The sequence below is a fragment of the Zeugodacus cucurbitae genome, chromosome 5 (genome assembly GCF_028554725.1).
Source record: "Zeugodacus cucurbitae isolate PBARC_wt_2022May chromosome 5, idZeuCucr1.2, whole genome shotgun sequence".
In the NCBI taxonomy this organism is placed as follows: Eukaryota; Metazoa; Arthropoda; class Insecta; order Diptera; family Tephritidae; genus Zeugodacus; species Zeugodacus cucurbitae.
In genome coordinates, this window is record NC_071670.1 from 29,997,501 (window position 1) to 30,062,396 (window position 64,896).

Sequence of the window (64,896 nt, forward strand, 5' to 3'; positions counted from 1 at the left end):
TTTTTCGTGAATCAAGTCTATGAAAAATGGAATTATACACCGGTTATAGTGAGCATAAATCCAAAACCTACTGGAATCACCAACGATCCGTTTCCCGCAGTAACAATTTGTAATTTAAATAAGGCTTATAAAAAGAAGGTTGAAAAGTTCTCTATGTAAGTTGAAAATATATATGAAGATTTGTATGCATACACTCGTATAGTATAGAAGTGTCATGTGTTGTGTTTATTAAACTAACCGCCTCCCTTTCCTTTGCAGCGACTCCCCGGAATATGTTAAGATGCAATTGATATGCAAACATAAAGTGAACGCAACTCTAGCAGGTTTAATCACCAATTGGAACAACTTGAGAAGATTTATAACGGAAGTAAAAGCAGAATGTTAGGGTTTTTCACACGTGTTGTTATATAAAAGTGGACGAAATCGTATTGACGTACATTTGCTTTTCTAACTTTAAAAATCTACAAATGATCAAATATTAGCTTCATATGCTTGAGAAAGATCTAGACGGATTTAATTTATACCATCGAAAATTACTATAATGGGGTTAGGAGGTCAGTCCTAACTGATTGCATTTAATTTTGGTATTTAACTAACTAACTAAAGCATATTCTTATATCTATATCCACTAAATTTTACTGGAATAATGAAAACCATTTCTTCTTATACTAGCTTCTCTTAGTTACATAATTATATTCAAAACCACCACCGTTCCGCCCCTATAACTCCATATCTCTACTGTTAAATTATTTTCTGCAGCAAACAAAAGTTCGTGGCTTTCATGACCCAACGAATTCTAACTTTATACGTGTTGCCCCTCTCCTGTCGGTTTGATATTATTTATTTTTTATATAAACACAAGTGTGAAATGGTTATTTTTACTAATACCAATAACTGTAAAATTTATTCCAAAATTTATGTTAACTTTTTCAAGATCTCTCAACCATGCAGTGAAATGTTGCTGACATGCTGGTTCGGTGGAGTGAAGTACAAGTGCACAGACCTCTTTCACTCAGTCATAACTGATAGCGGTTTATGCTGTGTTTTCAATACGGTTCATGGAAAGTTCTTAATGAAAAAGTTAAGTCCAAAACATAGATATATATTTTAATTACATATTTTTTAATGCGAATATTTAGTCCAAAGCCGTGCCCAGATTGTGATGAACCCACACCGAATGGGACAGTGTTTGTTGACTGGAGCCCCGAAAAAGGTTATCCTTCAAAATTACCCAAAAGCTATATTCCTATGCCTGCTGCCGGCATAGGTGAAACCCTGGGATTATCCATAACTCTGGACGTTGAAGCGGAGTACTATTATTGCTCTTCTGAGAACAGCGTCGGCTTCAAAATGCTGCTGCATAATCCACTGGAGGTGCCCAATATGCGCGAGATTGGTTTATTACTGGCACCCGGTCGAGAAACGAAAGTGCGAATTAAAGCTGTTAAGACCGAATCGGAAACGCGTTTGCGTTCGATGAAAAATTATTATCGCGTGTGTTATTTCCAGGATGAATATCCTTTGAAGAATTACAGAGCATATACGCAACGCAATTGTGAGGTGGAATGCTTAATGAATATGTTACTGACCTATTGTGGGTGTGTTACTCACTTTTTACCCATATTTTATGGCAACCAGACCATATGCAGTATTTATGAGTCATCTTGCGTCAATCGTGTTCAACAGCAATCGATGGTGACTAAGAATGGTAACGGTTGTCCGGAAATATGTTGGCCAAGTTGCTATGATCTCACATATCTGCCGGACTTTTTCACCACACCAATAACTCATTCGGGATTCCAAATCTCGAACCAAGTTATTAAGAACATGAGTAGTTCTTATGTGGAAAAAAATATCGCCGTAGTAAATATATATTTCAAGGAGAGCTGGTACCGAAGCAATAAGCAGAGCGAATATATTGGAATGACGGATTTCTTATGTAATTTTTTTTTCTTGAAGTTTTGAGTGTTACCTATAAATAATTTAATTTTGTTTTGTTTTTGTTTACACCTTACAGCAAGTATTGGCGGTATCCTTGGACTGTTCTTCGGTTTCAGTTTCATATCATTGGCTGAGATCGCATTCTACCTAGTTTTGAAACCCATTCGAATGATCATTGCCACAGCTTGGAGGAAACGAAAAATACTTAGAAATAAGAAAACTTTACAAAATTTGAAATTGTTCAAGAAACTGCCAACGGATAATTTGGGTTCAATTGAACAGGAGGAAGTCTTATTTGAGAATTACGAAGCTAATATAACTAAAACCTGGAAAACTATCTTTGTAGTGTCGAATAAGAAGATCTCACCAATTTGGAGACCTGGCATGGAGTACACTTCTTGAAAGTATACTTAAATATCTAAAATATATGTTGTTGTAATTCTTGAATAAATAAATTCTGAAGTTATTTACATATATAAATCTTATATGTACACCTATACTTGTATTATGTTATGAAGGTTTGATAATTATAATTAAAAAAAAAATAATCTATATTTAAGGCGTAAAATGCAGTATTACATATCTTTGAGAGTGCTTCTGGGCCCAAAAAATTAAATAAATTTCGCCATTAGTGTTAATACATAAATTCATTTAATTCTCACATACACCAAAGTTTAAATCATCAAATTGCTACTTGGTAAACCCCAATCCTGTCTAAAAACTCACAAGTTAGTTCGAAGGAAATGTGTTTCTGCTATGAAAAAAGTCTCTCAGAAAGTCCACTTTATTGCGTTTTTTGAGAGATACATAGGAGGAAGAGAAATCACGGCTACTAATAAATTACCTTCTACTAAATGTATTGGAACCTATTAATGTATAATAATGTAGAAACAATTATCAGCTTAAAATTAGTGCCGCGTACTGCTATATGAAGTAGTTATAGCCATATATTAATATTATTAAAAGTTGTATGAAACATATTTCCTTCAATAATGGATTTAACGGACAATCAATTCTGTATATATGTATATGTACATAAATACTATACTCATAAGAATGTATATTTAGATAATTAAAGCACTTACTTGCAGTTCATAGTTAGAGAGAAGATTATTTAATTTATTGTTGACCTTTTTACTAACACAAATATTCGTTTGATTGAAGGGTGTTGGAAAATATTTTCTTAAATTACTTTATTATACCCGTGCATACTCCTATGACAAATAGAAGTACTCCTGAGTATATGGATGTGTGAACTTAAATGTATTCAAACTCACTTTTGATTATAGTTGAAGCGTTATACTGCAAATTGTGCATTTGCAATGGATCCTTCGTTGAGAGCACACTATCTGAGAGCAAAACGTAGCACCATGAAGCGTAACGATGTGGTTATAAAAAGAAAAGTCTTACAAAAAAGAAAACTGAAAAAAATCAAATCTATTTTATTCGATAATTTTAAGGAGTATTGTGAGAATACATCAATACACGGACTAAAATATACAGTGAATAAAAATTTGTATCCTATCGAACGGTATGTATATATATTTTATAGAGTTTGATATCTTTAGAAAATACATCAATTTAATATTTACTCACAGTGTAAGGATCTCCTAATATTTAGTACTTCATTTATTTCACGCTGTAAGTTCTATCCAATTCGAAACATTAATCATTTTTCCTAAGCCTCAACCTTCACAGAGTTATCATGGTAGTACTCTTTGAGGTTTTGCTGAACTTTGTTATCATAGTTATGGTTACAGAAGAATATCCTCTCTACTATATAACATAATAAGAATATATTCTGAGAAGATAATAGTGTAGCTTTATGGTGACTTTTTTTTTGTTTTTGAAGAGCGAACTAAAACTCTTTTTCGTTCACATTAGATAAGATGCTAGCACCCACTTCATAATTGTTCAATGTCAGCAATCTTCATGCTTTCATAAAAGTGATAAAATTTGGTTTCGTTAGGTTATTCTTTGCCATATCATTTATCTGCGTTGTCTATGGAGCAGCTGTTTTCGTAGGGAAAATTTATGAAAAATGGAACTATACCCCTATGCTTGTGAGTATTAATCCGAAGTATACGAGAATTACAGACGATCCTTTTCCGGCAGTTACCATCTGCAATCTAAATCAAGCTTATAAGTCAAAGGCTCAACAATTTTCTATGTAAGTTTTAAAATTCATAAATGCATAACTCCTGTATATATCGTAATGAAGTTCTCTTCTTCTAGCTATTCGTTTGATTATACCATAATACAAATGCTCTGCAAGCGCGATGTTAACGTTACTATAGCTGATAGCATTACGGATTGGAGTAATTTGATACATTTAATTCATGATGTGAGTACAAAAATGTATAATAAGTGGAGCTCAGGCTCCGAATAACTCACACCCGTTTGTTCGATATGTTTCAAGCTACTCATCGTAAAACCCCAAAAGCTATGTGTATATGACATAAAAAATTAGTAAAGTAATTGATTTTGTCGTTTAATATTTTTTTATACTTTTACATATGTACATACATAGATCTCTCAGCCGTGCAGTAATATGATATTGCAATGTAAGTACGCTGGATTAGAATTCAACTGCACTGAACTTTTTCGACCTATCATCACCGACAATGGACTATGTTGCGTCTTTAATATGATTGATCCGAAGTTCATGTACCGAAAGTAAATAAATTCCCTTGAATTAACATTTTCCAGACAGAATTACATAATTTGTATTTAAAATTTAATCAGTTATAACACCTCAGCGGCTAAATCGTTTGCTAATGAAAATTACAAATATCCGGAAGGGTATGAGCCAGTTGATTGGAGTTCAGAGGCAGGATATCCAAGCGATTTACCCGAAAAATTCATACCAATGAAAACTGTAGGCACCGGTGAGAGTGTGGGACTCAGCATTGTACTGGATGTTGAAAGCGATCAATATTACTGTTCGACATCGGATAGCATCGGTTTTAAGATCCTACTACACAACCCGCTTGAAGTGCCGAACATGCGCGAAATTGGTCTTTTACTCTCGCCGGGACGTGAGACGAAGATTCGTATCCAACCCGAAAAAGTCGAATCTGAAAGATACGTTCGTTACATTAGCAAAAATGCACGGAAATGCTTATTCGAAGACGAGGAGCGTCTGGATATTTATAACGAGTATACACAACGCAATTGTGGTGTCGAATGTAGTGCTTCCGAGATTTCAGAAACTTGTGGCTGTCTGCCACATTATGTACCAAGATTGTATGGCAATGAAACCACTTGTAGCATGCGAGAGTCCAATTGCGTTGAACGCATTCGCTTAGAAACAATGCTATTAAAGAACTCGAGAAGGGATTGTGCCGATTTCTGCATGCCATCTTGCAATGATCTCTCCTATATGCCATCATTCTTCTCTGCACCACTAATTCACTCGGGATTTGAAAATGAAAAATTCGCGGAAAATATTAGTAAAGCCTATCTGGAGAAAAATATTGCTGTCGTGAATATTTACTTCAAAGATACCACTTATCGAAATCAGAAAAACTCGGACTATATTGGAGTAACTGATTTTTTATGTAAGTTCTTTTATGCTGAATGATTACGTAAATCATTTTTATGTATTCTTTTTTACGTCTTTTGCAGCAAGCATTGGCGGTATAATAAGCCTTTTCTTTGGCTTCAGCTTCATCTCCTTAGCTGAGCTGATTTTTTATGCGCTTTTAAGGCCCCTTCGAATTCTTTTTACAACACTGAAATGGCGAATTACAAAGTCGCCGAAAAAACATAAGCTAACATCTATCCAATTTCCATTTAGAAAACGTTCGGTTAATTCCTATGGAAAATTGGAGCAAAATCGTTTCCATACTAAAACTGCCCTTCGAAAGGGCAATGCTTGGCAAGTGAAATTGCGAAAACAACCTAATTTCGGAATCGAAAACAAAAATTTAGAACCATGGCAACCAGGTATGGAGTACACACCGTAGATAAAAAGTATTGAATTGTTTACTTGCAACATTGAAATAAACAGAACGTAAATAAATTGAAAAATATTAACGCTTGTATAATTTATTGGGAAAGTACACTTTATTCATATAATAGTCCAGTCAAATTTTATTTATACATATATTCAAGCTCATTCAAGACTAAAATCACCGTTAAATCTTCAAACTGTTGAAGAATCAACATGTTTTAAAGCATCGAACATGTATTAGAAGCACTTAACCGATCACTAAAAGATCTACATATGTTGAATATATGTATCTCTGAGCAATTGCTGACTATTGGTAATGGTCGAGTACCTTTCGACGAATCGAACGGATTTCGAATTTCTGTAACTTTGTCTTATCGAAAAACTCACCAACAAGGTATTCCCAATCACAAAAATATTGAATGGTTGAGTGGGTGAAGAATTTGGCGGCTAAGAATAAAGATGTAGGTGACTTAAAGTATATAATTCAGAATGAGAACCTTGGTACACTTCATTCATTCAAAACTATCGACTGTTTAATAAACGAAGATGAAGCCACCAAATATTGAATTGAAAACTAAAACTGTGCAACGAAACGCGTTTGGTGGTAAAAAAAGCGTTTGGTGAACAATGTCTGCGAAGATACTCAAAGGTATTTGAGAAAAAGGGTGGTAAGTACCTCGAGGCACTTCATCGGAATTAATTTAAGTGCCTTCCTCATCTCAAAAGTGTTACATCTTTAGCAGTGGCACTTAAACGAAGATTACTGTATAGCCCTCTCCAATCTACCTTAAGTTAAGCTATTAAATGATAAAGAGGCATTGTTTACCCAATGTTTTATTGAAGGGATATAATTACTAAACTCATTCAAACTTTTTTGATATGTTCATATAGTCTGCACTTAACTGCTTTATACTTTTCGGTTTGATTTCAAAACAATTGTTAAATAATTATACTTTTACGCATAAATTGTCTCGCTATAACCTATATTTACGAATACATTTGGTGCAACTAATTTTCTGTTATTATGGATTCACCACATATTACGGTGACCAAGGTTGCTGAAATTTATTTTCTCATTGTTCAAGTATGGCTGTGACGAATAAGAAGTTGGCCATTGCTGCAAATCAAGAGAGTAAACAGAAGTTTAAATCTACTTTGAGACAAAATATAAGTGAATTCTTACAAAATTCAACAATCCATGGCTTACGCTACACTAATCAACAAGATTTAAGTATCTTTGAGAGGTAAGTAAAATGTTCGACATCTTTATAGTAATAATGATAAGCCATAACCATAACTACTAGATTATTTTCGAACAGACTACAACATACAAACTTTTTTGGGAGGGAGGTATGTCTATGAGAAAAGCACATTGCTTTAAAATTTTCACGATTCAGTGGCATACCATTTCTTACATATTATTACCTAATTCGTCAATTTTACGATTTTTTTTTTATTTTTTAAATAATAAATTAGATGACTTAGTATATGTGCTGTTTAAATATTTGTAGGCCATTTATTCATTTACTTTCAGGACTTTCTTCGTTGTAAATTGCATGATTGTTTTGGGAGTGAGTGCATTTTTCGTCGCTTTGGTTGCTGAAAAATGGTCCCACTCACCAACAATTATAAGCATTAACACTGTACCCCGTCTCGTTACCGACTATCCGTTTCCTGCAGTGACTATATGCAATATGAACCAGGCGCTCAGAAGCAAGGTGTCAACCTTCTCAAAGTAAGTTTACAATTTTATATTAATATGATGTATATTTCGCTAATATGTATATATCAACAAATTCTATGAAACTTAAAACAGCAAAATCCGAAACATTCCATAACCCTTCCAGGATTTGACCTAATCCAACCATCTGTAAATTTGTTGTTCTTGCTTTTATGACTTAAAATGCCTTAATTAACTGTCAGCTAAGTTTTAGCTCTCTAGCTTGATTGGGACACGAGATATAGAATGTTGCTTATGAGCAGGCATGGGCAAAGTCTTAGCATGTGCTAAGAGAGCGTAAGTGATCATATAAGTACACACACCGATTGTCTGAGTTCAATCGCACAAGCGAAGAGCGTAAAACGAGCACCTACGATCACGGTTGTCGTTTTGGTCAATTTGGACCAAATTTGGTCCATTTTTTTTTCTTGGTCCATTGGCTCATGACTTTGTGAAATGGTCCATTTTGAATGCATCATTGTATCCAATAAATGAACAGGGGTTTTTTCATTATTGTTACAATAAGACTTCATTTTAATCGAAAAGATTTGAAATTTATGTAAAGTAAAGTCTGATACCGACTTATCAATTTTGCCACGACTTGACTAATTCCCTGAATGTTTTCGAATCTAAATTTTATGTAAAACTTTTTTTTGGGAAAAAGTAGGTTTCATAAAGATAGATTAGGAAAATCAGCGAATTAAGTCTAAAAACCCAAATTAAGAAACCGTTTAGAATTTAATTCATCGAATAAAATAAATTTCCCAAGGAACTCTGTTCTTCGAAGTGGCACTCTCATTACATTTGGTCGGCAAACGATTTTTTAAATCTTCTTAAGATGTCTTATGTTAAGGGGTTATATACATATGGTGAGGAAGGAAAATGATTGATAGGAAAATGATTGGAAATTTTTGATTTTCTGTAGAGGAATGCAGCCATGTTTTTACATAAAGGTTACTTTTTTAATCAGATAAAATGTATTGAAAATTAAAAATTCATAACATTGATATGCAAATTTAAATGAAAAAATTAAGTTGGCAGATAAAATACGAACAATTAAAAAAAATTAAAATCGGTTGAAAACTCTTTCGGCAATCCGCAACGACGTTTTCGGGAAAACATGTTTTCGAGATAACCGCGTTTAAAGTTTTAAGTACAATTTTGTCTAGTGTAGCGGAACAAGATGAAAAAGGCTGTAACTTCGATTCTACTGCTTAATTCTCTATAAAAATAGCATTCTTAAGAATGTATACCATAAGATAAAAGAATAAAAAAAATCGATTTTTTGACCGACTTCAACATACATATGAATATAACCCCTTAAACCACTTATCGCGCTTTCACATTTTTATACTCTCGCAACGAAAGTTGCTAAGAGAGTATTATAGTTTTGTTCGCATAACGGTTGTTTGTAAGTCATAAAACTAAACGATTTAGATATAGGTTTATATATATCAAAATGATCAGAATGACGAGACGAGTTGAAATCCCGATGTCCGAAAATGACGAAAACCAAAAACCTATAAAGTGTCATTACTAAGCCATAAATAAAGTTATGAAAATAAAATTAGGAACATAGGATCATATTAGGGAGGAGTACATTAAGGTGTAATTTTTTTGGAAAAGTGGGCGTGACCCCGCCCTCAAATGGGTTTTTTGTATATAACTCGCAAACCAATAAAGCTATATAAAATAAACTTTCTGCAGTCGTTTCTTTTAGCCGTTTCCTTATACAGTCCAAAAATGAAAGAAAGGATAATGACCACGCTCACCTCCCATACAAAGGTTATGTTGAAAATGACTAAAAGTGGGTTAACTCACTAACGAGAAACGTCAGAAACACTAAATTTTACAGAAGAAATAGCAGAAGGAAGCTGCACTCAGAGTTTTTTACAAAATGAAAAATGGGTGTGGCGTCGCCCACCTATGGGTCAAAAACCATATCTCAGGAACTACTCGACAGATTTCAATGAAATGAAAATGAAAATGAAATGAAACGGTACATAATACCTTCTTGATACCCTGATGACACATGCGAAAAATGGATAAAATCGGCTCATAACCACGACAACTTCCCATATAACTCAATTTTGAATTCCATCTGATTCCTTCACTTTATAATGTATACATAAGGAACCAATGAAGATAGCGGAATAAAACATTACACAAATAGTGCATATCATCTCTGGCTTTACTTGAGAAAAAATTGTCGAAAACGGACTATAACTTTTCAAGGCCCCAGATATCGAACATGTTGAACTCAGCGCCTAAGGGTAAATTTTAACCGAAAATATGGATAAATCTCTCTGATAATTTAATGTAATTCAGAGGAAATTGTTTTCTTCTAATAGTATGTCTCTGTTCCAATAATTATTAAAATCGGATAATAAAATCTCCTAGCTCCCATATACCTAATTATAGGTTTTTCAAAAATACGGTGGGCTTTAATATGCATATATGTATTGGTTAATATGTGAGATATCTTAGCGAAATTAAGTGAGTGTATAGTCTTGAATATAGTGTAACTTGCTGGTGAAAATGAATGATATCGGTTCAGGAATTACCTCAGCCCTCATACATTATATAGGATGATTTTCGTTATTCTATTAAACTGTATGACGAATTTATAGGTAAATTTATGTGTTACCTTAATAAAATTTCTTCAATAAATTGCGAGAGTATAAAATGTTCGGTTGCACCCGAACTTAGCCATTCCTTACTTGTTGTCCTATTTTTTGTTATTTTATTATACTCTTAATATGTTTGGTGTGATATATGCACCCAAACCTGAAGAATATCCGATAATTGTTAAATTGAGTGTACTGTGTATTAATGTATAATATATTAATGCGATTCCTATCCTCGTATATTCTTTATGAGTACAGAGTCTTTCTCTGTCGCACCAGATGATTAATTGCCGAAATAGAAAATAGTATGGGATGCTCACCCGTTACTGTGGTATTTCAATAGCGCACTATTTAAATAAACCGACTTGTGAACCTCCCCATATCTTTGATGTGAATTTTAAAGAGACAACTGTGGGATTGAAAGGGTTAAACTGCCTAAAAGTTACTTTATTATTTTCTAGATTTTCTAAGGAATTTTCATTTGTAAAACTGTTGTGTAAAATGGAACCAAATATAACCGTTTTGGATGGCGTTAAGGATTGGAGTACAATTAATGATTTTATTTTAAATGTAAGCTACTAAATATAATGAAATATTTCTTCCAAATATTAGGTCTTGTATTTAACTATTTTTAGACATCACAATCTTGTAAACGTATGTTACTGAAATGTACTTTTGGAGGCGTTGAATACAATTGCACCGAACTCTTCCATCCCGTTATAATGGACGAGGGATTTTGTTGTACATTCAATACATTGGATCCAGTCTACAGATATACAAATATGTTGGTCTTTAACTAATTGTCTCTAAACTTTAATTATTCGAATTTTTTACATTCATTGTTTGGAACAGATCAACTTCTATCAATTATAACAAAACATATCCACCAAACGTCAAGCCCGTGGATTGGTCTTTGGAAAAAGGATATCAGGAACCCTTACCCAAATATTACTCACCGATGAGGTCCATCGGCTTTGGACAAACACTTGGCTTAAATATTATTTTAAATGTGGAAAGAGATGAGTATTATTGCGCATCGGGGAAAAGTGCCGGTTTCAAAGTCACAATTCACAATCCCGGAGATGAACCAAACATACACGAAACTGGTTTACTGCTTGCACCTGGTCTTGAGTCATTCATTCGTATTATCCCCACCCATCTGGAGGCTGATAGAAAATTGCATGGTTTAAGTCGCCAATTAAGAAATTGTGTTTTCGAAAGCGAATTGAAGTTATCAGTATTTTCCCACTACTCGTACGTGAATTGTATGTACGAGTGCAGAACGGAAACCACACTTTCGGTTTGCGGTTGCGTCGCTTCTAATATGGTAACGGAAAATTCGAGTTTAAGAATATGTGGTTACAAAGATTTCCAATGTGTACAAGAGATTAAGTACCTTTTGAAAAATAAAAGATTTGATATTCCATGTGGTCAACGTTGTTGGAGCAGCTGTTTTTCAAAAAAGTTCAAAATTGATATATTTTCAGCTAACCTGAAGAAGTCATTAATGGAGGGTAGTCGCACTCTCGTCGCGAATATGACTGATACTTATGTGGAACAAAATATTGCGATTGCTAACTTTTATCATAAGCGATATGCTTATGAAAGTACGAAACAGTCGCCATACATTGACTCGATTGATGTGTTATGTAAGTTGAAATTGAAGTTACAATATTACAGTTATTATACTACAGCAAAATTACGGTTATATTGTGATACGTCCATAGTTTATTTTTTACGCAAGTCATAGTTAGGGAATGATCCATATACTATAACTTCACATTTGAATGTAAATTTATCTTCAGTTTAACAATTATACTCCACGGAAGTTCTCTTATTTCGTGAGAAAGGTACGAGCCGACTTCGATCGTTTACAGATGTGTCACTTAACACTTAACAATTGGTCACTTTACATAATTATTAATCTAAGATATTCTTAAACATGACTCTTATGACAATGGAATGTTCTGATAAGCTGTAAAATTTTAATTATACAAAGGTCATACTTCACTTACATATGGAAAATAATATATATTTTTTTACTTTGTAGCAAGCATCGGTGGTCTCATTGGAGTTTTTATGGGACTTAGTTTCATTTCTTTTGCTGAAATTATTTATTTTCTCTGCATACGATCTTGGCGAACAAGCTCGGAACGGAAAACCGACGATTCTTGGCGAAGACCGTGTACACTTTTGGCGAATAGACCCAAAACACGTTTCATGAATCCATATAAAACACCAACGTACACATTATATAATCACAAGGAACTCACATCACCACGGAAGATGTAATACTTCATCACTTTGACCAATTGAACGATTAACTGTCTCCTCAATTTACAACCACGAAAGCACTATAGCGACGCTTCATAAATCACGTTAGCTCACGAGTAATCACTTATCAACACAAAGAACGGTTTTCTTCAACTGGCACAGAGCGCGGTATTTACCGAAAAGTGACACAACTATGCACCATATATTTATAAAGGTCAGCTCAAATTGTTAGTAACGGTACTATTTGTCACATTCAAATATTTGCAAGTCAACAACATTTACACCATATTTAGTAGAGTCGTGGGGCAAAAACCCATTTAACTGTTGGAAATATGGACACCTGCAGATCGTTGCATAGAGGTGTGTATTTACCGATTCTCTAGCGTGTCAGCTTGTATTTTACAGTAATTGATTTAATATTTGCCGTTAGTAAATATGATTTGTGGTGCTTTGCGAATATAAATCTTTTCAATGTCTAACACCTGTCTAATGCCTTCATATGTGCGGGAACCATCATCTAATTACAGTTACAGAGTGTTAGTCGTTGGTGCAACATGAGCATTTATGCCGAAGATCGCTTGGTGCAATTAAAACCGAAATTTACACCCGAAAAACCGAAAGTGTTTGGTAAGCTGTTGGAAATATTGAAAAATAACTTATTTTTACTTTTTCTTACTTCTCCAGTACGCCCCAAACATAAAAGCAGCGATTGCTCCAGCGAGGAAATAGAAGATGATCATCTTTGCACTAAGGAAGCGGCTAAGAAAAGTGTTAAATATTATTTACAAAATACAACCTTGCATGGCTTGAAATACATTGCCGAAGACAAAATTACATTACCCGAAAGGTATTTTTAGATTTGAGCGTGTCGGACTATCATATTAAACACTATTGTGCGTCGTAGCAGTTATTTTGAAGAAAAGTTTTGTGACTTTTCAAAAACTTTTTGGTTCAACGAAATAATCTAGATTTAAAATTAAAATAACCATGAACCCCTTTAATTAGTTCAATATGCGGTTGTATATTATAATGAGCTGCACCAAACTTCGCCCTTCTTATCTATGTATGTAACTTAAGAATGGGCTTTCATAGCCAAACCAAATTTTGGTTTTGTGCGGACTGTTTAGTAGATGGTTTATGTGAAAATCGGTCGAGCGCTTTTTCATTTATAATCATTTTTTTTTTATTTGTTTAAATAAATTTGATGTTAAAATAATTTTTATTTCTTATTTCACTCCATATGTAGCGAAACACATAATGGACCGCTAGTACTGCATATAAATACATACATATGTACATTTCTTTTATTTAGAATAATTTCCTTAAATTTCAGAGTATTTTTCGGGCTATCTTTTATTGGCGTGGTTATACTATCCGGTTATTTCATATCCAACATCTATGTAAAGTGGTCCGCTTCGCCGATAATAATTTCAACTAGTGCTAAGCAAACACTTGCCAGCGATGTGCCCTTCCCAGCAATAACCATATGTAACCTTAACCAGGCATCTAAAAGTAAAGTACAAGGCATACCCACGTAAGAACTTATCAATTCAATGATTTACAAACGAAAGTCAAAAGTTGTCTATATAATGAATTTGTTTAGTTCTTTTTATAGACAAAATTTAAATTATTCCTTACTCATGAGCCTCTGTGGACAGAACCAATTGGGAGAATCGTATAATGTTAGAGGTACTTGGGCAAATTTTAAAACCATACTCAAAGCGGTAAAATAATGCTAAAATGTAGCTTCAATTGAGTTATACATTTGTTCTTAAATCTCAGGTTGCTCAACCCTGCGAAGAAATGCTATTGTACTGCAGCTTTGGTGCACTGCAAGAAAATTGCTCAGTTATATTCAACTCCGCTTTAACAGACGATGGCTTGTGCTGTACATTTAATGCTTTGGACCCAATTTTTATGCAACGAAATTTCAGGTAATTAAGAACTTTATACTAAGGTAACTGAAGAAAGACTATTGAATATTTGTTATGCTATCACAATGCAGTGATGAAGACCGCATCTCGCCCAGATCATCTAACCATTTTGTACCGATGGATTGGACACCTGAAAAAGGCTACAATGCTGATCTACCGAAAAACTATTATCCACGTGTGTCAGGCGGCACCGGCAGTCGTCTAGGACTAACAGTTGTTTTGAACTCTTCAGCTTCCGAATATTACTGCACGAAATCGAAGAGTGTTGGTTTCAAGGTAGCTACTCTAAAATATGTAATTAATAAACTTGGTTGCGTAATAACGATTCGTAATTAAACCATCAGATATTGGTGCATAATCCCGCCGAACTACCGAGGGTGACCAATTATGGATTTTTAGTGACAGCGGGACGAGAAGCTCGCATTCCAGTCGAACCGATCTATGAGAACGCTGTACCTGGCATACGCTCCATACGTAAGGAGAAACGTCGCTGCCTTTTCTCCGACGAGGGCGACCTGACCTACTACCGCACCTATTCGCGTAGGAATTGCGAGATCGAGTGCGAAGCGAAAATTTTGATCGATAAATGTGATTGCGTACTTTATTATTTGCCACGCATTAATGCGTCAGCGCGTATCTGTGGACCCAATGACAACGCTTGCACGACTGAGGTCCAAACACAAATCGAGTCGTCGGACAAGAAGGTTACTTGCGCCAATTGCTGGCCGGCATGCTTTGAACTGAGCTACAGGACAACTTTAACATCGACAACGATCACTTACGGGCAATTCTTAACGGCCGATGAGTGGCCGCCCGAGCTATTCAATTCAGCTACGAATTTCTCTGAGATATCTATTGTGAACTTTTACTACTTATCTAGCATATTGCGCAGCACAACTAAATCGGAGATGTTCGGCTTCACTGAGTTTCTTTGTAAGCAACAAAAGATTGTGTAAAATGTAAACAATGGCGGAATATATTTCATTTTTGTACTCTGTAGCCAACACTGGTGGTATATTGGGTTTATTCATGGGATTCAGCATCTTCTCGATTATCGAAATAGTTTATTACGTCACTGTGCGTCCCTATTGCGCTAGCCGTACCATGCAAATGTCTCGTCGCCGTCGTCATAAGAACACGAAAGTAAATTTATTTTACACAAATGTCGGTATGATTAATGATAAACTTTGTCATTTCAGTGGCTGCGCGCTCTTCGGAGTAGAGTCAAGCCAGCAAAGTACGAAGACTCCTCCAAATTTTGGTTGAATGAGATGCAACAGAAAAAGGTCATGAATTACAAAAACTATCGCAATAATTTAAATAATATAGTACTACAACATAAACAAACGCAGAATAATGATGGCATACCGATCTATCCCTATTTGGAGTAAAGGCGAACCAGAAGACATGATGGAATATTATATAAATAATTATGCTTCAGCACACATTTTATTAATCGCTTGCGTCATGCAAAATAAATGTGCGTGTGTTCTCATGTACTTTAGCTATAAAATATATTTGCATAAGTGAAATTTACTTAAACAAACATAAAATAAATTGGGCTCATAGCTTTCTGCACCATTAAGCAGCTAACGCTAATATACGAGTAAACCTCCTTACACATCGCTTAATTCCAAAAATAATGTCGTAACTCAAAAGGCCAAATGTTCAATTGCAATTCGAAGAGTTTCTGTGCCGTTCGGAAACTTGCGACGAAACGTGGACCCACTGGTAAGCTCCAGAGACCAATTAACGTCGAAACTATGGACTTTACCTGTACAAACATGGTATCGATGTTTTTGAAACATCGATAATTCGAATCTAAAAGTATCGATGTTACATTCATTGATGTTTTATGTCGATGCTTTATATTAAAATTTTACTTCCCATTCGTTTTGTTATAAAATAAGGAGAATTCGTTAGTAGAATGTGCGCTTGCACAAGCTGTTGTTTTAAAATTCTGTTAGTTATTGAGAAAAAGTTTTAACAGACAGATAAAGCTACGTGAAATATAATCTATCAATATAAGACGTACTAACTACTATATTTCATTTATTTATGCTTCTGCTTCTGAAATTAGCTTTTTATACTAACTATTAAAATACGTTAAAAAAGTTCAAAATAAATCGTTGTTTCGGTACATCGTTGTTTTAATGACCGTAGTTTTTGATTTCGATGTTTTTTTGAATGGAACCATCGATGTTTCACTTCACAATATTTGCACCCCTACCCACAACTACATCGTCGCCACTACCAAATTGTTTGAATTAGTCGAACTGCTTTCTCATCCACTCTTCGTCGAATATGACTTTATTGTTTCCAAATTTGAAAAGATCACAAACCGATCAGAAATTTGTGTCGATTGAGGAGCTTATGGCACGTTGACCTACTTAGCAGAATTCCAGCAAACGTATTATCCATACGGATTAAAGAATTTGGAACATTTATGCGTCAAACGTGTCCAGCTAAAGGCAGACTATGTTGAGAAATAAATCATAACTTTTGCAAATATTTCTCATTTCTTTTGCCTCATCTGATCATCCTCGTATATAACCCTCGTATATCACTTATGTTACAGTTCTACTATTCTATTGAAAATTTTAAGATGTTATCATCTTGAACTATGGATTTACTTGGACCTTAATATGTACTATTATATTTTACTTGTGTTCATTGAATTTGAGCAGTTAATATAATAACAAAATGTATAAAATGTTTTCCAAACATTGGTCACGGCGCTGATTGTCAAAGCAATTTACAACTGACATTATCGCTTGTCAAATCGAAATTGACACTTAATTAGTGATTGCGCCATGCAATAGAAATGCAGCTCTGATTAGAAAGTCAATAATTATGGATCCACTGACATTTAGCCTTACGCCAAAGGGCGTAATGGACGCACACAGCGAATACAAATTGGTTGAAAACAAATACAATACACACATGTTCAGAGTGCTTGTGTCTGCTTATAAACTGCATGCATACCATATATGAAGGAGTATATATGAAAACATATTTGTTTATAGTTGAAGTGTTTGAATTTCATTTTATCATTACAGTGAAATCTTTCTGTAAAGTACCGCTACTTTTAACGTATGCTCATCACGTGCCTCATTAGCCATTAGGTGGATTTCAGAAATAACTGCAATTAAAATAAAAACATTACAACTGTACATATTGTTTATAGTAGGTTCAAACTTATTAAAGAAAACAAAGAATTGAATATCTACATTGTCTACATTATTCGAGGAATAGTCGGGAAGTAATGATAAGTTGAACAAAATTTGTATTTATTTCATATTTTCACTAATTAGATCTAAAACTATACATATCTTCGACACTAGAAAATGTACCATACGTTTTGTGGTTAGGTTAGATTAGGTTATGTTCAAAGTCTGACCCTCGCTACAAGTGTGGTTAGGCATAATCTTTGGTGAACATCAAGATAACTGAATCTCCAAAAATATAAAAGAAACGTTTTGGCCATATAGTTTTGTTTTTGCGAAAGAAAGGTAATGTACTGTGTCTCTTCAGATCTGTTTTTTATACTCTCGCAACAAAGTTGCTAACAACAAATTTGGTACAAAGGATCGCACTATGAAGGAGCATATTTGGATGCAATTTTTTTGGAGAAGTGGGCGTGGCCCCGCCTTCAAATAGATTTTTTGTATATATCTAGCAAACCAATAAAGCTATATAAACCAAACTTTCTGCAGTCGTTTCTTTTCGCCACTTCTTATACAGTCCAAAAATAAAAGAAATGGGATAACAACCACGCCCACCTCCCATACAAAGGTTAGGTTGAAAATTACTAAAAGAGGGTTAACTCACTAACAAAAACGTCAGAAACACTCAATTTCACATAAGAAATGGCAGATGGAAGCTGCACTCAGATTTTTTTAAAAATGGAAAATGGGCGTGGCGTCGCCTACTTATTGGTCAAAACCCATATCTTAGGAACTACTCGACTTTGAAGACAATCTGAATCGTTTACTTTATAATATATAAAGTAAGCACTAGTGAAGATATCGGTGTAGAACTTTGCACAAATACTACGTTTATAGTGTGACAGCCCCATTCTAAAAATCGCCGAAATCGGATCATAGGTTTTCAAGGCCCCATATATCGAAAATGAGGACTTCGGTGCTTTTATCCTAATATTAGGGTTTCCAACTTTCAATGGAATAACTTTATAGAATATATATGACGAATATGCGGGTCACATTGTGTCTTATATAATATTAATAAATTTAAATAAATAAATTGCGAGAGTATAAAATGTTCGGTGACACCCGAATTTAGCCCTTCCTTAATTGTTTTCCTTTTTGTTTTTCCTCAGTAATATTTCAAACTTTACGTGGTAAATATGTGATCCTAATTTGAACTCAAGGAAACTAAACAGAACGGTGAGCCGAAAATATAGGACAACATTTTGGCCCCAATTTCGACACATCAGATCTTTTCGATGCGCTTTCCTTATAAATTTGAATTCGGTTAAGGTCTCTCTGTTATATCATAGAATAATATGCTGAAATGCAACATATCGGTTGATTTGATTTTCACACATGTGTAATTAGAGAAATCATTAACAGATTGCCTTAGAATTTCTCGAAGTTAAGCAGATAGTGTTACAACATAAATAAATGAAGAAAATCCCTATCGGGGATGGGACGTAACAGGTCTAACCAAGTTTATAGTATAATTGTATGTATATAAAATTCAGTAGATTTTAAAGCTGCTTTTGACAGCATGAAAAGGAGCTGACTTTATACCGTTATGTCTATATTTGGTATCCCCGTAAAAATTATACGGCTGTGTAAGCTAAAGTTTAGCAACACAAAAAGCTCCATCAGTATCGGGAAGAACCTCTCCGAGCCCTTCAGACAAGGTGACTCACTATCGTGTGACTTCTTTAACTGGATGCTGGAAAATATAATAAGAGCAATAGAGCTAAATAGAGAAGGTACAAGAAGATGGAATTGATATTATTGGAAGCAACGACCGCGCCGTTAGTTCTGCTTTTTCCCGTCTTGATAAGGAAGTGAAGCGAATGGGTCTGGAGGTGAATGAGGACAAGACGAAATATCCTGTCATCAAACATCGTACTCGCGTCTGGATCCCACGTCACTGTTGATAGTCACAACTTTGAAGTTGTAGATAAGTTCGTAACGACATTGACATAGTTCGGCTATGCTGGCTAGGTCATGTTGTCCAAATGGACGAAAACAATCCAGCTTTGAAAGTGTTCGATGCAGTACCCGCCGGTGGGAGCAGAGGAAGACCTCCACACCGTTGGAGAGTGACCTGGTTACATGTGAGATCTCCAACTGACGCCGAATTGCAAGGCTGAACAGTTTCTATGCGAATTACAGACACACACAATCCTTCTACGAATCATTCAAAATAAACGATGCTGGTGGTAGCTCAACATACTTTAGTATAATATAATCGACATTTCTATTCTTCAACTATTTTTATTCGAAATATGAAAACAGTTTCCACAAGAGCACATGTTCAGTTTGCGCTTAATCTCAATACATAATTTTTTAGTTGTTTACATTTAATCCAAATTAGCTTAAATATCTAAAAAATTCCATGTCTGCTATTTTTACATCATACTTATTATCTCACACATGAGTGGATAGAACGTGCTGACTCACGCTTATACATATATACATATGTATGTGGATATGCATGTAAGGTACGTATAAGTGAACTATAGTATTTAAAACTCACCGTGCAGGCGGTCATTCTAAAAGTAAACAAAAGTGTACGCATTGTATAGGCATTATAAATTGTTCATATTGCCTGTATGTACACGTATGTATTAATATGCTCTGAAATAACTTCGTTTTTGGTCTTCTTCCCGATACTCAAAGATTGGTTGTTTTGCTCTGCAGGTGCTCCAAGCATATGTAGTATGCAGGTATGTAGGTCAATATGCTCTAGGCAATATTTTTGCATATCGGCAGCATTGAAAAATAACATATTACCCTCGGTGTATTTCCTAAAATTCTACTCTCATGAATTTTCTTTATTTTAGCTCTTGTAGCTTGAGTTCATTTTACATAAGTAAACAAAAAGGAATAAATTATTATATTTATAGGTATTTTTAAAGAAATAAATTTGAACAAAGCTAAAGTATTTACGTTTACTGTTAATAAAATATAATGTGAATGTCAAATAAATATTTATTCTACCCTTCCTTTTGTATTTACTTACGACGAGGCTCTTACAAAAGAATAGGGCTTACAAAACGTTAAAGACGTTATGTAAATTTAAGAAAACATGTTCGAGCTCTCTTAGATTTATTGATTTAATGTTAATTTGTACTCCAAATGATCACATCTGACGACGAAGGATACCAAGAACTTTCATACGCTTTTGAAATAGTAATAGTAGTATTGAGAACAACCTGGTACCTTGAGAATATCAGTTAACAAATAAAATTAAAAATAGCGACCTATAATAATCGATTGAGAAACACCTGACTACACAAAAACTTTTCAACGAATAGTTGACAAGACGACACTCTTTCCCACCCTTTAAAAAATCAGTATGATTAAAAAACCGATAACAAACAATGTTGAGTAAGAAATAGAGATGACGATGAGTAGTTGTTGAGGAAATTGTCAAGAAGAATTACTAAAGTACGAACAAATTTATTGATGTAGACATAGCTTAGATATGTATATCAAAATAATGAGGCTAACCAGACGAAAATACCTGGTATTGAACGTAATTATTTACCTTTTTCGTTTCTTTCACTTATGAGTCCGATGACAAAAGAGCTCTGCTCAAACATACAACATGTATATATTATAAACGAATGAGTTGGAATTCAAAATTGAGTTATATGGGAAGTCAAGAAAATAATATATATAGAATTTCATTAAAATCGGTCGAGTAGTTTCTGAGTTATGGTTTTTGATCCATAAGTAGGCGACGCCACGTTAATTTTCTATTTTAGTCAAATCTAAGTGCAGGTTGCCTCCACCATTTATACTGTAAAATTTAATGATTTCTGACGTTTTTCGTTAGCACTTTTAGTAATTTTCAACATAACCTTTGTATGGAAGGTGGGCGTAGTTATAATCCTAATTCACCTATTTTTATGGTGTGTAGTGGGGTACGTTAGGGAAACGACTGCAGAAAGTGTGGTTTATATAACTTTATTGGTTTACGAGATAGATACAAATATATATAAAACATATTTGAGGGTGGGGTCATGCCCACTTCCCCAAAAAAATGACATCCAAAAGGGGAAACCCTTCCTAGTGTGCTCCTCTGTACCAAATACTACTTGCATACATTTATTTATGGCTAGTTATGACACTTTATATGTTTTGGGGTTTCGCCATTTTGTGGGCGTGGTAGTAGTTCGATTTCGCCCATTTCGAATTGCTACCCTCTCACGGTCCCAAGGAACATAAGTATGTATCAAGTTTCGTCAAGATATCTTAATTTTTACTCAAGTTATCCGTTGCACGGACATCCGGATGTCATGTCTACTCGTCACCCGATCACATTGGTGTATTATACATATATAATCCTATATCTAACTTGTTTAGTTTTAGGCGTTACAAACAACCGTTATATGAACAAAACTCTTTGCGAGAGTATAAAAATCCAATTGTAAATTCGTGAAAGTCACAAAAAGTTGATATGTGATTTTTTTTTATATTTTTGCAAATTGCATAAGTAATTTTCCACCAAATTTTTAAAAAGTCACCGGAATACTACTAAACGCATTTATTCATACCATTATATGTACATATGTATGTTAAATATGTATGTATGCACAATCATGTTCTCGATGTGAAATGAACATAAGAATACGAACTTCAAATGACGAACTCAAACTGAGCGATAAATTCAGTGCTTGTCACAACAATTCAAATGTCTTGCTGAACTGACTGACTTTGCGCCCCCACATGCATGGCCAGACCACTAGATTTATACAAAACTGTCGTATTTAAGTACCCATAAGTATGCTAATATAAATATTATGTGTTGTGTGTATGTGTGGTGACTGAAATTAAGTAGTAGCCGTCAATAGCTAGTTGCTTGCGCATGTGGCAATTTGAGACGCCATTAAAGAAGACCACTTGTGCGAATGTCAAATGGGGATATACAAATAATAAATACACACATACTCTATATTATATACATATGTAGATATGCAAAGTGGAAAATATTTGGGAATATGCATATGTATGCTCTAGATATCTACTTATTTGTGTATTCTGCACTTTGGAGCGCTTAAGTTTAAGTACTCACACATGAAACCCCACTCGTCCAGCTGCGCCGGCTTGTCAATTGAAGCGCATAGGCCACAATTCAATCGACAGCACTTCCTAAGAATAATCGAAATTCATACAACAACCATCTACGAACTAGTCGTAGCGTTAAGACATTTGAAATTTGTAGCACAGATTGTGCGTGGAGCGTGTGGCAGCAAGAGCGGCAGAAGAGTGAAGAAGCCACGCCATATGGAAAACCTCACATGACGCCATGCCGCAAGTGAACTCATTGAACATTTACCAAAAAAAGGAAGAGAGAACAACAAAAGCATACAAAGCAAGAACAACAAAGTAATAAAAAGATCGCGCATAAAAATAGTAAACGTAAATAAACACAAATTTACGTTTTCAGAAACAGAAATTATCAGCTAGTCAAGGATAATTTTGTTGAAAATTGCTATGATTTTCTAATATACTCGTATACATGTATGTATTTATTAATTATTAGGTATATATATTGCACGAAATTTATATTTGTATATAATGTCCTCATGGAAAAAAATGTAGTAATAAATATTATATATATTTGTACATATATGCAAGTTAATACCACTACCAATATATTGTAATTTTAACTAATAGACAAATGTGTCCAATATGTCATTGGCACATTGATTATTAAGTATCGAAGGTCGCCCGAAGGTCGTGAAGCTTGTTTAGTAGATACGACGGGAAGCCAATTTTCCATCTTGCCAAGAGACTTCCCCGAACAAAACTAGAATGTTTAATTTGCATATAGATACAATTTACCTTTATGTATGATAATTTTATTATTTCAGTTTCCTAATATCTGTTCTTTTCGATAAAAAAATGTGCTTGATTAAGAACTCATCAGGTTAGATCATGTTCTTTTCACATTTATCTCCGGCAGTTTGACAGAGAGAATTGATAATTATCAATTAATTAATAGTAAAAAAAATTGTCTTAAAAAAAAGTCTAAATAAAGTTGATATTATGATAAGAGAATATTAAGTGAAGCCCCGATTTATAATGATTCAACTGTAAAGATCAGATCCAATACAAGTGTTAAACCATAAGCGCGCATAAGCATAGTTGAAAGAATCCTAAGTGATGCTCCACATTTGATGCAACTGAAATTGAAGAAACAAACTCTACTTTTTCATCACTCGAAAAAAAGCACACTCGATTTTTGCACGAGAGCACATCATGAATACAATCACAAATCTAGAAGTCCTAGTTCATTTGTTTCCACAGTAGGGATGGCAAGTTAATCAAATGATTAGCATTACTCGAGTATTTTTTTTAGAAAGCGATTGAATCGAATTTAGTATTCTGATTAATCGATTAATTACTAAATAATTATATAAGCTTTATAAAGATGATAAGAAACTATAACAGTGCAGATAAGTGGTGAAGACTATCCGACTCTGAGCCAATACTTGGAATTGATAAGTTTTAGACCTGAAACGAAACATTGCCGAAACATGGGAAGAAATTAAGCTGTTTATCCTAAACTTTTGCAGAATTACTTTATTTAAACATTTTAAATGTTTTTCTTTTATATTTATTTGAACAATTAAAACAAAATTAAAGGGCCAAATAATCGATTAATACCTTGCAATTAATTAAAATTAATTTTTTTCTTTCCATTAACCATTCTATAGATTAACCCATTAAAGCCCAACCATATATGAAATCATTGTTTCTTAAATTCATGTATAAGGCTTTTGTATGAATCATGAAATTAACTCTTTCTTCAAAATAATATTTGCATACTTTCAAGAAGTGTACATTTCGACCTGTACACAAGTGAGTACAATGGGATCGAATGGATTAATCAAGTAATACGTTTTTTTTTCTTTGCTATCCCTAACAGGCACTTGAGAGGAGCGATGGTTGGGGTAGTGTAAGTAGCATTAATGTCAACTTTGACATAACAAGACTCCCATTCACACTACCAGCGAGGATAAATCTAAGATGCCAAAAGGAGCTTTTCTTAATTAAAAACATTTTTTTAAAAGAATTGAAGTAAATAGAAAATGTTGTTTCTTTTTTTAAGTTACCACAAATAACTTAATTTAAATTTTTAAATTATTTCCTATTTTCTACATATACTAGGGCTGCTATATATATTTCTGGCCTAGGCAACACGAAGTGTTGCCAGGTGGAATCTGACATTTCCATGGGAAAGTTTAACATTTTTTAGCATAACATCGCTCAGAACGTTTTGTCATTTAATCGTGAATTGTTTTATTTACAGGGAATTTAAAAATTCATCTCGGCCAAAAAATGGAATTAACTCGTGAACATTTTCGTGCGATCATTTTTCACAACTTTCGACGTGGATTATCGCGACAAGAGTGCATCGATGAACTAAAATTTTTGTACGGCTATGAAGCACCATCCTATAGCACTGTGAAAAACTGGTACAACGAATTCAATCGTGGCCGACGCTCGCTCAAAGTCAAATTCCGTGAAGGTCGTCCAAAAACAGCCGTTGTGCCAGAAAACATCGATGCCGTACGTGAACTGATAATGCAAGACCGTCATGTAACATACCTTCAGATAGAGGCATGCCTATGCATTTCTCTCACCAGCATACATTCGATATTGCATGAACACCTGGCCGTAAAAAAGTTTGTTCTCGTTGGATCCCGCACAATTTGACAATCGCTCAAAAAAAGGCTCAAAAAAAGTGCTTCGAAAATTGGTTTGAGCGCATGCAAAAGTGTATAAATCTTGATGGAGAATATTTTGAAAAACAATAAAACCATTTTCGTTGATAAATATTCCTATTTTCATTATTAGGCCAGAAATATATATAGCAGCCCTCGTATGTATGTATACAATTGTTACAAATAAAATTATGTTTATACGAAACGAATAAATATTCAGTTTATTACATTGCAATTAATTTCAGTTCATGCATGAAGCTCGTCACGACATTGCCTTATCTTTATAACATATGTATGTGTCTGGGTGGTGTGATAATTAGTCCGATTCGATTTAGCTGCAGAACATTCAGTAGCGGACAAAAAGGTGAACACACTAGAAAAGTGTGATCTTTCGATTTTTTTGATTTTCTTTAAAAACAAAGAGTTATATGATAAAATTTGTTAGGCAACTAGATTTATATAAGTATTTCCAACATAAATATATATTTCAGTTAAAAATCAATCTTTTCATTTTCGATTAGAAGCCATTATATTTTGGCCGATATTTGAATTTCAAATATTTATTAAAAATATTCTTAAAACTATACAATAGAAACTCGATCTTTTTTTAATAGTAATTATACTTCGATTTGGCTCGATGGCGTGGTGCAGACTCATCCTGAAAAATTAAGTTGTCCATATAGGAAACGTACTCTTCAATTGAAGGGGCCATCTTCTCCAGTAAGAGCTGTAAATATTTAATTGAGTTAACATTTCCATTAATTAAGGGCAACTTTCCAGCACCATGATAAGAAAAACACTCCCAGATCATTAGGTTCCCCCTAGCCTAACGGTACTTCTGACACATGAATTATAGAAGCACCAACTTTTCTGCGAACGTGCGATTCTAATGTCTTCAACGGTTTTGAATTTGTTCCGAATTCTAATCCACTTTAATATGGTGGTCTAATCTTTGACGATAGCCCGTTCAGGTGCCCGGAGCCAGTTTTGCGTTTTGTAGACCCAGTCTTTGGATATTTTTAAAGGCGATAGTAGTATAAATAAACTTTACTTGTTCACAAATTTTGCATACTCAAGTTCTGAGATCGCAAAGCCAAAATTGCTGTTTTATCAATTTCACTAAATTTTGGCATTTTTGCACTTTTCATTTTATTTGCAATGACGTGTACACTCAGGAAAATTATTAAAAGCGTTTCTTGTATCTGAATAATGTACTTAGTATAATATACACTTTTTTGTATATAAGAGTTTGATTTGTTAATACTATATCGATTTAAAGTCACTGAAAACACAATCTTCTTGATTCTAAAATTTTAATAATCCAACTATGGTCACACGTAAAAACAGCTTAAGTAAAATTAATAAATTTTTATATACACACAAATATACATATATCTCATATACATATTGACAGTAATTATTATCATTATTTTTTAAATCTTTTTCCATCATTTCACATCATCGAAAAGCATTTGCGCCACTGCGTATGTGTAATATTTCGTAATATGGAGTATTTCAACGTCTATATACATACATATACATAGAGATTTCCAAAGCATTCGCATGAACAACAAACACATAAGCAAACCACGAAAAAAATACACAAATTCCCATACATACATACATACATACACTACGTAAACAAACTTTGCTGCCGCTACAACTTGGAGGTGCGATGAGCAACGCCAGCATGACATGAATGGTATTTAAGAATATATATTAGCGAAAATAAAACGACCTGCACACACACGCCTTCGCCGAGCAAATAATTGGCAATGGTGAGCTGGCAACAGGCAAGGTGCGGGAGTCGCCGCCAAAAAGCTGGCCAACGTACAAATAAACAAAGCCCACATAAGCGAGTATCGCGCCATACACACACACACACATACTATACTCGGATGTAGCTGCATACCTGCCCACATACCGCAGTATATGGACGCACACATTCTCAAAGCGGCAGCCACCTATTGTTCAGCGCCAGATTGATCTACTAGAAGCACACAGCCCAACCTGGATGCTGGAGCTGTTTGTTTACTGTCTGCTGCTGCTGCCTATTCAAGTTGTTGCTACATTTTTTGGGGCTCTGTCGTAGCAAATCATCGTCATAGCGGCTCACTTTCAGTTTTGTTGCGTACGCGTGTGGTGTTGAGCGGTTTGATATTTGCAAAGCACTTGTCTGCCGAACGGAGGAGGAACACTAAACCGAGTGATATTCCAAGAAAGTGTACTACAAAGAAATGCCACGAAATATTTTAAGATTTTGAAACAAAAAATTGCCAAAAAATTCAATAGCAAAACAAGTGAACTGGTGAAATAAATCTGCACAGTGTCGCATTTACAATAACAAATGCGTGTTCATGTGTTTTAAAAATAAATATTAAATATTAATTAATTTATTAGCGCAAACGACGCGTGTCATCAACAATCAGTGCTCGCTAAAAACCCGCATGCATAGCTAATTGCATGTGTTTGTGTTCATTTTGTATAATATACATATAGTGAAAATAGCAAACTTGTATTCCTTTAACGCTTGTGCGTAGCACTGTAGTCTCGCATTACGCTCTGTGTAAGCGTGCGTTAAAGTGTGCAAATTAGAGTTTTCCTGCAAAACGGAAATTCTTAATTCCTACAGTTACAGTACAAAGCGAATTGCAAAGCTTTGAGATGCATTCCACGGCATGCAGTGCCTCAGCTTTAAACTCAAACAATTCGACAAACACATCTTCGCCCAATACGTAAGCTTACACTATTCACAAGCTAACTAGTACTTATAGTTACCGTTCGTTTCAAATTTTCATATTGTATGGTGTGGAGTGTGAGAGAGCATAATTATATAGCAAAATAAAACAAATGAATGAAATGAGTGTGAAAAATTCTAAGAAATTGAATACTACTCATTGAAATTATCTGTCTAGAAAATGAAATAATCTAGGGATTATAGTGACAATTAAAGCTACAACTACAACCATTTTTGATACAACGCCATCTTGAACACCATCGTGAATATGTCAAAAAAAACAAAATTTATAATAAATAGGTTTCTAGAGGCATACTCGTAAAAAATTGATATATTTTCAAATCTTGGCTAGCTCCCATGTATCGAATATTAGCATCCACATGCCTCTGGTTGAGTTCATACCAAATATATTCGACAATATATAAGATAGTGAAATAAAATAAATAACTTTTGTACCATATACAGTGGAACTTCCATAACTCGAATTTCTATAACTCGAATATCTCCATAACTCGAACACTAGTATTTGCAATAGCGTTTAGAAGCCAAATTTTCTTCCCTAACTCGAATTTCTATAACTCGAAGTTCTCCATAACTCGAACTCTTGAAGTGGCAATAGAGGGCAACTTTCATACAAATTTCCTTCCATAAATCGAACTTTTCGACAAGGGGATAATACAAAATTTAAAATTTTACTATAGAGGTAGAATTTTAAAAGAGTCCCTCTATATCGTATTGAGGAGAAAAAAATATGATATTACTATAACGGATTGCATAAATCATTTAACACAAGGCATAAGATATAGACGTCAAGAGACAAACAATAGCAAAATGCAACAAACGAAATTACAGAAAACATCTTTTAACGTATGTCCATCACAATTTTTACATTTATTCTATATTTTACAGCTTTTTGAAAATGTATACGTTTTAAGGAAAATTCTATAACTCGAAGTCTCTCTAACTCAAAGTTTATTTGTAGATTATGGTGATTCGAGTTAGAGAAGTTCCACTGTATATGTATCTAAATATTAAACTTTAAGCTAATTCGATTGGTATTATGTGACTCTGAGGTAAAAATTACACATGTCGATCATAACCTTCTTCCAACACCAAATCCATGAAAATTGTGTTAGACAGGTTGGCCTTAAAGTGATTATTTCAGACACAAAGCATACTATTGTAATGCATGCAAAAACTTTTTCGCACAGCCAAATTATTTAATACATTAAGATTATTATTGAGGAAACAGTTATTGCTTTTCGCACAGCAGGTTACTCGATTATCGATCAGCTGTTATACATATTTGATTATTCTGTTCAGACCAAATTCGTAAGTTTTATCAGCCGATTGCTATTTTATTAATAACCACAACCAAATTTCCAGCAGAGCTCCATTCCAGTTTCAGCTCGATTTGCATTCGATTAAAAAGTAATGTAGGTAAATAAAATTTTTCCTGTGTATATAAATCAGCGCTTTAATTGCTATCTCTTACCAATTTCGCCGAATTACGAATGTATGTATATTCATACTTCGCACATTCTAAATCATACAAGTTGCAAGATTGAGTGATAATAATATTATATATGGCTGCACTCGGCTGTGGATCGTTGGGAAACCTTCATAGGAAATTGTTGACAACCAGCAACTTCGAAATTTCAAGTGTTGTCAGTCCTTATTAACAAAAATATTTTTATGCTTACTATAAATTTGCGCAAGGTAATCGACATAATCGACCATTATTAGTTAAATATATATATATATAAATTTTTGACAAATTGTAATAAGGGGGAAATATGATTTGAAAATGTATTTCTGACAAGAAGAGCCTCTAAACTCGTGCTTTTGTAGTGCTTACTCTTTGTTGGTTAACAACTAGACGCACTCAATAAATAGTAGCAAATGGTCGTTAGCATTATCATACGAGTATTCTTACAGCGTTCACGGGTATCCGCTTTAAATCTGCTGACATCTAAAATAACCGTTATATAGATGTAGAATATAGATATCCACTGCTTTCTTCAATTCTTACTTTAAACCTCTAAGAATAATATGTAGTATGTCAAGCTACCTCCAGATATGTTGGAGGTCATCTTATCTTCTTGCAGCTTTTAAGGTAATAGAACACTCAATAACGGCAAATAGGGTGAAAACGTGTAAGAATTCAATCGTGAATGAATAATCTGAAATTCAGGCGAGACAGTCGATATGCTATTGTTTATTTGTTTATGCACTTGTGGGCACATGTAAAGTGTTCGAAGCAAGTGGGAATTTGCTTTATCCGATATAATCTGAAAGGTTCCCTGCGGTCAAGTGGCGGTGATGTGATGTAAAGTACTTCATATGTAAACAAAAAATTTAAGTTAATATAAATATACCAACACCCATAAACTGCAATATATATGTAGGTATGGATGCATCTGGTGTTAGTTCATACACCCAGTATATCGAATTGTTCGAAGAAGTTCATATGAAAGCAAGTTTCACTAGTAAATGTTAGAGGAGCAACTTTTTTCACGATTACTTTATTCTCAAAATTGTTTTGGAATATGTGCAAAGTGGGATAAAAATCATGATCCAATCTACATGGGACTAAATTATTAAATTTTTTTTTAATTTATCTACATTTGTGAGACATTTAATCTACCTTAGAAAGTGTTCCCACATAGAGGATTTTAGTACTATTAAATAATAAATACGGAAATGTATAAGGATTTGTATACTATGATCCGAATGAAGACGAGTTCGTTGGATGATGGCTCTATCAGTTTAAATTGAACAGAATTTAAATAATTTTATCAAGCTAATTAATGAAAGCAACAAAAAATTAATAATAAATCTCGTGTACGGCATAAGTTGATATCAGTTATATGATATTTCCGTTCTAATATTCCTTTCTAATAATCGAATGCCCGAGCCGAGAAAAGCCAGAAGCGCAAGATTGCACCGCAAGTGCTGTCAATCTGTTCGATTCGCTCCTTTCTAACGCTTGGGGAATCGAAGACTTACTTAGCTCTATTTAACTCATTTCGTCCTTCAATCTAGGATAATCGATTTTTTTAAATATGCTATAGGTGAACATATATTATAATAAATGCTTGCAGTTAAAAAGTACTAGGACTTAAAACTAGTGTAGCCCCTTGCATTTCACTGCTGGGTTCGACTGCATATCCGCTGAATGCAGTTACAACAACACTGAAGTATACCTACACAAGGTAAATATTATTTGAAGAGGAGTGGATTCTATGTATGGTATAGAATGTGCGCGCCTTTGTAAGAGTATCTGCACTTGTTGTCTTGTTTAGTTAAGGAAATTTATTGATGCACAAACATGAACTTTTTTTATGTACAGAAGTGTGCGTTAAAAATAATTATCGTCTTAAGTAGTTGATTTGTTTTGGTAATGCCTTAGTGAATTTTCCAAATATTATTTCGAGCATGGAAGATATGTGCGTACATGCATATATATGTACATATTTCTTGTATATAAATGGAATTTCTAGACGCGTGGCAAATTTTTAGTTCAAAATAAGCGTATAAATTATGGTGTAATGAGTTTGGTATTTATGTGTTTAACTGGCAGCTTTATGCTGCTATGTACAACATACATTAAATACTAAATACCAGCCAAACATGTGGCTGCAGCCATCTGCTTAGCCTTTTCCAATCGCGCCGAAAGAAACAATCGATTCGGTCAGTGCAAAACTCGTAGCGTGCTTTAATTGCCGTCTAAATTATGTTAGTGCTTTTTTGGCAGAGACCATGACGTTACGCTTACACATTTATTTATTTGCCGTCTGTCTGCGTCTGCTTTCGTTTCCAATTTGCCATAAGCTTTGGCAGTTCATAAGTTAGGCATAATGAAGTCGTACATCCTCGTGCTGCCGAGCGAACCCATCAAATAAATTAGCTCAATGACAAGTTCAATTATTTCGCTGGCGACCTTATTAAAGTGTTGATGCTGACTATGTTTTAAAACGTTTTTTTTTTGTTGTTTTTAAGTTTTTAATTTTTTGTTTTCTTTGTTTTAAAGATCATATTGCATAATACCATTCCCCCACATGGTACTATAGAACTCCGCAGACAGTGTATTCACACACCCGTTCTCGCTAAGCCACTTAATATTAAGAACAAATAATCTCTTTGCTGCCCTTGAAAAGTTGAGTTGTCTGGTGCCTTTAAGATGTATTGTCATGCTCAAGCGTTGCATATATGGATTGTGCAGACATATCTACACCCACCTCTGCGTATGGCTAGCATTTCAGTATTATTATTATTAACGTTTCGACGCCCACACTTTCTCATCGTCACACCTCGAGCATATAATACACATGCATATGTATACATATATGAGTGTGGATATATGAAAAATGCGAAAAATAATCGATTAAATACTCATTTAGGTAATTTGAATGCATGATTAAAATAGTAAGGTGGACCTAAGTTCGGACGGAATAGAATATTCGATACATTTGGCAGAATGAAAATATTAATTTTTTAAAGATATCTCCGAACCTTTTTTTAACATTCATTCTTCAAGGAATTTTGTCGAAAATACTCATCTGTCATATACAAAGTAAACAGATTAATACATATACATATGTATGTACTACGTATAGTATATTTACATACATATGTATAATATCGCAGCAGCTTAATTTATTTATGGTTTTATTATTTCATTTACTCATTCCTTTATTCAATATTAACCCAATTATGTAATTTGTTAGCAAAAGGTGATGTCACTGCCAACCATAAATCAATTGAGTGTCTGTTGCGCTAATTGTTCGATTTGAACAACTAAATTCTCGATATTCACACAGCCAATTGCTGTAGATCAGCATCAGCACAATTGTTCTTTCGATCGTAACGAAACCATAAAGCAGTCATTAACAGAATATGCGCTCAAGCACTAATTGCAAAACCAACACGCAGGCACGAATGAGCGGAAATTCACACACCATTTACATGAGGCAAATTAGAATTTTACAAAATAAGCGCAAAAAAAATCGTAAAGTAAATAAAATGGCAATAATAAAATTCAACAACGAGGCATGCTTCAGATATTTATAATTTTGAAGTTAATATCCAACATTATAGCCCAATTATTATCAAAAATCTATAAGATATGAAGGGGTTTTTGGTTACCTAACGTTCTCAAGGATGAAGAACATTCATTCTCCAGTTGAGATATTGTTTTTAGAAATAAGCGAGTTGTCCTTAAGCTCTAATCTCACTCAGATCCAAATATTTATTGCAAAAACAACAACCGGGTATTTATAAATAAATTATGCTAACATACATACATATTTATATCTATGTTAATGTAATTCTGGTAATCCACTTCTAATTTCAAATGAAAATTTTAATAAATAAAAGTTGTTGCTACGGTTGGTGACTGCAGAATTTTATAAATGAATGCAAGCGTTAAAGACTCTACGGCCTGACCGCCCATGCGATCGTGTTTGATACAAATTTACGTTTATACACAATGTAAACGTTCATATATACCCTGCAAACAATCAAATATTTTTATAACAACAACTAAAGTAGTCAGAGTTGAGTTTCTGCCTACGATTTAGCTGTTTTCAGATTTCGTGCAGAAATTTCCCGCAACCATTTGACAGACACGCTTCTTTATACGATTCAGTCATCTAAAGATCATTCTATTAAAGCATAGAAGTATGATTTACTAAACCCTCCTGCAAGAATTAAACAATGAGATTAATAATATTGAAATGGGATTCCACAACGTCGCGAAGGTTTTGTCTGCAAAGATATAGCAAAGGTATAGCCCCAGGTAATGACTTCAGCATGCTTCACCACACTAAACTGTAACTTTTTCTGGATGCAGGGAAAACAGGTTAGACTTTTCAAGATTGTTAATACTCACGCTGCGAATTAATCTATAAATCTGTTAATCAGAACTCGAGTTTTGAAAATTAATTTTCACAATTTTTTTTTTCAGTTCTTTGGTTGGTAATCTGTAAAGCATACTGAAGATAACACATGTGTTATGCTTTTTGAAATTCTATATATTGTATTGAATATATGTATAACCGAAAGGGAAACAGTTAGGGTGTCACAAACTTTGTTTAAAGAAAAGGTATTTTTTTACTTTTACTTTCTAGAAATATGTACAAATTTTTGACTAAAACTCTAAAATAATATTTATAAATAAAAGAGTCAAATGTAGAGTCCGACCGATTAATCGAGCTTGGCATCGGCATTGGCCAGTATCGGCCACAAAATTCAGCATCGGCATAGATACTACTTCTTTTAAATTACACTTACATATTTTTTTTAATTTCTTGATTTCTTAAAAACTTAAAATATTAAAAATTTTGTTCGCCTTATAAAATACAGTTTGATTCATATTTGCTTGAACCAATCATTTCACACGATGATACTATTTAGTCTACTATAAAGAACTGGAAATCCAACGCAGAATCAGTCTTGCCAACAGGTGCTCCTTTGGACTGAAAAGTTAGCAATTGAAAAGTAAAGTCCTCTCTCGACGAACCAAAATCAAACTCAACAAGTTGTTCATTATTCCCGCCCTGATATATGGCGCAGAAGCGTGGACGATGACAGCATCCGATGGGTCGACTCTTGGGGTTTTCAAGAGAAACGTTTTGCGGAAGATTTATGGTCCTCTGAACATTGGCATCGGCGAATACCGCATACGATGGAACGATGAGCTGTACGATTTATACGACGACATTGACATAGTCCAGCGAATGGATGAAAACACTCCAGCTCTAGAAGCAGAGATATAGAGATGTATAACTCTCATCTCATTGGAAGTGAGCGCGGAATATCAAACGTCAAAACCTACTAATCTTTTGACAGTTGGGATAGATTACTAGGTTTTGACGTTTCGCAATTGGGAAACTGGAACGGCCAGATTGAAATGTTGCCAAAAAAATTATACGAAAGAGATATTTTTAACAGCCGAGCAAGATCATCTATAAGAACTCAAAACAATAAATATGAATGGAAACGCGAAATTTTAAGGTTTTTGATGAAATGTTTTGTGATCTGCAGCGTCGGTATTTTAAAATTATTAATTGCCAGTTGATACATACTAATTCACTTTATTTATCACTAAAAGTTCGAAAACCAGTTGTTTTAATATATCATAATATCGGTAACCGAGATTTAAGTAGTTATTTTTTATATTAATCGTTAAGTAAATACAAATTATTAACCGTAGTAAATGTTGGGTATTTTAATTTAAATGCGCAAAAATTAGTATTTTGTCTGATCTGGTAACAATGCAAAATGTTATAAAAAACGCAAATTTTGAGGCGCTCTCACACTGGAATAAGTTGGACATTGCTTTATCCCTGTCTGGAAGTGTTCGATGTATTATTTATTAAATTTATTATTAACAACTTCTTGATATTTTGAATTTAATTTCATAATATCACTCTTATAGATACCCTTGTTGCTGTTGACAAAAAACTGGGAGTCTATTTTTAAAAGTTTTTCTTGAACCGAATTTTCATAATCAACATCATTCGCCATAGACAGGAACATATAATAATCACTTGGTGCTGGCCTGGACATCCCAAACAAGCTTTCTGACTGTCCTTAAAGGAAAAAAGCTATATTGCTGACGTAGCAACATGCTTTGAGATATTAATTAAATTTGTTTTGAATATTAATTAAATTAATAAACGCTTTCATATATACATATGAACTGATTTTTTACTTATTTTGTGATGTTGTATGTTTTTGTTTTTCTTTTGTTACTATACTAGTTTACTAAATTAATGTGTTCATGAAGAAATTCTTTGCCAACTGGCCGATTAATCGGCATCGGCTTCGGCCAAAAATTGGGTATCGGTCGAATACTAGTAAAATGGCTTTGCAGTGCGTTTCCCTTTTTTCGTTTTTCCTTTTGAATGTTTGGCGCCAATTGATGGTACCAAGTGTAGCAGGGTCCTGGTCTCTCCAACGGGGTGGAGGTCCTCCTCGGTTCCACCAGCGAGTACTGCTTTGAACACTTTCAAAGCTGGAGAATTTTCGTCCATTAGGACAACATAACCAAACATAACCAAACTGAATTATATCAATGTCCATCGTCTACTGTATTCGCCGTTGTCAATGTGCAAAGGGAAACTCGAAAACTCCTAATGTAACGGAAGTCGACATTGTCCACGCTTCTGTAAAGTTTGGTTTTTGTTAGTCGAGAGAGGACTTTTCTTTTCAACTGCCTACTCAGTCCAAAGTTATTACTGTCAACAGTGACATGGGAGCCAAGACTGTTTGTTCGATAACAGGAGATATTTTATTATTTATCACCATCAGTAAATATATGGTCTGTGTGTGTGTTTGTATTCATATATTTATTTATATATTTCGTTATTTATTGCATTGTGCGAATTCATTGAACTTTTCTTAAATTATGACAACATTTATTGTTGTGGGAAATAACATTTTTGGGGCCTAAGATCTCTCATATCTTTAAGTGCCAATATATTTCCCAGACATTTAAAAACAAAATTTGTTCAAAATCGCAATTTTTAAGATTTGTGAAATAGAACGTGGACCTAACCATTTTTTTACTGTCAATTAGTTTGACTGTCATTTAGTTTGACCGTTATGTATGTAGTATCATTCCCGATAATCTCGGTTTCCGTGACGATATCCATTGCGATGTAATAATTTGTTGTAGATTAAGGGCACATTTATTTTTTTTTCTGCAAAATTAAATATACTCTCTATAAATAAATAAAGAAAAGCTCGCATGCGAGAAATGTTGATTTAATATCATCATTAAATCATAAATCTTATTTACTGTAGTTAATTATATATTCTTATTGAAGTGTGCCAAAAATATAATTAATTACATTCTAATATTTATCAGAAATTTTTAAAACATTTGCACATCAGTTTTTTATATTCCTTTGTATATATTTGTTTAAAATTTTACTCAATTAATCTAAAGAATCTGTTTTCGTGATGAAAACTTATAATATATTTTGCCGCATGACTGCAGATCGCATTCACTCGCAATAAATTATTTTGTATATATGTAGACAGTGATTAATATATAATGTGCATTTGTAGTTATAATTGCTGAGGACGGACTAAAAATAATTTTTTTAATACACATATGTATTAAAACATATGTATATAAATGCGAACAATGCACAGTAAAATAATTATAAACAACCAGAGAGAACATATTCACTGAATTCCATTTAGATATTTTACATACTGATCGATATAGGTAAGTATATTGTAAAGTCCACCTTCTTGTTATATGATTTTATTAGGTGTTCAAATGTAAGTTGGAGGAAGATCTTCCAAAATCGCATACATTTTTAGTACCATACCACGTTAATATCAGGAGTTGTCCAGTTAATTTCTTTGAGCTATCTTTCAAATGCTTTAGTAGGAATTTCGCATTCTTAATAGTTATTAATTTTCTTTCAAATATAAAAAATTTACTTTTGAAAGCCCCAGAAAAAATATTCGTTCTGCGGGTACTGATGTATCTCGGCAATGCTTTGTTTCAGGTCTAAAACTTGGTAATTCAAAAGCTCGTCTTGAGGAATTGTATCATTACTCCGACTTTTGCAAAGAATTATGATTTATGAAAAGTCCATAGGTCAACATTATTTTCCAAAGATTCCACTGAAGTTTCGTTTCCACTTTCACTTTCGTCTGCATCGTCCATTTCAGTTCTCAAAAACTGCATTGCAGAGGCATGATCTTCAAAATGATTATTTTCAAACCGCGTGGGTCAAGTGCAGTTGAAGTCTCTCCCAAAAAGCAGTGTTCAGATGAGCCTCATATAAAATTGACATGGCGCTTAATATTTATACTGTATGATATTATCTTTTACCACAGATGTACTAAGAGCGTACTCGCAAACCAAGTTCAACATCATTATATTAGTCAATCGAGTGGCAACAATGTTTATATAACAATTTAGTAATTAATCGATTAATCTGTCTCTCTCTGTGGCATTCGATTCAATTAAATCGCTTACAATTGAATCGAAAATTCAAAATTTTCTAGGAATCTGTGTCATAGCGACTTTTTCAATTCTTAGACTGGACAGAATATTTTGTGAAAATGAATATGCAAGCGCCGATACTAGGACTAGGATTAATGCTTAACATAAACTTATTATATCCATACTCAAATGTGAAAAACCTCGTCAATATTCCTTACCAGTGTTGCAATTGACTTTGATTAGTAATAAATGAAAAATGTAGTTGACTACAAAATTATTACAATTATGCACTAATTATGTCATCCGAATTCTAGAAACTTACAAGAACACAAAATTTACGCTTTTATCTTCAACATGATCTTCTATTAAGTAATACAAACCTCAAAGAAAAATTCATCGTTTGGAAAACGTTAACTTCAATAATTTCTAGCTCATTAATATTTTAGCTGTAAATGAGTATCTTGGAGAAGATTGCACTTGCATTGCAAAAAAAGCGAAAAAGATCTCAAAGCAGTGTTTCTCTATCCGCAACTTTGTTTGTACATTGAAATAATTGCCATGCCACATCCACCAACAACAAACATATGCACATATAATTCTTTGACATCTCTATTTATATGCATATCTCGTGGATACATATGTATTATTTAGTGGATTACTAGCATGTAAGTCAGTGGAGCTTTAAGTGCAATTGTGATAATTGTGTCACTGTCATCAGCGAATCGCAACGCTTTGTGCACACCAACGCAGCCACAAACAGACCAAACACATAGTATATACGCGGCACATAAAGCAGCCGCGTCCGAGTTAAGTATCCACAAGTGATAATAAACTGTCGGCCTGCCTGGCTGTCTACCACCCATCTGTGCTGTCAGCGCGCCACTTGATTGCGCCAGAAGCGCTCGACGCGACGCGGCAGTGTCCGCAAGTTTCGTCGATTTTGCGATTTCCGCACACGCATTGACAGACACACGCACCATACTCGCACATAAGGCGGCACGCGTACACACTGCTGCTGTAAATTTCCCATTTACATATCTACTATGTGGCATACATACATACATTATGCCATAATATGCCATTGTGTGTGGGTGTGGCGCTGACAAGCGGGTCTCCAGCGCTGTGTCGTCTCATGCTTAATTCAGTTGACCATCAACCAGCTTTGGCGACAGACGCGCGCAAATCCAGCCAACCAAACCACCGAAAAGCGGCAATTACATTCAATATAAATTAGAATCGGTCGAACGCTTCAGTCCGTTTGGCAGTCCGTCGTTCGAGTAGGCGACGCTGACAAGTCACCGAGCCTAGACGCGCGTAAGTAGGCTCGATACACCTCTGCAAATTTGGACGTGAACTCGCAATTGAAGCGGCTAATTCTACATTCTGCAACTGCATCAACTGTTTGTGTTTGTGCGTTTTTCATTTCTACTGTCAAATATTACCTTAGTTTTGTGTGTGTGTCCGTGCTTTGAATTTGTGTAAATGTGTATTGAAATGCTACTTGGCCATGTAACAGCATCCGAAAGACACAAATAATGTATTTTTAAACGTGCGCATATCTACCTACACTCCAACGTAACGGTATGTGTGTGTTGTATGGAAAGTGTATATGAGCGGCGTACAAATGTGTTTGCATACTTGTTGAACCGGCACAAACGCCGCGGAGACGCGTTCGCCCACCATAATAGACCATATGCACCACAAAGCTTCTACATTAGTTACAACAAAAACATAATTGAATATATACTAAATTGATACAAACGCACATGTAAACATATGTATGTATACGAAGCCTGATTGATGGCTACAGCTTTATTATGTGTGTTGTTGCTGTGATTAGACTTGCCGCGGGTGAACGCTAACAAGTCGAGGACTCGCGTATAACACAAGTGCAACTTTGAATGACACTCAATATAGATAAGGCTGACGTAAGCGATAGTGAACTGTGTGTCTGTGATACGTATATACATATCTACACGACTTTAGTGACATGCCGCTCAGTAAATCTCAACAAGAAATCTTTATAAAATTATAAAAATTAATTCATGAAGGTTAGAGGTCTAAATCTAGCTTCCAAACAAACATAAATTATTCCTATTTTTTTTCAAATTGCTAAACTGAATAAGAGTGGAAGACATCTATATTTCTAAGAACACATTTATTGCGCGGTGCTTAAGAAGATTTAATCATTGTCTTTACGCTTAACAAATAATCTAAATTATTCCTTTAATTTAAAGCACGCACGAAATACTTCTAATCAGCCATTTTTGAAAACAGTAACAATACAACACTCATAATGTTTATTGTGGTGTAGATTTGTTGAAAACAGACTAAATTCTCGAGAAAATAGAGCGTTATAAAAAACTAGAAATTTTCGAAAGGTTCTATTTACAAAAACTGGTTTCGTATTAGTGTGTTCGAAAATATGTATACTTTTGCGCTCAATTCTGGTACAATTGAACTGATAGTATTAGGAGTCGTGGCTTGTAGCTTCGCTGCCAAATATGTTTTGTGTATTTCTCGGAAGAATTAATATCAGTAGATAAAAAGAAGTGAAAATGATTTTTAAAAATTCCAGATTGGAGGTAGTTTGAAACTTGGACAATTTACTCAAGCGAACTGCAGTATCGAATATACATATAAAGAACACAAGAACTTCAGAACCTTGCTTAAACTAATAGATTTTTCATACAATACTTTATACAAATACTTATAAAATTTTTAGATTTATTCATTAAAATGTATTCCTTCAAATTGCATTAAATTCAATGTCGATAAATCACTTTTCGCCACCGTTGGCTCACTGTACATCGCCACGAGTAGCGGTCTGGCTTCCTATGCACTCTCTTATGAAGGTCGCTATTATCAAACACATTTAAATTATCAAACTCATCATTTTTTTATAGCGAATGTGTCTCCTCTATTTCCACCCTCCCACATTCCATGGAATAGCGGATGAAATGGCTTTTTTATAATGCCAAACAATAAACTGAAATAATCTGTTGAATTAAATCAGCAATTGGGTATGATTTCGTCATGCACTGAAAAAATCATTTGATACAAATGCGAAAATATAAAGATGGCACTAATAGCTAATAGATTTAATACATACTCTTCTTTTAACACGTTACTAAATTGCGTAAACTAACCTTATACATTTGCTTAATTGACTACATTAAATATATGTAAAAATTTTCTAATATTCTTGAATTTAATTTAAATAATTAATATAAATCTTAAATTGTTAACATTTTGTTCATATTGCAAATAAATTTGCTAATTCATTCAATTAATGAATTATGTGTTTTTTTTAATATTTTTGATTTAATTTCAATTAATATATATAAATAAGATAAACTAATCAAGTATATAAATGTATAAATACATTAAGATTATAATTGAGAAACTAGTTTTTGCCTCAAACGTAGAACTGATTTTTGCAAACAATTTCTTTGTGTGTTTGTACAATTTATATCGTTTTCATAAGCTTCATACATTTTTACTTTTCGTCATAATGTTTCTCTTCTGAACCACTCCAAATTTAACAAACTCTACATATTTATAAATAATTTCTAGCGAAGATAAATAATCTCGGTATTCAGCCTTCAATGCCATAGACAGTTGTGGCTGCCACGCGAAAAAGGAAAAGTGGGTGCAAGTCATTTGCAAAATAGAAGATTATAGCGATTTGAGTTCCAAAACAACTAAAACGTATTGAGAAAAAGTAATTTATCACTCAACCAATAAATTTATCACACCGTACTCCGCATACTCATATGTACTTATAGATTGTGTTCTATATTCATAATATTTTTTGTAAGTGTTTACAAATTGTATTCAATTTCGATGTTTTTAAAAACTTTGACCTCATTGTGTGACAGGCGTGGGGCTGCGTGATATACAGCCACAGTTCCGTTCTTTAATGTGAATTTGCAACAATAATGCGAATGCGAGCCAACTACACACACACACACACACTGTGTTTCTGAGCACTTATGTAGACTTAAGTGTAAAAGTGCAACCCAATTAGTAGAGTCTCAAAAGTTCACAACGCAAGAGTTTAGACAAAAGCCACAGCTAGTATGTAGCAATAAGCACAGTGGCATAAATAGCGCAAGTCATTGAAATTCTTGCTCATTAACACAATATGTGTCGTTGTATGTGTGTCGTATGCAAGTGCGTGTGTGTGTGTATTCACATATACAGACAATATGGAATATGTGCTAAAATTGAGTTGAGCAATAAAAAGTGCAATTAATGGCGCTCTTTTATGCATACATACACATGCACACAAGTGAAAATTGGCAAATGGAACTTCTGAATTGTTGCATGCTATCGGATACAGAATACACAAATCATACGTGGAAACTTCAATAATATTCATACGATCATTAAATATCATGACTTCTGTGAAATTTCCACGAAACGAGTGCGATATTCGTGGATTGTATGCATTCGTACTTTATCGCTCAGATGTGCCGCCGCGACGCAAGTTCACTGACGGCTTTGTTATCGAGTTACAAGTTGTGAATTGAGGTAGGACAGTTGTGTAGTTGAGCTGATGGATTAATTGTTTTAATTGCGCGAAATCAAAGGCGAGCGGTTTGTTGATTTATTCTGGAAATTACATGTGGGAAATGGCGCTAATTGTACATACGTTTGTGATTATGAAATATGATACGCTACAGTGGGTTTACTAATCAATTTGGAATTATAAATTACAAGCCGAAATGGAAATCCTTTGTGCACCAAGTCAGGCAGTCGTTATTTTTCCAAAATATTATTACAACAACAAACAAACGACTTGTTTTCTATCATAAAACCTCACATTTGGCATAATGCTCGATACTTTAGTCAGTTTTAAATTTTTCAATATGGGACAAATGCTTTAAAACATATTTTTGAATAGAAACCGTGCAGAATATTTGTAGCAAGGTATTCTTAAGTTCCCATTTACAGAAAGAGCAATAATATATTATATCACCAGATTAGGGCTCTTAAAATTATTCGAAAACCGATTATTCGAATATCTTGTTTGTAACCGTTCGTATGAATATTAACCGATTAATACTATTCGAATAGTCTCAATGTTACGACGTTCTACGTTTTCATAAGCTAAACAGAATTTTCTCTTTTATAGCCCTTCACACACCACAAAAATAGGAGTAGATCCATTAGATACGATTTATATTTTAAAAAAGTATGTACCAAGAATGCATAAAAGATAGAGCACCAGAGTGCAACTTTTGCTAAATACAAGCCTATCAAAACCAAAAAAAAAATATGATTTTAATTGTAAAATAAAAAAAATACTATTTTATTTAATACAATTAATGTTACTTTGCAAAATCGATTTTGTTTATGATAATTGCTTTGGAACAGAAAATGAGACAGAAAATTGAACAGAAACAGAGTCTCCCATATTTAAAAGAGAATCTTAATCAGTTTAATTAAATCATTTGTTGAAATAAATTTACTTTAGAGAAAATCAATTTCTCAACAATACCTGTTCAAAATTATTAAAATCTAATTAATTATGAATAACATTGATATGTAAGCCGTAGCGAATTCCAGACAAGAAAAACATAACACTACAAACATATCTAATGGTAACTAAATAACAAAGTATCTTGTAACTTAATTTCAAATAAGGAAGTAACACAAATAACTCAAAAGTACAAGGTGTATTTGAAAAAAAAAAAAAATAAATATTCTTATGCTATTTTACTTCTAATCGAATGGTTGACCAAACTTTGGCAATAGTATAGCAGGGAAAGTATTAAGTGGGTCTAGTGCTTGTGTTTTAGTTTTTCCGTTAACTAAAAAAACTAACTGGAGTTTATTGTACGAAATTTCTACGGCCAATCATTAAAAGTTTAATGGCATCTTACAGCAATTTGAATTAAAATATGAAAACTATGATGATTTATAGCTTTGTGTGGCACTCACAGCACAAGCGGCATGTCACGTCCACAAGGCACAGCGCATACGCAAAACTTTAACAATAAATAAATATATTCAATAACTTAACAAACATGTCACTTCATTTCCATACGCTGCTTACCCATTTGGAGTGCTGCCAAACTGAATGAATTTGATTTTTTTATTGCATTAACGCCATATACGCCGAGTGAAAAGTGATTAAAAAGCGGGAAATAAAGAACAGGTGGAACATTGCTCAAATTGCTTACTGCAAATGCCACCAAATATGTTTCGTCATAAATGCTTGCTGAATGAGACAATCACAAAACAACTGTAAGAGCTGCGTAGTACAGTGCTTGCAACACAACGCTCGATCACTTTCAAAAGCATTAAAGCATAATCATAAATGAATACAACGTCGCCACCATATTGTACACGCAATTGACACAGTGCATGGCATATGTGCGCTCGTTATTGACATGCTAGACGCCATGCCTTACTGAACTGCTTTTGGCTGGCCGTTGCAGTGACAATTAGTGGCTGTAGCTGTGGATTTGATAGCAGGTAGTGTGGGCTCTCGCAGTCATTGCAGGCGCTTATATGTAAGTTTAATATGTGGATTTCATGATCACGTAGTTCATCAGCGCGTTGTTATTGCATTTTAACCCCTTCATGGGCGCCAGCTGTCTTCGGCAGTAATTGGCATGCGAATAAATGCTGAGCAACTGTCAGCATTTTTAGCAGAAAAGCGGAAGGTGGTAAATTGCGCTTGATCGCCGATCGTGTCAGTAAGCGTTTAGACGTCAAAACGGATTTATTTTAATTGTTTACGATTAGAGATGTTAAAAGTTTAGATTGCTTGAACGGCTCATTTTTATTTTCATATACAATTAAGCACACGCAAACATAAACATTTAGATACAATTACATACTTACATACATATGTACATGCGAATGGTATTTCTTCTAATTGCCTACTTTCTGCCACACCTTTAAATTTGTGGAAAATCATTTCATGTGCGTGATATTTCCAAAACCATTTTTGTTAGCAATCCATAAGAACAAAACAATTACCTACAAATCAAGCAATCACTGTGTTGTTGTTGTTTTCTATATGACGTCAGCATTTGAAATATGTATTGTATATCGCCTACCTTGAGCGAAACGGAAATAACGATTTGATGTGAGAACTGAAACATTTACGGAGCCATCGCCTGTCATTGAAAGATTTAGTATTGCTAAAAGCTATTGGAATGACTACTGTTTATTGGCAGTTGATGAGCAAACGCATTAATAGTCTGTAAAATAATTTAATATTTCAGGCAATACAACAGTAAGCGGCTATTTATTTAACAGCATGAACTAAAATATGTAGAAGTATAAATTTTTTCAAACATACCGCAGGAGGAAAAACTTTTTTACGCATAGTAAAATGTTGATCTAATATATATGTATAAGAGGTGATCCATTTCGTAATTCCGAATTTTTTAAGAAAAAAAAACAGAAAATTTAAATTTAATGGGGAATGTTTATTATCATTCGAAATAACATTCTTAAGAATATATTTTTCATAGATTATCTCTTTCAAATGTTAGTCCCGGCTAGATGATCCATCCGTTGAGTCAAATTTTCGAATACTCGTTCGAGTATTACCTACGACTGGTAACTGGGAAAAGACACGCGAGATGTTTTTCTCCAAGGCCTGAATTGAAGCGGGATTGTTCGCATAGACTTTAGACTTTACATATCGCCCACAGTCTAACGGTGTGATATCACACCAACTTGGTGACCAATTGATCGTCCCAAAGCGTGAAATTATCTGCTCGCCTAAGTGTTCTCTCAATAAATCCATTGATTAATGCGATGTGTGGGATGTGGTCTTGTTGAAACCAAATGTCGCCGAGATCAAGAGCTTCAATTTCAGGTATCAAATAGTCGGTTATCGTGGTGCGTTCTCTTTTTTAAGAAATATGGGCCGTTGACCCCACGATGACAAGTTATAATTCAGAACGTAAATTTTCGTAATATAGTTGAACAAGTTTTAAACGTTGTTCAGGCATAATGAAATGCCAAACAATACTGAACAAAAATAACATGACAGCTTGACACGACTCACGCATGATCTGTCAAAAAATGGCCTTTGAAAAAAGCACCTTTACTTTTTAAGTGTGATTTACACTTAAATATGTATGTCCATATGTTACACAAGTCTATAACATATAGATTTCATCACCTTCTTTATGAGACCCGAACTGAGAATAGAAGTTATTGATTTCGCAGATTTTGTATTGAGACTTCACACCAATAGTTTTTCTTATAAGCGGAAAGTATGAAAATAGAAACTGGGCTAATCTAGTCTATATTTTCAATCTAGTGCCGAAGCAAAGTTCTTCGTTTTTCAAGGATGGTTTATTCCGTGCTTATAGAGTAATATATTGAACATTAAATTATATGAAGAGCTATATCTGTATTTCTTGGATATGATAGAAATAATTGAATGAAATCTAAGTAGTAAGAAATATAATATTGTCGGTAAGAATATGGAATAATATACGGCAGTCTACTATCGTGGCTACTACTAGACATTTCACTATGGTGTTTGCTCTCGGTTTATAGAGAAGAAAATAGCCTTGATATTCATTTTGCAATATTAATATACATATCTATTAAAATTCAAAAAACTAATTATCATTTTAGTCAAACTGGTATTTAGATATACCCTGTTGTAAGTATAAACATACAAATCTAGATATACTGTCCTAGCGTCGACTAGTCCTACACCATTTGCTATAAATAGTAGTGCTTCCAACAAAATTAAGAGAGCATATTTGATGTAATATCTGCTAAATATAGAGTATATTTGACCTTATTTACAAACTAAAACATCCAATCGGTCCAAGATGAAACAAAACAGTAACCCGGAATCCATTAAAATTTTATCAGATATGTGTGAATAATCCTTAGAAAATATTTATTTATGTGAAATATTGAAACCCTTCCCAGACACCAGATGACCTAGTCCTTAAGATCCCATTGAAATAGCAAAGACGTTGGAATACATATCAAAGGCTGGTACTTGCATCAAGTAAAGCATATGTATCTCTTTTAGAATATTTCTATTTCTTGCTATCTATAGCAAGCTTTTTCAACTAATTCTTAATACATATGCTTATTCTTTATACAGCCTTCTAGAGCTTTAGCTTGAAATATCATGCAGGACTACGTCTGTCGGGTTTACTATGTTTATTTTACTATTATTTTTAAACATTTTAAAAGTCGGTCATGCGTATATATGTGGACATAATTTTAGTATTTCACATCCAGTAATTGCTTCCGTTAATCGACATGAAAACAAACTTTTCCAATTCCCGACATTTACACATAATCACTGGCACTTCCTATGCAATTTGACCCACATATGGCTACCGTGCATAGGGCAAGCTCAGTTGCAATCTATTAAATGAAATCTGCTACCGACTACATAGTCGCACCTACAAATTGCAAGTAATACAGTTCCAATACAGATTTTCAAACTTAATTACTAACACTTGCGAGTGACTTTGTATATATGTATGTATGTATATACTATACAAATATGTTTGTCATATGTGTATGTATGAATGTGCTCCCATATTGAACTGCAGGTCCTTGCACTTTCGCAATAGCCCGAAACACAACAAAGCGCTACGTAGCGACGAAAGCATTAAGTGCTGTCGGAAGTGCTGCCGTTTGTCGGGTAAGGCGGCAAGAAAGCGGCAGGTAGGGGGAGGCTCCTGCAGTTGGAACGCGTATTGCAAAAACCACGTGACCCAAATACACGACGTGACCCACTCTAATAAATTGCATGTTGTTTTCCAACGAAATATGCTGTGGGCTGGGTATGTTGACCTGCTGCTGACCATTCACGCGCTCATTTCGATTGAGCCGATTTGTGGCATACTAACACACACAAACAAAGTGGGAACATGCTATACATGCGACTTGATAATTGCCGGTCGGTCGGTCAAACATGCGGTGCAAATAGATGACTTGCATGAGCGCTAGCGTGGCCTGTATGATTGAGGAAATGTGGTGGATTCATGGGAAGGGAGCTTACTTTTCAACGTCACGTAGCGAATCTATCGTTAGCCTCTTGACTTGTATTCATATGCTCCACGACTTTTGTACAAGTACTCACGCCCCCCTAACTCACTTTCGATTTCATGCTGTGCGTGTGTGTGTGTGGTAATTATTTTACTTCCCAGTCCTCAAAAGCTACAGGGATAGCGTGTCATGTACTCTGTCGTCACTAAAACTGCGCGTCAGCAAGGATAACAACATATGTCAGTAACAAAAATAATTCTTTTTTACTTCTCGGAGAGAGAGAGAAAGTGAAAATGAAAGAGCGAAAGTGAGCGTTTGCCTGCGTTTGTATTAGTCGGTGCGTGGTTGTATATTTGCGAAAGCTTAGCACTTTATTATGGTCAGCATGGCAATCAGTTGGCATTCGACTCGCGTTGTGTAGAGAACATTTGTGATAGTGTGTGGAGTGTACGCATACATAGACATACATATATTGAATAGATAAGATTCCAGCGGTGCATCTTTTGATAAATTTTTATTTGCAATTAATTTTCTCAGAACTGATGGACTAAAAATGGTGCACTCCAATGAAGATGCGCTCAACAAAATTCCACTGAAATCTGCCAGCGGCTTGGATGATGAGGAGAAGAATGGTGGTGAATTCACTAGTGATACGGCAGCGGCGGAGGAGGCTAGACGCGAGCAAATGTAAGTGTACAAAGTAAAAGCTAGAAAAGTAACAAATGAATATGCAGATAAATATACGAAATTGACACACATGCAACATGTTGCACAAGCTGTGATTACAATGTGTTTGTATTTGTAATTGTGATAACAACACAAGTATCGAGATAAATCTATCAACAAGTATGTACAACCTTGGAATATTGCTTGCGCGCTGGTTTGCTAGCATCCAATTTGAGTACATGTAGACTACATGATAAAAGTAATTGCAATGCATGTCTCTCCAAAACGATATAACTAAGAAGTCGAAATATTGTAATGAAACATTAACTAATAATGATAGCGTTAGTGATAATGTTACAGGAATTAGGAATAAATAGTTTGTTCGAATCTAACAAAAATCTGAACTGGTTGTGAAGCACTTGATATGTGTTTTTATAACTGAAGAAGTCTTCAGAATCAGATCAGAGAAAAATTATTTTTACTCCCCGCTACAACAACAGAAACAAATAAATTGCAGTAAACAAATCAGCAGCAATTGGTATTATATATTAACTTTGGAGTGTGAAGGTGTTACGTCACATTTAATGACAGTTGCCGTCAAATTGAATAATAAAACGGACATCATAGCCATTTTCTTAGTATTTATTTCAATCTAAACCCTACCCTTGTCGGTTTGGTGAAGTCGGCAAGTGAACTAGTAAAATTCTTGGTTGATATACAAATTCGTATGACATGTCGACCCGATTTAAATTTATATGGAAACATACTGCAGTCAATTTGGTGCATATTAGTATACCAGTTCTCAGTCGTAGAACAACTTCTTCTGCCTACATTAAAAAAAATATTTTTTTTTTGTTTTTGAAAAGATAAGTGAAAAGTGAGTTCTAGGGTGGTCATGTTATGTTACGTATGTGATATAATACCATTTTCAATAGTAGTATTCCGAGTAGCCTCCTTTATTTTGAATGAGAATTTGATTGGATGTAATAAGTTAGCATTAATGATTCCAACCCGTTCTCATTCCAATATTAGTAAATCATATCTCCGAGTTCGGGAAAACAATGGTATTGTTTCCCCATAGAGTTTACCTCAATCGTTCTCGATTGCAGATCCTTGTTTCATGATTTTTGAAGAAAATCACACTCTAAACCCCAAAAAAAATTGTAAAAGTCCCGGCGGTTCGAATTAATTTTTTCCATCCGAAAAAATAAACATTTCGACAATCTTCACTACAGGATATGTATTTTCGGAAATTATTCCAATCAGTATGGAGCTAAATCGGGTGATATTTCGGGGGTGATGGGGTGTCCTTGATTTATCAAGAAAATAATACATTTTGAGGGGCTTCATAATGAATTTGTTCAATTTAGCTTGGTATTGCCAAAGTTTTTAAGTCGTCAATGACATTCACAAAATAGCGCCTGAGCACACTTGGGAATTCGAAGAGAAGAATAGTAATATATAGGATTGATAGTATAAACAATAATAAATGGACATATATTAAACAGATAAATCTGATTAGAGAACAATTTTAAATTCATAAAATGAGAGCCATACAACCACATCAATTTTCACTTTCACTGCATATTTTTAGGCGCGCGAACATTCTCAAATGGATGAAAAAGCTGACGATTGTACTCATCTGCTTCATCGGTGTCGCGCTCATTACCTATGTTATCATCAGCCTCTGCTTTAGCGGTGAGTATACTCTCAATAAGCTGTTTCATGCCATTTATTTCGATTTCGATTCACAACGCTTAATGTATACTATATATAAAATGAGAACGAACGTAATGTCTACGCTCATTTGCACCACACAAATTAACACCAACCTAATTTACTGATAATTTGCATTGCATATTTTTTCTCTTTCATTCTCCCAACTCTTTCGTTCAAAATAAATGCACACAACCAACAAAACAAATATAAATATCAACGCCACGACCATCAACAACACCACCACCACCACCAACTCCTCCATCACCCCTCTTCACCCAACAGATTGGTCAAAAACGTCAAATGCACAAAGCAACAATACAACCATCAACAATGATACATCCTTCACTCTTCCATCCACCTATAATTCTTCTCTCTCGCCAGATGATGACAGTAGCAGCAGTAGTAGTGATAGTGGTAGTGGTAGTAGTAAAAATGGCGCGCTGGCGTCAAACTCAACAAGTGAAGGTGATGGCAGCATATTGTCGACTATTGCCACCACAACGGCGGCCAGCATCGCCACAGCTGGTTTCGGTGACTCAGCGACAAAGCCCACCAACACATTCACCGCCACCACCACTGGCGCGGCACCAACGGCGCCGTTAACCACGACCACCAACGCAGTGCCCGCCACACTACAAACAACCGCTGCGTCCGCTACAACAACAGCAAAGAGTAGCACAGTGCCACCGACAAGGAAGGCGTTGGTCCTACAGGATACGCCGCCACTGATAAACGAGAAATTCGAGTCGAAATTGGGCATTTATGAGCAGGCGGCTGTTTGCTCGGACCGCGAAGTTTGCAGCGAAATTGGCAGGTGAGTGTGTGCGGCGGAAGTTTGGAAAAAGCAAAGGTTCTTCGATTGGTCATTTATTTGATTGGAAACTTAATTTAATTGCATACTCAACTCATTGATAGACAGTTGAGATAAGGAGTAGGGACTCCTACGCATTTTGCGCCCTTTGGGAGAAGCTCAGTTACGCGCTGTGAACATGCAACCTGATAGCGTTATCGAAATGTAGGCCATTAAATGTATTTTAAAATGCGCTTGAGGAAAGGAGTGCTTTCCAAATTTTATTTTCGCAAACAAAAATATCAGTTGAGCACTTAATGAGCTACTGAAAGCGATATCTTTGGCTATAAAGGGCGAAAGCCGCTTTTAAGTGAGGCAGGGCAGGACAAAGCATACTAATGGGTGCTTATTTAAGGCAATCAACAAGAGGAGTACTTTAGAAAAAATGTAATTATTATCATTTTCTCTTTCAAAATATGTATTCGCATCCTCTGGTTTGAAGAATGTATCTTGGCGTTACGGCTGATTAATTTTTACGAGGAACAAGTGTATTGACTAACGAAAGCTATGAGAGATAAACATAACCTGCCTAATTGCAACCTCCTTACGAAACGAAAATAAAATACCAAAAATAGAACCACTATAACAGAAATTTAAAACGCACCCAAATTCAATCATGCTGACAATTATATAGTGAATAATAAGAATTGAGGCTATGAAGATTTCGCTTCAATACTGTTTTGGAGTGGATTTGGCGGAAAATTCATTTAGGGAGTGACGTTATAAAATATATATTATTATGAGGTTAGCTCTGTGATTCCGCAAAGACAACCAACTTCAAGTGATTGTGAATAATAATGAACCTTAAGCGTACACTTACTCATATTAGACATTTGTTTTAACTCGAGCCAGTAGCTTGAGATATCAACCAACATACGGAAATACGGAATGAACTCTATATAATGGAAGTTAGCTTTAACTGATATTCAACATATACTCAGTCGAGTTACTGCTTTCCCTAAATAAAAGCGTCGAGCGGAACGGTTCTACCGCTCAGCGTTAACGTCGATACGCCATCCCTACATAAACTTTACGTCAAAAATTAAAATATTTACTTGAATTGTTGTTGTGAAATTTTATTGTACAGAGAAACTTCGTTTTTCGCAGCCAACTTTATTACTGAACGCTCAGTCATAATCGAATTTTTCAACCGCTCAGCGGTGCCGTTGCGTTTTAAGGTTGAATTAAAGGTGCTATTACCTAACGTGATATTCATAACTATAGTCATAACCGTAACAATATTTACAATAGTCGATTATTGGTTTCATAGCCTTTCAGCATTTAGCCTTTGTAGTTTTTGTTTTCAATTCGAAAGTGTCAAATAAATCAAATAAAAAATAATATTTTCAAAATTATCAACAAACTAATTTGTATGGTTAGAGGGAAAATCAAAATTCAATTGATAGTTCTGGTTATGGTTATGGGCATGTTGTTATGGTAACACATCTCTAATTGGAAACATTGTTGCCCATTCAATACCAACCTCTTCAGGATGCCAAGAAATATGTACCAAATTTTATTAAGATATCTCAATTTTTACTTAAATTATCACTTGCACGGTATGTCTGTCCGGTCCGGTGCACGGTCACACAGACGGACGGACAGAGATTCGGATCATTTTGATACATATAACCCTATATCTAACTCTTTTATTTCTGGGTGACACAAATAACCGTTATGTGAACACAACTATTATACTATGTTCAACATGTTGCGAGAGTATGAAAATCTTGCTTGCTGTAGAATCTGCATGGTGGAGGACGAGATGAAATCATCTCATTACTTTCTTCTAGAATGTCTCGCCTTTACGAGATCAAGAAAATCATATCTCGGATCTAAATTTTTCGAACAACCGCGCGAAATAGCGGATATAGAAGTGAAAATATCTGCAGATTTGTAATAGGTTCTGGGAAACAGCCTTACAACATACCTACCTAGGTGTGAAACAGTGCACTCCTGCATAACTTCGAATTTATTCGTGCGGCACCATTGAGTTCATTTAACTCGTATTGCTTAAAAGTTTTCAGAACTAGAATAGACTAAAAATAATATGTTTGGTTTTCTTTTTTCGATTTAGTTACTAAGATTTCTCTATTATATATTTCCCATAGCCACATGTTGGATCAAAAGGGTAGCGCTGTGGATGCCGCTATCGCTACATTACTATGTAACGGCATACTCACTATGCAGAGCATGGGTATCGGCGGCGGTATGCTTATGAATGTACTCGTATTCTCGTATTGCTTAAAAGTTTTCAGAACTAGAATAGACTAAAAATAATATGTTTGGTTTTCTTTTTTCGATTTAGTTACTAAGATTTCTCTATTATATATTTCCCATAGCCACATGTTGGATCAAAAGGGTAGCGCTGTGGATGCCGCTATCGCTACATTACTATGTAACGGCATACTCACTATGCAGAGCATGGGTATCGGCGGCGGTATGCTTATGAATATATTTCTCAAGGACACTCAGCATGCTTACTCGATCGATGCACGAGAAGTAGCGCCGTTTGCTGCATTCCAAGAGATGTTCGATAGCAAACTGGAATTATCGTTGAATGGCGGCCTTTCGATTGCCGTGCCCGGTGAATTGATGGGCTATCATCGTGCACACGAACGCTTTGGCAAGCTACCATGGAAAACTCTTGTCGAACCTTCGATTAAATTGTGTCACGAAGGTTACTACTTGACACATCACCAATGGGATGCTCTAAACTATCGTTGGCATCACATGAAGAACAACACAGTATTGACGTGAGCAACAAATGCGAAAAAATAGCACACTATCATAGCTTAAAGTTCTCTCATTTTACAGCGATGTTTTCGTTAATGCCACCACCGGTCAGCTATATCCGGTCGGCACCAAAATAAAACCACAAAAAGTGCTTTGTAAAACCTATGAGCTTTTAGCGGAAAATGGACCACTAGATTTCTATAATGGCACCTTAGCGCGTTTGGTAGAGGAGGATCTCAAAGATCTCGGCAGCACAGTGACAGCGTACGATTTGGAATCTTACTCCGCCGACATGGTTAGTTCGATCACAATGCAGTTGGGCGATGATATACTCTATGCCGTGCCGCCAGTTAGTAGCGGTACTGTGGTAGCCAATATTCTCAGCATTTTAGAGGGTTTCAATTTCACCAAAGCTGATTTGGTGGACGAGGAAAACGAAGCGAAGACGCTGCATCGCTTCGCAGAGGCTCTTAAGTATGGTTTTGCAAAACGATGGGAGTTGGGAGACTTGCGCTTCAATGATGTCCGTGAGGTAAATTTCTGAAATCCGTTGTAGTTTCAAACTTCAAATGTTTGCATTTGTAATAGCTCTTTAATACGATTTCTCTTTGCGTTCAATAGCTGGTCAGCCGACTCACAAATCCTGAGTATGGCATGAGTATACGTGAGAAGATTAACGATAACAAAGTGCACAAGGATATCTTTGATTATGGCGCACAATTTATGGGTGAAGACGACGCAGGCACCTCGCATACAGTCGTGCTGGCTCCCAATGGCGACGCAGTCTCGGTGACAAGTTCCGTTAACAATTAGTCAGTATTATATTTTGGAACACAACTATCGAAAAATAATTAAAAACTATTTTCAATTTTGCTTTATTTAGTTTCGGCGCCAGTCAGGCAGGTCGACGTACCGGCATCGTATTTAACAGTGGCATGAATGATTTCTCTGTGCAAGGCACATCTAATTACTTTGGATTACCGTCATCACCAAGTAATTTTATTGAAGCCCGCAAGCGACCCATGTCTTCGATGTCACCAATGATTTTGGCCGATCGTAAAGGAAACGTGCGTTTAGCGTTCGGCTCGGCTGGTGGCTCTAAGATCATATCCGGTGTTATTGAAGTAGCGGCGCGTTTCTTGTGGTTCGGACAGGACATAAAATCAGCTATTGATGCGCCGCGCATACATCATCAGCTCGTGCCCAATGTGTTCCAATACGAATTTGGCCGATTTAGTGAAGTAAGTGCGTTTAAGTAATGCAAAAATGTAATACTAATTTAATATATATAATTTAAAGGAAATCTTAAACCTGCTAAAGGATAAGGGACATAAGTTACAACCGTTCAAGGATATCGGTTCGGTGGTGTGCGCCATAGCGCAAAATGAAACCGCGATATATGCGAACGCGGACTATCGCAAACGAGGCGGCATTGCTGGCTTTTGAAAGCGCAACCGTTAATTCTCAACATTTTTATAGCATAAGTGTGCGCTAAGTCCAAAATATATAAAAGATACGAGATTATTTATTATGTACAAACGAGTCAATGAAACAAGTTTACATATATACGAACTGCAAAATTCGAACCAATCGCAGCAGTCATTTTTTAATGCTGTATATTTTAGTATTTGCTTATACATACATACATATATGTATGCGCGTAATTGCAGTAAGTAATTCTCAGTCGAAACATAATAAAAACAAAAAACAACACAAGCACTCAAATACTCCAAACCGAGCTTTGATCTTTTTGGACACTTTGTAAATTGTAGTATTGGATTTGTATTTGTAATTTGTATTTTTTTAAGTATTATCCTTAGCATTATTTCATATCATGTGCATACATACCTAAATACATACCAATCTATTACATAATATAATATATACACGATTACCGAGATATTGCTAAATTCCAGGAATGCGTATTTATCTACATATTGAAGCAGTACTGCTGTAAGCCTTCTTAAAAATGCATTGTTTTCAAAAAACTTTAATAAACTAAATAGACGAAAAGCTTTAAATTCTACAAATTTATAATCAAATATATTTTTTAAATTTATCATTACAAAAAGGCGAACTTCAGTCGTATGGAACCGAACTTCATTTGAATGGGTATGTATGGTATAAGTAATTTGGAATGATGATTATATATCCGCCAATAATTTAACAGTTCTAACATGGTTCTCTAACCTTTGAACTCTCAAAAGAACACTTTAATGTGGAGCATTTTAAAACAAAGACGTTCGGGAGATATACTATTTTAATAACCCAAATTTTGGTATTTAAAATAATTGCATTGGGTATTAAAACGGATTTTTTTGTCGAAAATATCGGATCAATCATTCCATGGGATGAGGAACTTGGTATCTGGACACGTTTAAAGATCACATGAAACAATTGTCATGAGGAAACATTACTATTTTTCGAGATATGTGTTGTTATTGACGTACATATATCCTTATTTCACAAATCAAAGGAAGTTATTTACTGTTTATCAGGTTGTAAGAATACGAAAGAAGTATTTAGATTAATTTGATTAATGTCTCCGCTATAAATAGTGTTTAAGGCATGTCTAAATGTGACTGCGCCCGAATTTGTCGGTAATAGGTTTAACCTCTTGATATTCCTGAGAGACGGCAGTTTCTACTGGGATGTTTCGTTCGAAGTCATGCCTTGACTATTAGAAATATTATAAAAAATTAGTCTAATCAAATTAGTACATCATGGCTTCCTCTAACCACCCTGTAAAGTATATGGCCGCCGTGAACCGCTTCCACTCTTCTCTGAAGATGGCTCAGTTTCCTACTAAACATGCCTGTACCAGAGCGTTCCAGGAGGTTACCATGCGGCGACCAGGCTTCAACTTCCTTGTCGCCGACACCTATTTCCTACATGGGTCTCTAACCTAGCGGAGGCTACTCTACTAGATTATATATATTATATTATATAATACTAAGATTCCACCTCGCACTTCCGCCCCACTAACTGCTGCTTTAGGTATATTTCTGCCGACATCTACTTGTTGCCTTTTTCCGGGGGTAGCGACACCCTAGAATGGGGTATTTGCATCGGGCGGTTTGTGAGCCTCTCGGTACATTGTCCGTGTTTAAGGTCGGTTCCGACTTTCCCTCTCTCTCATCCATTTGTTTAAGTTTATTCAAATTCATGCTAAACGGGTCCCCACTTTGAGCCGCTATTCACCTAACGAGGTGTCGCATTTAATGGTCCCTAGGTTATTTCGATTAGGAGACCAAAACGAGGTTTGACGCACGCCCTTATGAGTAAATGCATTCAGAGCCAACCAGCACAAATAGAGAGTCTTCACAACCTACACGTACCACAACAACTTAATAATGAATGGAGGTAACACGTTCTGAAGAGCATTAACCCACCCGCCATTTCTGAAGGGTTTCACCTCCGCCCAGGTTTCAACCAAACACAAAACAATCCTATTCGTTGTCCGTGTCAATCCAGAGTCAAAAATCCGTCAGGAGTTTCAAAAGCTGCGAAACCCGCAGGTCATTCAGTATTATCCAGGATGCACCGCTAGGGAAGATTAGTTTGGCCCAGCCGAATGTTGTACAGTTTAATAGAACACCGAACACTATGACAAAGTACCGGTTACAATGTGTTTTTATCGATTGCTGACATGACTAGCAATTTGGCTTAACCAACGTTAATAATTTGTCATTGCGCATGTCCTAAATGTCAGGACATTTTACGAAAATTGACATTTGCCGTTTACTAAACAGTCACAAAGTAAATAGTGCTAGCAAGAATTTGTTGAGTTATTGCGCAACCTTTTCGCTATCACGTTGTAGTGATGAATTTAATTCACGGTGGTGTAATTATACTGAGCGCTGTAGTGTTTTTATTCTACAAACTCTCAAAACAACGAAATTCTTCGCTGCAAAACAATCAATTATTACGGCCGCCGAACCCGGAAACGCCGCAGCCACCTTCATTTTCGCCACTACACGTGTATGAAAACGCAGCGGTCTGCTCTGACAGTGATGTTTGCAGTCGAATTGGCAGGGATGTTATTCAAAAGTCGGGTGGCAGCGCGGTTGACGCCGCCATCGCCACACTCTTCTGCAATGGATTGCTGGCTATGCAGAGCATGGGACTCGGTGGTGGTGTACTCTTGAATATTTACTCAAGTGGCGAGCAACGCGCCTACAGCATACTGAGCAGAGAACGTGCGCCACAAGAATTTCAATTGCCGGAGGGAAATGTAAGCACTATTTTCCAATCGGCTTTGGGTATTGCAGTGCCCGCCGAAGTTGCCGGCTATGCGGTAGCCCATCAGCATTTTGGTAAGCTACCCTGGCGGCAACTGGTGGACCCAACAACAAAACTCTGCCGCCAAGGTTACACGCTGACCAAACATCAACGGGATGCGGTGTATATCAATGGGAAATTGCTTAAAGAAAATTCGGTTTTACGTAAAATGTTCGTGGACCCGAAAACAGGACAAGTTCATAGAACGGGCGCACATGTACGTCCACCGGATGTGCTTTGTCGCACTTATGAAGCACTGGCGCGTGATGGCCCCAATGATTTTTATAACGGTTATCTGATGAAGAAAGTAGTGAAAGATTTACACGATTTAGGTAGCCCCATCAGTGAGGTAGATATGAGCAATCTGACGGCTGAGTTGACATTCTCACCAAATGTAACATTAGGGCCGTATACGCTACATTTCACACCACCACCCGGTAGTGGATATGTCGTAGGTTTTGTGATGAAGATCTTACAGAAATTCAGTAAGAAATTCGTGAAAGAAAGTGACATCGACGACAGCGGCCTGCATCACATAGTTGAAGCGCTAAAATTTGGGTTCGTTCAACGTTGGAAGCTAGATATGGAGGTACTCGAAGAGGTACGTAGGTCTATGGTTATCTACCTGTGATAGATACTTTAGTTTCCAATATTTTTCAGGAACTAACAAATTTGACAAACTCCACACATGCTCGTCATTTGGCATATTTAATAGATGACGCCCGTACTTTTCGGGATGCTACCAGTTATGGCGCCAGCGAGTCATTCGTTACACGTACAGATCATGGTACAGCACATATATCGGTGATGGCACCGAATGGAGATGCCGTGGCCGCAACAAGCTCCATTAACTTTTAGTAAGTTAACAACTTTTTAACTCAATTAAATTTTAAAATTTTAAATATTTTTTTTTATATTAGCTTTGGCAGTGGCAAGATTGGAGCACGCACTGGAATTCTCTTCAATAACGCTATTTCGGACTTCACCATCGAGGGTCTGGAAAATTACTTCGATCTGCCGAATATGCCGCATAAGAATCGTATTAAACCCGGTGCTTCACCTATGTCCTCGATGAGCCCCATTATTGTTACCGATCCGAATGGCGAGGTGCGTTTGGTAACCGGTGCCGCCGGTGGCACGAAAATCATATCTGTGCTTGTACACATTTTGGTACGCATACTCTGGCTGGAGCAGAATATTAAACAGGCCATCGATGCACCACGTTTTCACCATCAATTGGAACCGAATATTCTGGAATATGAGTATGGAATTTTGCAAAATGTGGTGAAGTCTTTGGAAGCCAAGGGACACCAAACGAAACGTTACAGAGAGCGTGGTTCGGCCGTTTGTGGCATTGAAAAGGTTAGGGGAAAGCTTTTTGCTAATGCTGACTATCGTAAAGAAGGCGATGTTAGAGGTTTCTAAGGATCGCGAGCTTTAAATGTGAACTCGAGTGTTTTATATCGATAAAATGTGATAATAGTAAATGAAAGTAGCGCAAAAACGAAAGAATTACGCTTATAAATATTATAAATAAGAAAAGACGTGTTTAGTAGATAAATATTGTATTAAATTAATGGATTGATATTTTTCCCTATTCACACTTTAAGATGAATTAGTGAGTAATTATTAAATTCGAATGCAATATTTAATTTAAATATCAGTAATTATACATATAAAAAACTAAATTAATGTTAAAATACAGTGCCGAAAACTAATTACCCTCCATAAATTAAACAAATATATTTGATCTCAAATAAACTATATTAAAAAAGAGTAAAACTTCGTTAGATGAAGAAATTATTACAGTAATACTAGCAGACCCGGCCACACGTTGTTGTGGCTAAGGTATACATTAAATTAAGTTCGTCCAATCTTGGCTTCGGCGACGATATTGATTACTCGAGGTCGATTTATTTTACGCAGCATGATGACAACTCACACTACTTTAAATTACAAAGTGAGAGGTGATAGTACAGGCAATTTTAAATAGTTTGGGATACGTCTTTTTTTGGTTTGTAGCTGTGTCAACTCTCCTGGACCGAAATTCGAAATTGTTGCATTAAGATCATCGATATCCTTGTTTTTTTTTACCACCAATATACAGTGAGTCACAGTCAAAAGTATCCACTTGAGTTTTTTATATTACAAATACGATTGGTGATTGTTAATTATTAATTTCAATTTTATTGTTTTTTATATTTGAGCACTAACGTCCTAACTTACAATTAATAAAATAAAATTAACAATATTTGTGTAAATTCTATATAAATAAAATAATAATTGCAAAACAAAATCAATTTCACCGCACAATGAAAAGTTTGTCCATTTTGAGTGCACTTTTGAGGAATTAAGACCATGGGACGCCACACAACGATTGTCGAAAGAAAATTAGCCATTCATCATGCTGAACTAGGAAAATCGCAACGGAAAATTGCAGAAATACTCAATATTACTAGATCTGCTGTCCAAAAAATTATATTGAGGCATAAAATGGAGAATCGTATCTGCAACAAGCCGAAAACCAGCGAGAAAAAAATTTTCACTGAAAGAGACGAAAAGTGGTTGCTTCGACAGGTGGCCGATAATCCGAAGCTTAGTGCACCTAAACTTGCTGAAATCGCGGAGAAATATCTAAACAAAAAGTGTAACCCAGAAACCATTCGGAGAATCTTGCGTAAGAATGGTCTTCATGGTAGAGTTGCACTAAAAAAGCCATTCATCAATCCGAAAAACCGCCAAATTCGATTGGAGTTCGTTCAGGAACATGAAAAAAAAGATTTTGAATTCTGGAAGTCAGTTATTTTTGCCGATGAAAGCAAGTTTAACATGTTTGGGTCGGATGGACCAAGTAAGATATGGCGTAGGGCGAATAAGGCCTTGGATCCTAAACACACAATTCCAACCGTAAAACACGGATGTAATGGTATGGGGTTGTATGAGTGCTGCCGGCGTAGGAAATCTAGTTTTTATCGAAGGAATCATGGATAAGATGTATTATTTAAACATTCTGAAAGATAATTTGCAGAGTAGTGCCGAAAAATTGGGGTTGGGGGGAATATTCCAATTTTATCAAGATAATGACCCCAAACATAAAGCCCACATTGTTCGAGAATGGATGCTTTATAACTGTCCAAAAGTGATTCAAACAACTCCCCAATCCCCGGATTTGAATCCTATTGAAAATTTATGGAGTATTTTGGAGAAAAATATTAGAAGTCATAACATCTCAAGCATACTAACTCTGAAAAAAGCATTGCAAGAAGAATGGGAAAAAATTCAATCTTCTTACACTGAAAATTTGGTTAAATCTATTCCAAAAAGGCTCAAAGCAGTAAAGAACAATAAAGGATATCATACCAAGTATTAACCACCTACGAAAATCCTATTTTCAATAAAACTTTTATCGTGGATACTTTTACTGAGGTAGAAATTGATTTTGTTTTACAATTATTATTTTTTTATTTTGAATTTACATAAATATCGTTAATTTTATTTTATTAATTTTAAGTTAAGATGTTAATGTTCAAATATAAAAAACAATAAAATTGAATTTAATAATTAACTATCAACAATCGCATTTTCAATATAAAAAACCCAAGTGGATACTTTTGACTGTGACTCACTGTAGGTCATTCAATCAGTCATTTATTGTTATTAAATTGAGGTTTCATGTCAGGAAAACTTCTATTTCAAGTCAATGAAGTGATAGAAATCTGTTGGAAATGCTATTAATCCATCGAGGTGTCAACTGCCAACTGCTTCTACAATCGTAATTTGATATTGTTGCAAAAACACTCATATGTTAGTTGTTAATTGGCGATACTTTATGTGTCGCCACAAATTAAATGACTTTAGGCATGCGATTAGCCCGTCAGTAACAGTTGATCCAGGAATAATTGGAAGAGTCTGGCGTAAATCACCTGTGAACAGAATCCTGGCTCCACCAAAAACGTTTATCGACAATCAAGATTTTTTAAAGTCCTGTGCAGTACCTCCAGCGACTTCTTGAATATTTGGAAAATCTTCGTTATAGCGCTATTTTTTGCCGATTTTGCGACTGGTGTTTCGTTCATTTGCAATTTAGGAGTAATTTCAAGGTCGAATGTGCCGTTTTTTTTGCCTACTAACAGGTGCCTATTCCAGTTAACCTTGGAAACCTTGGAACCTTGGTGAAAATGAGTGAAATTGGTTCTGGAATTACATCAGCTCTCATATACTATATATGATGATTATCTATTGGACTTTATGCCGCATATATAGGTCATATTGTGTGTTATCTTAATAAAATTACATCAATAAATTGCGAGAGTGTAAAATGTTCGGTTGGACGTGAACTTAGCCTTTCCTTATTTTTTACAAATTGTTTTGGGCTATCGGCACAACCTTATACAATTGAACAATAACAAAAATATTTTAACAAAGCAACAATGACAACCTTCAAAATATTATTTTTTTGTTTTCTCTTTTTATATTTTTCTTGTCAACTTGAATAAAATTCTCTTATTATTATCTTCCTCGCAATTTTTTTCATATTTACTCACTTTCTAATCTTTTTCTGGCCTTCCACGAATATTTCAAGACTAAAATTAGCCAGATCGGTTGAACTTCAACAACCAATAACTTCCCGATTTTAGAAAATTTTTAATTTTCTTCGCGGAAAGTTAAAAAAGTTTAGGGGTGGACCCTTAACATTTAGGAGGATGAAAAATAGATGTTGTCCGATTCTCCACCCTAGCCGATATGCACGCTAAGATTCATGAAAATCGGTCGAGCGGTTTCAGAGGAGTTCATAACGTACACCGTGACACGAGAATTTTATATATTCGATTTATGTATGTATATAAAAATATACAGTCTAGGGGATTCACGTAAGTGAGGAATTTTCCTGTCTGTCATTCACTTGGGAGTGGCCATGAACGATTCTTTTGCATGTGGCTCAATCAGCTCACGACTTCCGGTTATTAGATCAAGTATCATCTGGGTAGCCAACAGACATCAGTTTGGAGGCGGGCAATAATGAGAAGGCGAAGCCCACTTTTGCGGCTGTGCGTAGAGTTTGGGATCTATCACATTAAAAAATTCCCTCGGTATAAGGAAACTGTGGACGGCAATTCGCGCTCCTTACGTACAACTGCAATCGGAACTATTGGCTTTCGAACAGCTGGTATGATGAGGATTGTCGTTTCGAAGTGCAATGAAAACAAGCTGCTTACCTCGCAATGTAGCAATCAAGCATATTGTTGTCTGTAGTATGTGAATTGTTTATCTGTAGTTAATTTATCACTTAGGAATTTTTATATTTTTTATTAAAAAACAAAGACAACAACTAATATTAATTCCGAATCTATATTACAAAACGGAGTTCTGATTAATCAGATTGAGTTTTAAATTCAGAATTGACAATGTTGTACCATAAATACATTACTGTAGGGTTAGGTTAGGCTATGTGGTTGCCGAAACGACGCACCTAGGCCTTTTGGAGGCCCATTGTGACACCACTGGGACTGTGATCCCTCACACTATAGTGTCATCTTTGAACCACCCTGTGGTCTTAATAAAGTGAGAAAGCTCACACAATTCGATATGAGAAACTTCACCCACATCCTCGAGAAAACCGCGTCCAATAGTTGCAATTATTTTCCTATATAGAGCCTTACATCCACATAGAAGGTGTGTAATCGTTTCTTCTTCTTCTTCCTCCTGGCAGCTTCTGCAGTAATCGTTACAAGGTAACCCCAGTCTGCTGGCGTGTCTACCAATCAGACAGAGTCCCGTTAACACCCCTACAAGGGTTCTTGTGTCATTCCGACTCTTACTCCACTCAGGCCATGTTTGTCTACTTACGGAACAAGTCGTTGATTGTTTCCATTGTGATTCAGCCATATCAACAGCATGTTTATCTATTAGGTATCTGCACGTTGCCAGAGGCATAGAAATTCCCTTTTTATTAACATCCAACTGCAATGTTGTGCCCAATCTGGCTAATTCATCTGCTACACAGTTTCCAGGAATGTCCTATGTCCCGGGACCCATTGCAGGTGTATCTTGAAATATGATGTCATTGCTATTAGTAAATCCAAACACTCTTTCACTATCTTCGATGATATTCTATGCGACTTTAAGTGATTTTAAAGCCGCTTGACTATCCGAGAATATGAATATGTGCTTAGTCGTTAGCACTCTTTTTGACAAAAAGAGAAGGCTTTCTTTAATTGCAGTGATCTCTGCTTGGAAAACACTGCAATGATCCGGTAGCCGGAAGGCGATTCTGCTTTTCTGTGAATACCCCACCTCCAACTCGTTTTTCTAGTTTTGAACCGTCTGTATAGATACTTATTTCTGAATCTTTGTCCACTTTTCCCATTTCCCACTCCTCTCTAGAGGTGGAGGATATGAGTAGGTCCGAGTTTAGATTAATATCTATAGGATTTCCGTAATATTCGGTAGAAATGGGAACTTGCCGAGTATACTGGAATGTCCCTATTGCAGTTTTGCAATAGCGACGATTCCCTCAGCCTAAGTGCCGATTTCGCCGC

At 35.2% G+C, this 64,896-nt stretch overlaps 5 protein-coding genes across 5 annotated transcripts in view; all 5 read left to right on the forward strand.

Annotated features, from left to right (window-relative positions):
* The window catches only part of LOC105216474 (pickpocket protein 28-like), a 3,095-nt gene extending 752 nt beyond the window's left edge, over window positions 1–2,343 (forward strand). Inside the window, exons 1-5 of the mRNA XM_054231758.1 lie at window positions 1–155; window positions 259–367; window positions 935–1,080; window positions 1,140–1,939; window positions 2,018–2,343. The exon at window positions 1–155 is cut by the window's left edge and continues 752 nt beyond it. Of these exons, the coding sequence (XP_054087733.1) occupies window positions 281–367; window positions 935–1,080; window positions 1,140–1,939; window positions 2,018–2,343 (1,359 nt within the window). The 5' untranslated portion in view covers window positions 1–155; window positions 259–280. The remainder of the gene's footprint in view (window positions 156–258; window positions 368–934; window positions 1,081–1,139; window positions 1,940–2,017) is intronic.
* Window positions 2,344–3,998: 1,655 nt separating this feature from the next.
* LOC105216475 (pickpocket protein 28-like) lies at window positions 3,999–5,586 on the forward strand. Its single transcript, XM_054231759.1, has 5 exons — window positions 3,999–4,111; window positions 4,177–4,285; window positions 4,472–4,617; window positions 4,687–5,485; window positions 5,569–5,586. The coding sequence occupies exons 1-5, from the start codon at window positions 3,999–4,001 to the stop codon at window positions 5,584–5,586; spliced, it is 1,185 nt and encodes a 394-aa protein (XP_054087734.1).
* Window positions 5,587–13,071: 7,485 nt separating this feature from the next.
* LOC105216476 (pickpocket protein 28) lies at window positions 13,072–15,842 on the forward strand. Its single transcript, XM_029043007.2, has 9 exons — window positions 13,072–13,144; window positions 13,202–13,364; window positions 13,851–14,051; window positions 14,121–14,241; window positions 14,300–14,451; window positions 14,523–14,727; window positions 14,796–15,384; window positions 15,452–15,594; window positions 15,651–15,842. Exons 1-9 carry the CDS (start codon window positions 13,072–13,074, stop codon window positions 15,840–15,842), a joined length of 1,839 nt encoding a protein of 612 aa, XP_028898840.2.
* A 12,031-nt stretch (window positions 15,843–27,873) lies between these two features.
* On the forward strand, window positions 27,874–55,915 carry LOC105216443 (scoloptoxin SSD14). Its single transcript, XM_011190925.3, has 9 exons — window positions 27,874–28,125; window positions 48,643–48,792; window positions 50,366–50,469; window positions 50,773–51,304; window positions 53,683–54,096; window positions 54,158–54,608; window positions 54,698–54,888; window positions 54,960–55,317; window positions 55,376–55,915. The coding sequence occupies exons 1-9, from the start codon at window positions 28,055–28,057 to the stop codon at window positions 55,520–55,522; spliced, it is 2,418 nt and encodes an 805-aa protein (XP_011189227.2). The 5' UTR covers window positions 27,874–28,054; the 3' UTR covers window positions 55,523–55,915.
* A 172-nt stretch (window positions 55,916–56,087) lies between these two features.
* On the forward strand, window positions 56,088–60,477 carry LOC105216445 (glutathione hydrolase 1 proenzyme). Its single transcript, XM_011190930.3, has 3 exons — window positions 56,088–58,958; window positions 59,018–59,214; window positions 59,278–60,477. The coding sequence occupies exons 1-3, from the start codon at window positions 57,900–57,902 to the stop codon at window positions 59,780–59,782; spliced, it is 1,761 nt and encodes a 586-aa protein (XP_011189232.2). The 5' UTR covers window positions 56,088–57,899; the 3' UTR covers window positions 59,783–60,477.
* The last annotated feature ends 4,419 nt before the right edge of the window (window positions 60,478–64,896 follow it).

What these genes read in the sequence shown, in the direction of transcription:
- LOC105216445 (XM_011190930.3), top strand. Translation starts at nt 57,900, where the DNA reads ATGAATTTAATTCACGGTGGTGTAATTATACTGAGCGCTGTAGTGTTT. An exon ending in ATATGGAGGTACTCGAAGAG is followed by an intron (nt 58,959 to 59,017) that starts GTACGTAGGTCT and finishes AATATTTTTCAG; the next exon opens with GAACTAACAAATTTGACAAA. An exon ending in ACAAGCTCCATTAACTTTTA is followed by an intron (nt 59,215 to 59,277) that starts GTAAGTTAACAA and finishes TTTTTATATTAG; the next exon opens with CTTTGGCAGTGGCAAGATTG.
- LOC105216476 (XM_029043007.2), top strand. Translation starts at nt 13,072, where the DNA reads ATGAGCATTTATGCCGAAGATCGCTTGGTGCAATTAAAACCGAAATTT. An exon ending in TTAAAACCATACTCAAAGCG is followed by an intron (nt 14,242 to 14,299) that starts GTAAAATAATGC and finishes CTTAAATCTCAG; the next exon opens with GTTGCTCAACCCTGCGAAGA. An exon ending in TTTATGCAACGAAATTTCAG is followed by an intron (nt 14,452 to 14,522) that starts GTAATTAAGAAC and finishes ATCACAATGCAG; the next exon opens with TGATGAAGACCGCATCTCGC.
- LOC105216475 (XM_054231759.1), top strand. Translation starts at nt 3,999, where the DNA reads ATGCTTGTGAGTATTAATCCGAAGTATACGAGAATTACAGACGATCCT. An exon ending in AAGGCTCAACAATTTTCTAT is followed by an intron (nt 4,112 to 4,176) that starts GTAAGTTTTAAA and finishes CTCTTCTTCTAG; the next exon opens with CTATTCGTTTGATTATACCA. An exon ending in TGATACATTTAATTCATGAT is followed by an intron (nt 4,286 to 4,471) that starts GTGAGTACAAAA and finishes GTACATACATAG; the next exon opens with ATCTCTCAGCCGTGCAGTAA.
- LOC105216443 (XM_011190925.3), top strand. Translation starts at nt 28,055, where the DNA reads ATGCATTCCACGGCATGCAGTGCCTCAGCTTTAAACTCAAACAATTCG. An exon ending in GCTTCAATGATGTCCGTGAG is followed by an intron (nt 54,609 to 54,697) that starts GTAAATTTCTGA and finishes TGCGTTCAATAG; the next exon opens with CTGGTCAGCCGACTCACAAA. An exon ending in AATTTGGCCGATTTAGTGAA is followed by an intron (nt 55,318 to 55,375) that starts GTAAGTGCGTTT and finishes TATAATTTAAAG; the next exon opens with GAAATCTTAAACCTGCTAAA.